Source organism: Pongo abelii, chromosome 12 (assembly GCF_028885655.2).
Source record: "Pongo abelii isolate AG06213 chromosome 12, NHGRI_mPonAbe1-v2.0_pri, whole genome shotgun sequence".
In the NCBI taxonomy this organism is placed as follows: Eukaryota; Metazoa; Chordata; class Mammalia; order Primates; family Hominidae; genus Pongo; species Pongo abelii.
This window is the reverse complement of record NC_071997.2, coordinates 124,576,236-124,648,324: the sequence shown is the minus strand read 5'-3', so window position 1 is coordinate 124,648,324 and position 72,089 is coordinate 124,576,236. Positions and strand designations below refer to the sequence as shown.

General features: G+C 44.6%; 1 protein-coding gene across 1 annotated transcript; it reads right to left on the bottom strand.

The window, feature by feature from the left end:
* Nucleotides 1–17,509: 17,509 nt before the first annotated feature.
* Nucleotides 17,510–45,549, bottom strand: LOC100939414 (putative uncharacterized protein encoded by LINC00299). Its single transcript, XM_024242128.3, has 4 exons — nt 44,833–45,549; nt 32,925–33,048; nt 20,041–20,158; nt 17,510–17,596 (listed from the first exon to the last, which is right to left on the bottom strand). The coding sequence occupies exons 1-4, from the start codon at nt 44,921–44,923 to the stop codon at nt 17,510–17,512; spliced, it is 420 nt and encodes a 139-aa protein (XP_024097896.2). The 5' UTR covers nt 44,924–45,549.
* Nucleotides 45,550–72,089: the final 26,540 nt, after the last annotated feature.

Genomic DNA, 72,089 nt, shown 5'->3' with positions numbered 1-72,089 from the left:
CATAAGATCCACCTGGAACTCCCATGTGGGGCCTTGCTCAGCCTGCCACCCACCTGGGCCGCTTTTCTTCTTACTCTTCCTCTCCTACTCTGTGGACCATCTCCCCAAAGCAAGGCATGGGCCATTTGCTGCATTCTAATTGCATGTCTGATAGTCTGTGAAGTGCTTTACAGATGCTACATCACCTAACCCCACAGCGTCGCCGAAGAGACCACTGGCTCAGCCTTGCATGCCTGAGAATCACCTGGAGGCGCTGTAAAATATAACGTCCGCAGGTTCCACCCAAGATCCTCATGTATTTGGACTCTGGTGCTTAGGCATTAGAAGCAGTAAATTGTCCCCTTGGGATTTCAATATGCAGCCAAGACTGAAGACAACTAAGTAAGGTAATAGTCTCTCCATTTTGCAAATAAAGAAGAGAGGTGCAAAAAAATTACCAAACATGCCAACATAAATTCATTGATTCCCATTTCTGTTAAAAAAGATAAGAAAGGTTAGGCACGGTAGCTCACAGCTGTAATCCCAGCACTTTGGGAGGCCGAGGAGGTGGATCACCTGAGGTCAGGAGTTCAGGACCAGCCTGGCCAACATGGTGAAACCCCATCTCTACTAAAAAATACAAAAATTAGCCAGGTGTGGTGGCAGGCGCCTGTAATCCCAGCTATTCGGGAGAATTGCTTGAACCTGGGAGGTGGAGGTTGCAGTGAGCTGAGATCGCACCATTGCACTCCAGCCTGAGTGACAAGAATGAAACTCTGTCTCAAAAAAAAAAAAAAAAAAAGATAAAAAAAGCAGTTTATGTGAAAATGTGATTTCTCTCTCAGGTGTGTGCTGTAAGGACCTCCAGTGTAGGGTGGCCAGATTTAGCAAATAAAAATGCAAGACACCCACTTACATTTGAATTTCAGATCAATAACAAGTACTTTGTTTGGTATAAGTATGTCTCAAATATTGGACATACTCATGCTAAAAAATATTTGTTGTTAATCTGAAATTCAAATTTAACTAAGCATCCTGTATTCTATCTGGCAACTCCACTCCAGTAAATCAACATAAACAGAAGACTGAAATAGTCGTATATTATTAGGAGACAAATCCCCAGAACGTGCTTTCAAGTTGTTACGTAAAATTTGACTCTTGCCCTGACTTTACCTGCACAGTCATATATTTACTAAAGACTCACAAACAGAATGTCCATAATGCAAAAAATAAAATAAAGACAGGTGAGCTTTCTTTCTTTTTCTTTTTTGAGACAGGGTCTTGCTCTGTTGTCCAGGCTGGAGTGCAGTGGCGTGATCTCAGCTCACTGCAACCTCTCCCTCTCGGGTTCAGGTGATTCTCATGCTTCAGCTGCCTAAGCAGCTGGGATTATAGGTGCCCACCATGACACTCGTGTAATTTTTGTATTTTTAGTAGAGATGGGGTTTCATCATGTTAGTCAAGTTGGTCTTGAACTCCTGACCTTAAGTGATCCGCCCACCTCAGCCTCCCAAAGTGCTGGGATTACAGGCATGAGCCACCGCACCCAGCCCAAGTGAGCTTTCTAGACCTCTGTATGCCTACTCTTTTATGTGCCTAATAATAAATCTCTCAGTTCAGGCTGGCATTGCACTGGAGATTTTTCAGCGCATTTTGTATATGTACATTATCTTTTGGTTCTCACAACCAACATGCAAGAGAAACAGGTTTGGTACTATTATTCCCCGTTTACAGATGGACAAGCACTAATAGTGGTAATTATTCAAAGCTACATGGACCTGGGCAGAACTAGAAGCCACATATTTTAGCATCAATGTTGATTTTTAGAAGATACAGTGCTGCTAAAGGTGAAAGGTTCACTCTTAGGTTTTATTATCTCAGCTCCAAAGTTCACAAATTTAAAAGCAGTAAATGAATGGATAGCTGAATAATTGAAATAATTTTATTTCATAAAATCACACCCTCAAGAAAGGCAGGCCTTTAGGAAGCCCATGGTCGTGGCCCTGTGGTTCAGCCAGCCCCACTCAGAAAGGTGAGGAGGGGGCCTGGCTTTCAGCCCCCACCCGAGACTCCGCAACTGTCCACCCGCCTCACCCTTTGCTTGCTGTACTTGCAGCCTGTTTCTTCCTGCCCTGCCTTCAAAAACACAGCAGCTGCCCACCTCCTCTGAGCATAATACTGCCATACAATTATCGTAACAATTCAGACAATTTCAACAATTTCAAACAAGTATTGAAAACCCCTCAACCCACCATCTTCTGAAACGTCCATATCAGGTATTGGCAAATTGTTACACTGCCTGCACCAAAAATAAACAAGGACAACAGAGATGGAGGAAAATTCCCTTCCTGCTCTTTAAACTCCCACAAGCACCAACATCCTTCAGTGTTAAAATATATCTTCAGTTTTGTTTATTAAGTCTCAAGACTTCAAGTGAGGACACACCCTCCGCCAGCTAGCTGGCCCATCCCTTGTCTCGTTCCGCGGGGCAAAGGTCAGGAGAGACCAACCCTCTGGTCGCTTCTTCAGCTTTGAGGAGCAGCCACCGAGGCAGCCTCTCAGATGCCACCTCACACCCCACAGTGTCACTGTGTCACCTTCTGGCCACTGGGCGGGCCACACAGGAGCTGCGATGGTCATCCAGTGTATCAGCCAGGGTGCTCCAGAGGAAGAGAACGAATAGGATAGATTATAAATAGAGAAGAGGAGGTTTATTCTGGGAAGTGCCTCACACGGTGGAGGCTGAGAAGTCCCACGATCTGCCGTCTGCAATCTGGAGACCAGGAAAGCTGGGGGTGTGGTTCAGTCTCAGTCCAAAGGCCCAAGAACCAGGAGCACCAGTGTAGGATGGCAGGAAAAGACAGGCGTTCCCGCTCCATCCGAGAAAAGAGAACCCCCGTTTCTTCCCCCTTTATGTTGGGTTCAGGCTGTCAGCAGGCTGGCTGATGCCTGCCCACACTGGGGAGGGCAGGTCTTCTTTACTCAGTCTCAGCTCCTCCCAGACACACCCAGAAGTCATGCTTACCAGCTGCCCGGGCATCCCTTAGCCCAATCACATTGACTCTTAAAATTAACCGTCATATCCAATTATACCTTTTGACCCAGCTGGTTAGCAGAACGAAGCTCAGAGAGCCTCCTGCCTGCCCACCCAAATACGGCCCTAAGGCCAAACAGATGCATGTTTAACTGGAGCCTCAAACTTAGAAAGACAGAAAACAGAAAGGCAAGTAAAAAGTAACTGTTTTGGTCAATAACCCGTGTATTCATCACTTCACTGACAGAGGTTATCGTATGTAAGTTCCTCATGGCAGACGGGCGCGTGGCCTGTGCACACATGCAGGCCTGCTCACTCACATGCACACACACACACCGGACAGGTTAATCCCTGTATCACTGGCTGCCACAGGTTTCCTAAGAAGCTTAACAGGGCATGTTCTGACTTCAACAATAACCTGCTAATGGTTTTACATTTTTCCCAAGTATTATAACCCATCTTTGTCCCCCTTATCTCCTAATGAAATCAGTAAATTGAGGTGACTGCAAGAGGGAGCGCAAAGGAAACACCAGAGCCAAGGGCACTGCGAGACTCTACTAAGCCACAAACCATCATCTTGAGGCGATTATCAGACCTTGACTTTTGCTTCAAGAAATGAAGTTGCAGATATCCTGGCGAAACAAAACTTCTTTCCGTTTTACTTAAAAAAGAAGAATGCAGCCCATATAGTTGTGATTTTGCTAACACTGAGAAAGCTGTCTCTCACTGCACTCTCCATCTGTGTGTCTTTTCCGCAGCCTATAGTTACAGCATGTGGCATTTCAACCTTCTGACCCTTTTTTTTTTTTTTTTGACTCTCGCTCTGTCATCCAGTCTGGAGTGCAGTGGCGCAATCTCAGCTCACTGCAACCTCCACCTCCCTGGTTCAAGCAATTCCCCTGCCTCAGCCTCCCGAGTAGCTGGGATTATAGGCGCATGCCACCATGCCCGGCTAACTTTTTTGTCTTTTTAGTAGAGAAGAATAGCTGGAATTACATGCGGATGCCACCATGCCCTGCTAACTTTTTTGTCTTTTTAGTAGAGAAGAAGTTTCACCATGTTGGCCAGACTGATCTCGAACTCCTGACCTCAGGCAATCCACCCGCCTTGGCCTCCCAAAGTGCTGAGATTACAGGCGTGAGCCACCGTGCCCGGCCCCTTCTATCCCCTTTCTAAAGTGTGTTCATAGCCATCAATACGCAGGGGCGCGGTTCAGGTTTATTCCCACAATTTGCCTTGATCCTTTTTAAAGGTGGGTGATTTGGCCCTGCATTCATCTTTCTCTCCAAGTTGCAAAAATCATTTTATATATTTAGTTACTTATTTCTTACCAATCCTCCCTAGCTCTGGGACACATCCTATCAGTCACCACCAGCCACTACCTTTGGCTTAAATTACTTTCAAGGCTTCTCATTACTAGTAGGAATCAACCACAGCAGCTAAGGTCCTTAAAATGGTCCCCACCTACTTCACCCAGAGTCCCTCCCCTTCACTGCCCTGGCTTCAGCCAGGCTGGTCCGCTCTCATCTCTTCTAACACACGGCTTTGCATACACTCATCCCTCCCAGAGCACTTTCACCCCAGCCTGCACATCTCAGGGGTCCCCAGTCTGCCTCTGGACTTCCCTCCAACTGTCCCTTTCCCAGGGATCCTTCCTGGTCTCACTCCCTAAGTTAAGTCTCCTTCTTACACTGCTTCCCAGCACTGCACACCCTTTCTCTCACATCAGCTATCGCAGCTATGGTTTTACATTTATTTCAGTTGTTATTTGATTAGAGTCTATCTTCTTCCCTGGATAGTAAGTTTCATGAGAGCCAAGGCTAGATAGCCCTAGGATCTAGCACAGAAACCGGCACGTAATAAACATTCCTCATATATTCCATGGATGAAAAATACAGGCACCCAGCCTAGTTAAAGGACACGAAGAGTCTGATGCTATTTTCTCAACTACAGTCCTATTCCACATGATGCACAGACAGAAGTCAGATCATAGGATTACTGTGACTCAGCTGCAGTCATTCCCAGTCAAAGTGGCCCTTCGTTCCAAGTCTCAGGTCCCCTAAGTGTCAGATTATCCCACATAAGGCCAGGTTGAATCAGCCTTTGTCAGGTGAAAAGGGTCGTATAGTACAGACATATCCACAGTTGCCTGCCCAGTGGGCCATGAAGCCTTCCCAAAATAAGAAACAATGAACTGAGCAGGCACCCCAAAAGTCATTCAACTGCTTCCTATCATTTACCTACATGGGAAACACAACACAGCACACACACACCCATAACATTATCCCATGCATTAAGAAATATCCCTGCCTAACACAATACATTGATGGGAACACATTCCCCTTCCCAATGAAAACAGGTCAAGTTGATCCCAAGGCAAGGCCACGCCACCGCCACTGCAACATCAGAACTCATCAGAGTCCAAGGTCCCTGGTGACCCTCCTGGATTTCCCTTACGATGATGTCTTGTGAGCTAACCTGTAAAGGTAACCACACAAACACACTTGGATTTCAAGGGGGAGGAAAAGAAAGAGGAATGAGAACAAATATCTCCCCCTGCAGGCTGGACCTCTAGAGAGGAGCTAGAGGAACCAAGGAATCCAGGAGAGGATTGGATGTGCATGAGTGGCATTGGTCTGGAGGCCAGCGTCTCAGCACATGGGGAGAGGGGAGCCACTCAGCATGCCAGGAAAACATTTGAAAATCCTGATTTGACTGCCCACGATGACCCTCACTTCCCCTTCCACACCCACCTCTCCCCAGCACCGTGTGTGGTACGTTCCAGGCCAGCCCTTCTCAGGCTCACACGTGTGGCTGGAGTCTCCAGGGATGGGCTGCCGGCTTGTTTACATGAAGCCGGGCCTCCGAAGGTTTGAGATTCCACACTTCTTTTTTTTTTTTGAGACTGAGTTTCACTCTTGTTGCCCAGGCTGGATTGCAATGTTGCGATCTCGGCTCACCACAACCTCCACCTCCCGGGTTCAAGCGATTCTCCTGCGTCAGCCTCCCAAGTAGCTGGGATCACAGGCATGTACCCCCACAACCCGGCTAATTTTGTATTTTTTAGTAGAGACGGGGTTTCTCCATGTTGGTCAGGCTGGTCTCGAACTCCTGACCTCAGGTTATCTGCCGGCCTCAGCCTCCCAAAGTGCTGGGATTAGAGGCATGAACCACCGCGCCCAGCCAAGATTCCACTCTTCTAATGAGCTCCCAGGTGGCGCCTCTGCCCTGGCCCAGAGACCACACTTCGAATATAAGGTTCTAGGATTCTTTAGACATCCGCATAGCTCTAAGTCAGGCTAAAAGTCAGCGAATAACTAACTGGCCACCAGTCCTGTTGGTTGGCTGTCTAGACTATGTAAGGCATAAATCCACAGACTTCACCCTGTCCTTGATGACTTGCATGAAATGGCTTTGACCTCCCTCCTGCATGCCCAGGGAACAGCTCCAAGTCCTCCCCAGATGCCTTTTAATTCGAGTCACTGATATTGCCAGGGGTGGCTCTTGCCCACACCTCACCTCATCTGACCCCATTGGGGACTGTCGTTCCTCTGCCTCACAATAAACCCATGGCAGCTCCCAGCTGACCTGTCCCCAACCACCATCACACCAATGAATGCTAAGGTTTTGTTCGCAGCACACTTGGCCAAAGATTTGGAGTAAAGGGGTTTTGTTACATCAGGGGCCTTCACTGCCAGGGACATGTACCTTGACTTTTAGATGCCCTTGTTCTCAAGAGTCCCATCAGCTCTGTAAGAAAAGATGTTTGCTCACCTCCACAGGCCTTTCCTTCCCATCTCCACCCTCAATTACTCATTTCTTCGTGCAAAATAGGGTACTTTTATCTCCGTTTATGGTTTTCTTCCAAACTATGCCTTTCATCTCAAGCAGGAATTTTGCTTAAAAAGAAAACAGCATATACTCCGAAGAGAATTTACACTGTTCTTTTAACCACAACACATTGCAGTTGAGGTCTGCTTTAAAACTTTTTATTTTCCTCTGCACAACACCTGGATTAGACCAAGCCATGGAGAATCATTTATTCCACCGAGTCTTAGCAGCTGGCCTGGGACAGCTACAAGGGTTCACACAATCCACAGCACACCATGACCTTCCTACCTGCTTTCTCGGAAATCGACTTTCATGATCATTTCAACATGAGTCCCTTGTAGCAAAAATTTGAGCAGCAAGTCTGATGAATTGAAGGGAAAAGAATAATCCAGGCCATTCATTAATTGGAATGATCCATGCCACCCCATCTTTCAGCAGCATGGATAACTGAAAGTTGACTGTACTGTTAAATTAACATCAATGTTAAGCTTTCACTGTAATTAAACCTGTATTACATTATTCTTTAGGGCCAAGGCATAAATCCCTTCGTGGCTCATGAGTCAACACACCCAAGCCCAGGAGCTGGCTTTCGTACGCATGCAGCCAGCCCGTGGAGGAGCCACACTAGCAGTCCTTATAACAAGAAGGCATCCTATTTTTATTCCAAAAGTCCTGGACCAAAAATCAGAAAGTGAAGCAGAAAGCATCTGAAAAGAAATGCACCATTTGGTTTGCCTCCAAACACACTTGTAAAGACACACGCCCTTCTGTTTCTGTATTTTCCCCTTCAGATTTATGACTTACACAAACAGCGAGAAGACAAACGTCCCCATAAAACAAATTAATCCTGTAATGACAGACAAAAATTATAAAAAAACAATTGAGAGAAAGCTCACAGGTAGCAGATATCCCTCAGGTCCTGGATAACCCTCCATCATGGCAGGTGTCCTGGAACATTCCAGCCGTCGGAAAATAAAACTTGAGAGGGGTGGGTGCAGACAGTCCTGGTTCATGTGCGTCTCCACAAGGATGGATGCTTGCTACTCCAAGTGTATCTGGACTCTGTGCCTGATCATGATGTGCAACTCGAAAATGCTTTTCCTTTTAGTTTTTTTCCCTTTGAACAAACAAAACCGGAACATGGGCATTAATGCAGTTGAGCCCCTTTATAAGAATCCCAGCTGCCAAATGAGAATGGAACATTGTCAGAATGACAGGAATCGGGCCCAGGAAGAACTGGGGCCCTGAAGCGTGGGGGCAGCTCAAAGGTGGCACTCCTGACACAAGGACACCCTGCCACAGTTGCACCAGCAAATGCACTTTAGAGGGAGAGGAAAAGAAGAACAGGGAGAGAGCAGAGAGATCATCCCAGAGTATGGAAAACTCGCAGGATTTGACCCCAACCGAAGGAGCAAGTATAGCCTGACCAGGACTTGAGTCTCAGAACCCGTTTTGCAAAATGAGTGATATGGCATGGCTCAGTCCCTGCCTGATCAGGAGCAGAGACTGTGCAGAGGGGGAGCTGCTGTGAGAAGTCACGGTCGGAGTGTGGATGGAAGCACCCCTCGGTCTAACTCTCCTCAGCCATGAAGCTAAGCTGCTGGCTTTCCCCTCTAGTCCTCACCACCCCCAAGGCAAGGGGGACATACCCCATTTGGAGAGTGTGTCTAAGGGATATTAGTGCCCGATCTCATTCAATCTATGCACAAGCTGCAGGTGGGGCTGGGTGGTGGCGTGGTCACCCCTACTTTACAGCCAAGCACACACTACAAATAGTAGTAGTTACAGCAGAGATGCCTCCTATTCAGGTCTTCTAAACCCCAAACGCACAGCAACTGGTCCCTTCAGCTGATTATTATATCACCAAGACCTACACACCCAGAAAGCTTGTACAATTTCCATGAAAGAAAAGAAACAACAAGAGCACCCTTTATAGTTTCCACATTATGGTCAGTAGACATTGGAACTAATTCAACAAATCTTGAAACATTAGAGGAAAGCTCTTTGCCCTTTACTCAGCGTTTTGATGATAAAATGCAAAATCAACATTGATTAACTAAACATTATATTAACTTTATGCTGCAAATAATCACTGACTTCTGTTCTTATCTTTGTTTCTAAGCAATGGATAATTCTAATTATCATTATTATTATTAATGAGAATTGAGCGCTTTGTATTCACAAAGATACTTGCTCAACAGCTTTTCAAGGATTCTTTTAAAGGAAAAAACAAAAGCAAAAATCTTGGAACTATGTTTCAAACGTTAAAGCTAAAGTAAGATATTTAAGATTTACAACCAATTTACTTCTACTTTGACTTACGATTTTTCCTAGGTATACATAGATGGTTCAATATAAAAAATATATATCAGTGTAATTCACCACATTAACAGATTTAAGGGAAAAAGTTATAAGGTTAGCTCACTCGATGCAGAAAAAGCATTCAATAAATTTCAAAATTCCTTTAAGATTAAGAAAAAAAGCTTCTGAGCAATATATAAGAATTTCTTTAGCTACAGAAATAGTATTTAGCCAAACTTTCCACAATATCATCCTAAATAGTGCAAACTGACCTCCTTCCCATCTTATATTAGTCCATTCTCAGGCTGCTGATAAAGACACACCTTAAGACTGGGTACTTTATTTAAAAAAAAAAAAAAAAAAAAAAGAGGTTTAATGGTCTCACAAATCCACATGTCTGGGGAGGCCTCACAATCATAGCAGAAGGTGAAAGACATGTCTTACATGGCGGCAAGCAAGAGAGAATGAGAGCCAGGCAAAAGGGTTTTCCTGTTATAAACCATCAGATCTCATGAGACATATTCACTACCACGAGAATAGTATGGGGGAAACTGCCCACATGATTCAATTATCTCCCTCCTTCCTCCCACAACATGTAGGAGTTATGGAAGCTACAATTCAAGATGACATTTGAGTGGGGACACAGCCCAACCATGTCACAAAGCAATAGTCCCTACAGATGCCACTGCTACTCACGAGAGGGGTGGGAAACATTGACCCTAAAGCCAAACTATCAGGATTTCAAACCTAGCTGGGCTCTTACTATTGTGTCATCTCAGGCAAGATTTAAATTCTGTGCACCTCAGTTGCTTACTGGCAGACTCTCTCCTCCACCAAACTTCAGTCAAGCTCCTCTGAGCCCTCTTTTCAATTGAGCCTCATCCTTGGGCCCTATCTTTAGGCCACCTCTTCCAGTCATAGCAAGAATTCCACTAAGTCAGTTTATTGGGAATCCTTGCCTTAATATCTGATCACCCTCCATATGTGATCAGTTCCTCATCTTCCACCTGTGATGTCTGAGTCTTCCACCTACCTTCAGCAAGAATCCCCTACTCTTGATGTCTCCTCTTAGTCATTTTCTATCTACGCTCCACCTCACTCCCACTCTGCTCCTTGGCCATAAAGCCCCAATTGTCTTGCTGTATTCACGGTTGAGCCCTATCTCTCTCCCAGTTGCCACAGTCTTGACACCTATTTGTATCACCCCAAATAAAGTCTTCTTTACTGTTTTAACAAATGTCTGAATTATTTTTTCTTTACCACTACCAACAAAATAGGAATAATAATACAACATACCTCACAGAGTTGTCACAAGGATGAAAAGAGTTAATGCATGCAAAGTGTTGAGAAGAGTATCTAGCACTTAAGAAAACCTCTATAAACATTAATAATTATTATCGTACAGTTATACATAAAAATATAAATGAGTGGAAAGCAATCAAGAAAAATGTTAGAAAAAGTATGAGAAAACCACAAATAAATTATTAAATATAAAGTTGCTGGAGCACAAAACCAGTTTTAAAAATCAATAGCAGTAATAGGCCGGGTGCAGCGGCTCACACCTGTAATCCCAGCACTTTAGGAGGCCGAGGCAGGTGATCACTGAGGTCAGGAGTTCGAGACCAACCTAACCAACACAGAGAAACCCCATCTCTACTAAAAATACAAAATTAGCCAGGCATGGTGGCGCATGCCTGTAGTCCCAGCTACTCAGGAAGCTGAGGCAGGAGAATCACTGGAACTCAGGAGGTGGAGGTTGTGGTGAGCTGAGATTATGCCATTGCACTCCAGCCTAGGCAATAAGAGCAAAACTCTTTCTCAAAAACAAAACAAAACAAAAAATCAATAGCAATAAAAAACCAACACAATTTTTAAGTGAAACAAAATAAAATAATGTTTAAGTAACAACATAAAAATTCTTCAGTAGCAACAAACTGTAAGTTGCCTGGAAATAACCTAACAAAAAATGGGTAAGACATTTATGAGGAACAAATTCAAAGGCATGAAGACAAAGTAAGTTGAGAAGTGTATGTTTACATGTGGAAAGACTCAATAATCTATGCAATTCTCTCAAAATAATCTATAAATTCAATACCATTGCAATGAAAATCTTAATATTGCTTTTCTCGAGTAAACAAAAACAGCAATGTTTGCCATGTTTACTCTCAGATATCAAGATTACTATAAAGCTATAGTACTTGAATTGCTCATCATTGACATAGATATGGTATACTAAACCAATGATACAAAATAGAGAACCCCAAAGCAGACTTACATAAAATAAAAAGTATAATACTTTAAATGAGATAGTTAACATTCATGGAGTATTAGTGCCCGGTTCTGCATGAAGGAATTAAAGTGCAGTATTGCTCGTTTAATACTCATAGTTTCTCCTTTTACAAGTGCAGGGAACTGGGGCAGAGATGCAGAGAGTGTATGTAAGCAGTCAAAGATGGCACACTTACCTCCTCATCAGTCATGGAGCCAGATTTTGGAGCCAGGCTGTGTGCCTCCATGACCGCTGCTGTACTACATCTTTTAGAAACATGGTACTCTATGGAAGCAGCCTTAAAATTCAGTGGGTAAAAACTAGAATATTCATTAAATTGTGATGAACAATTGGCTAACCATATCTAACACACACACACACATTCCAGAATGATTAGACCTCAATTTAGAAAGTAAAATTTTAGAAGATTTAATTGAATGCCTTCATAGAGTTGGGAAGAGCTTTCCTAAACAAGTTACGAAAGCACTAACATTTTAGAAAAAGATTGATAAACTTAGCTACATTAAAATTTCAAATTTTTCTACTGTTTCTCACACTTGTGCACGAAGATTTAGGCACATAGATGTTCACTGCAATGGTGTGCGGTGAATTTTACCATTAAATGCCTAACAACAGGAAAATGATTAACTATGTTGTCCTATGTTTATGTAATGATAGTTATTAAAGTGAATGAAGCCAATCTATGTATATTAACATGTATACACTTCAAATATAATTCTAAAAACATCAAGTGCCAGAAACATCAAATACAAAACACTTATGTAAAGTGTAAAAACATATCACACAATGCCATCTATCCTTGGTGAGAGCTGGGGATGGGATTAAGGAGGAAAAAGTAGAAGACTTCACAAGCATGTGCTCATTTCTTTGTTTAAAAAGATAATGACATAAAATAAAATGTTAACAACATTAAATCTAGGTGATAAATACCTGGATGCTCACTTTATCGCTCTCTGTATATTTTGGAAGGTTTTAAATTATTGCTAATAAAAGTAGTTACTAAAAAATCACTCTTGGGGCCAGGCAGGGTGACTCATACCTGTAATCCCAGTACTTTGGGAGGCCGATGTGGGTGGATCACTTGAAGCCAGGAGTTTGAGACCAGCGTTGCCAACATGATGAAACCCCATCTCTACTATAAACATAAAAAGTAGCTGGGTGTGGTGGTGGGCACCTGTAATCCCAGCTACTCAGGAGGCTGAGATAGGAGAATTGCATGAACCTGGGAGGCAGAAGTTGCAGTGAGCTGAGATCACACCACTGCACTCCAGCCTGGGTGACAGAGCAAGATTCCATCTCAAAACGACAACAACAACAACAACAAAAACCTCAATCTTGGGTGAAAGGTAGACCTCAGATGGGAAAAGCAGAAACAAAGAGACCAGTTGAGTGGCTGCTTCTCAAGACCAGGCAGGAGGTGGAGGAAGCGTGGAATCAGTGATGGCAGCTGAGGTACTTTGCTCATAGATTAGATGCAGGAGGTAGATAAAGTAAATTAGAATAATCCAGAAGATTCCTGAGTTTTTTCCTCAGGTAACAAAGTGGATGGTGGAGCCATTAACAGCAATAGGAAGGGTGCAGAAAAACAGGTTTGAGGGAGAAATTCAGAGGCTTTTGTAGATATTTTGAGTTTGAGATCATTATTAAACATCCATGTGAATTGTTGGGTAGACAATGCACAGAGGTGGATATGAATACACACCTCGAACTCAGGGGCGATGTCTGGAGTGGAGATAGAATTTGAAAAACCCCAGCTCAAAGAAGGCATTTACAGCCACGGTCCTTGGTGAGCTCTTCTCCTCAGAGACTGTGGATGGAGAAGAGAAGTGAACAGAGAACCAAATTTGGGGTGCTCCAAAATTAAGAGGTGAATTTAGGGAGAGGGATTGTGGCCTGCAGAATAATGACCCCTCCAAGGCGTGTCCACGTCCTCATCCCCAGCACCTGTGAGTCATTCTATTATGTGGGAAAACGGACCTTGCAGATGAGCTCAGGATGCTGCAATGGGGAGGATTATCCTGGATCACCTGGGTGGGCGCCTGTTTGACAAGGGCCCTAAGAAGAGGAGGCAGAAGAGTTCAAAGCAGGGAAAGAAGATGTAAGACAGAAGCAGAGGCCAAAGAGGAGAGAAGACGCTAGGCTCTTAGCTTTGAAGATAGAGGAAGAGATCACAAGCCAAGGACTGTGGTGGCCTCTAGGATCTGGAAAAAGCAAGGAAGGAATTTCTCCCTTATAACCACCAGCAGGAACACAGCCCTGCCACCCCCTTGGTGTTAGCCCAGAAAGATTCTTGTTGAACTTCTAACCTACAAAAGTGTAAAATATCAAATTCACATTGTTTTAAGCCACTAAGTTTGTGGTGATTTTTCACAGCAGAATAGGAAATTAATGCAGGCAGGGAGTCACTACGAGAGAAAGAGTGGCCAGGGAAGCTGGGCAGAACAGCAGCCATAAGATTGTTTGTGTCCCACAAATCCATCGGGGAAACTATTTCTAAAACAAAGGAGCAGAGCTCTGTGCCAGACTTTGCTGAAAGATACCACTGACGTAGAGAAAGAACTTTGCACAGGATTTGTTAAGGTAGAGATAACCTTGACGGAGCAGCTTCATGAAGTATAGGCTTCCAACCTGCGTTGATTGGAGAGGATTAGAGAGTGAGTCATCTCAGCAGAGGTCTCCTGTAAGGAGCTTGAGAGGCACGGGAGGTCAAACAAGGGTCCTGGGTTTACTTGAGAGGAGTTTGAATGCTGATGGGAACGTGCAGTAGAAACTGAAGAACAGGTCTTCATACAGAGACAAAGCCAAGGAATGCTAGGGGGATGAAGTGCAGGGCACACTCCAAGACACTGGCCATGGAGAGAAGCTACAGGGGGAAAGGTGGGAGTGGAGGCAGCTCCCACCCTTCATCTCTGAAGTTGTGATGGGCCTTCAGATTTGTTCCAAGCTGAGACAAGGACTGGTCTTTTGCATTCCTGTATCAGCCAGAAATTAAACATGAGCCAACCTCCAGAAGGTGACTGACCCTTGAGTAAGGCAGTTCCCTATGGCTGAGGGCAATTCCCAGAGCAAGAGGCAAGCCACCCCCAGCTCCTGTCTGTCACAACTCAACAATGGATGTGTTGGCCCTGAAGAAAGATCTGGGGCGAGCACCACAGTCTCCTCTACAGTCCAGCCTCCTTTACATTCACTTGCTTCTTCTAATAAGTGTACCCCATCAGCGAACAGCTCTGCCAGGATCTTGGTTGGACTGGTTACCTGGGAAATTTACAAGAGAAGATTAGATGAATAAATATCAACCACCACTGCTGCAATTGATCTCAAGTATGGAATGTGCATAGGAAGATATGGGTGAAAAGATGAAGTCGTTACCTGGGTGCCTCTGTCTGCTTAGGGACGTGAGATGGAGGAGAAAGGAAGGGAAGGGAAGGGGTTTAGGAGGTTGGAGGGGATCCAAGAAGTGAAGGTGTCATTTGGCAGAGCAGAAAAGTGTCCCACCATTTATCAGGTAGAAGACCAAGGACAAGTTACTTAACTGCAGAGTTTCCATTTCCTCACCTTCCCACCAGTCCCATTCTTCAATGGTATGTTTCTTGAGTGCAGAATCCACTTCAAAACTGAAGCATCAATAGTCTAAGGTAAAAGGACACTAAAATAAATCATGGGTTTTCTCTTATATTCCCTAGTAAAAAACTTACAAATTCTCCCAATATCATACCTTGTATTTTGAGGAAAACAAATCTTAAAGGCAAAGCCTATTTCGCGAACTTGAACGTCAGTAAAATGGTCCCAAAGAATTAACGAGTTCAACAACTCAAGGTTCTCTGGAACAAGTTCAAAACATTAAAACTTAGTTTTCAGTGTAATGGTTATTAAAAGTCAACACAAAGCTTTCTCATCAGCTATATAAAACCTGTTATCATTTCTTAGCCTTTGTGGAATGCAAATCTACATTGCTAACTGTGTGTTTCCAGAGGAAAAGTCTGCTATCGCTGCCTCCCCATTTAATGAACTATTTTGTAACCATAAAAATGTGATTAGTTTATTTATATTTAATCAAAACACACTACAAAAACTTGATAAACTTACTCCTGAGAGCTTTGCATCATTGATGAAAGATTAGAAAAAAGTATTCAGCAACTTAATCTGATTTACCATCATGAATATTCAAATTTTACATATTTATTCCACAAAACAGTTGTTTAAGTGGCTTTAATTTATTTTCAATTTTATTGTCTCGACTGTATAATGCAAATCAATTGTTGAAATTGTTCGGAAACACCATCCAATAAATGCAAAACAGTCTCTCTCTCTCTCTCTCTCTCATAAAGTGAACTAAAATGAACATGATGGAGCCTCAGTATCCCATAGTGCATCATGCCAATTTCAAAGTGTATATTTGCATCATACCAATTAAACGAGTTCCCTGTATGTGCAGAGTGAGTAGATGCTAAAATTTCACCATTATTGAAATTTTCTTTGTTTAAAAAATTACCTCTAGGATTTCTGTTTCCAGTAACATGCAAGGCTGAGCATTTTGATCAAACACTAAAAATTCTGGATTAAAATGTTTTAAAATTCTTAAAAACATCTTTATTACATAATAAGGAATTATCAGGTCAAAATCTAAGGGAAAGTTGGTAACAAGAAATAAGAAGAGCAATGAAATAATTTCTGCCTTGAAAGCAAATCTGGTGAACTTTCATTTTCACAGCCTTTATGAAAAAGCCCAGGTCCCATTAAAAAGTAGAGAGTCCAATAGGAGAGGCTTCTTCCATAAGTCTGGGATCCCGAAATATTATATCCTCATTGTAAGGGTATAAGGGAAGTAAATCCCATACCCACAAACACACAGGGACCCTCCTTGATGCTGAGAAGACTGAACTGAGAGCAGGGGAAGGCTTTGAGAATTTACAATGAAAAATAGGCTTTCTACTCAAATCAATGCAAATTTGCATTAACTAAAACAAAACTCATAGCTTGAAGATTTTTGGTCTTTCTGGCAAATATCACTACCAATAAAATGAAATTAGCTCTATGAATATCAGACAAAAATAAATTTTAAAGCAAAACATCCTTAGGGATAAAGAGAGTCACAGCCACAGCATAATAATAAAAGGAAATTCACTGAGAAACTTTTGTCCTAAGTTTCATTTTTTTTGTTTGTTTTATTTTGTTTTTGTTTAGTGAGGAGTCATTATCACTCTTGCTCATGATTGTTTTTTCTAGAACCTGACATATTCCATAAAGCTTAATATCCTAAAGGCCTAAGATGTTCTGAAATCCAGCTTACAGGAAACAGCCTGAAATTGCATGAAAAAGGTTACTGAGAAGTGATATGGTTTAGCTGTGTCCCCACCCAAATCTTATCTTGAATTGTAACTGGCATAATCCCCACGTGTCATAGGAGGAATTTAATGGGAGGTAACTGAATCATGGGGGCGGCTCTTTTTCATGCTGTTCTCATGACAGTGAATACATCTCAAGAGATATGATGATTGTATGAAGGGGAATTCCCTGCACACCCCCTCTTCCCTGCCACCATGTAAGCAAGACATGACTTTGCTCCTCATTCACCTTCTGCCATGATGGTGAGGCCTCCCCAGCCATGTGGAACTGTGAGTCCATTAAACCTCTTTCCTTTATAAATTACCCAGTCTAGGGCATGTATTTATTAGCAGCATGAGAACAGATTAATACAAGAAGTGTTCTCAAAGAAACCTCTTTAAGGAAGGAAGGCAGAGTTGGGCAGAGAGAGAAGACAGTTCACCATAAGGTTGCAGCAGAGACCTCAGCCTTCTCCAAGGATCTCTGAAGCTGTGATGGGCCTTCAGATTTGTTCCAAGCTGAGACAAGGGCCAGGCCTTCATATTCCTGTGTCAACCAGTAATTGAATATGGGCCTCCTCAAGGAGATGCCGTAACCCTGAATGAGTTCCCTACTGCTGAGGGCAATTCCCAGTGAGAGAGGTGAGCCACCCCTGACTCCTGTCTATCACAGCTGAGCAATGGATGTGCTGGCCCTGAAGAAAGATCTGGGGAAAGCGTCACAGATTTGGTGGTGAACTCCCCTACAGTTCACCCCGCTTTAAATTCACTTGCTTCTTCTAGGAAGTATGCCGCATCAGGGAACAGCTGTTCCAGGATTTTGGTTGAACTGGTTACCTGGGAAATTTACAAGGGAAGATTAGTAGAATAAATTTCAACCCCCATTGCTGCAGTTGATCTCAAGGCTATCACCAATATTCATCATTCTCCTCCTCCACCCTTGGTTGGAGATTCCCCCCATCCTCAATTCGCACCTCTGCTGGTCTACATAGCTTGCCTGGTGGGGCAGTCCAGACCATCATCTCTGAAGGGTCTGCACCTCTAGTTATCATCCCCTTTGCAAGCTATGACATCTGCACTTGGCCACTTGTAGTTAAAACTGAGCCTGGGAGCACCAAGAGACACCCCGGTGCTTTCTCCGAGCAACAATCACATTCTTCCCTGGCCCCTGTGCATCCTCAGCCCCACTTCCCCTGGTCAGCTGTGCCCACCAGGATGATATCTCCCTTCCTTTATGACTGATCCTTGTCATGAGAGACTCTAAGTGACAAAGTGACTGGTGTAAATTAAAGTTCATTGGGACTATTGCTGTGTCCTCCTGCAGAGGCATTCTTGCTCTGCAAGCCAGGATCTCTACACCCACAGAACCTCATATGTCAGGGAAAGAAAGCACACATTCCCTAAGTAGGTCACTGGGGGTGATGGTAAGTAAGGCTGCTCCTACTACTATTCTTTTCTTTGGTTCCAACCTATTTGGGACACAGCAGCATTGACGTAGTATGTGCGCTGTCCTGGAGGACAGTGGCCCATCCTCATAGGATATCATCTCTAATCTGGGCCCTTAACTATTTATGGAAGGCTCATCCACCTCTCTGTCAAGCTGGTAGCTTCTGGGTGACGTTATATGTGATGGAGAAAATGGAAGCCATTGTCATGTGCCTACTGCTGAATTTCCATTGTGATAAAATGGGTTTCTTGACCTAAAGCACTGTTAAGTGGAATCCTGTGTTGGTGGATGGTGATGCTGGCGTAGGCCCTGCAGGCAGGAAAGGTAAACTTAACGCCAAGACTATCTGATGACCCAAGTCTAGAGGAGTCTCTATCCCCTGCATGGGAGAAATGGTCCACAGAGCCAATTTGCTACCAAATGGTTGATTAGTCTCTTTAAAAGACTAATATGGGGGCTTGGTGTTGCTACTCTCTGCTGCTAACAGATTAGACATTCAGCAGCAGCAGCATGTAGAAGAGCCATGGAGAGTGGGAGCCTGTGCTGATGGGCCCTTGCACGGCCTCATTTCTGCAACTAGGGCATCCATTGTTCCTGCACTGGGTGAGGCAATGACAGGCTCACTAATGTCCACCGGCCAAGTCGCCTATGTGGTTGTTTCTGCCCCCTCCACAATGAGTGCTCTTTGCTGGTGATCACCATGTGATACCCAGATCTTCACACTCTGCACTCACCCTGATAGGTCCATCCACAGGCCCCCTCCCCAGACTTCCTTGTCTCTTGTGTTCCAATCTTTCTCTTTTTCTAACATCTTACTGCCTGTGAGCCTTGCCATAAATGTCACAGGGCACATATTCTTACCTCAGGCCACGTCACTTTCCCTACAAAGTGGATGACCAGAAGACCTCCCCAGATAGAAGTGCATCAGAAGATTTCCCCTCACTGCTGTCTCCCAAGGCCATCCCTGAGTGTTGCTGCCTGCAATCCATGTTAAATGCACATGTACCAATGAATCAAGCCATCCTGGCCTGAGAGAAGGCGATCGGTGTAAGCAGATGGAGAAAGAGCAGAACAAGAGTGGTGGATGACCTGAGGCCAAGCAAACCATTTGTGCAACTTCCTTGTTCTCTCTGGCCCTGCTCCTGTTCAGTCCTAGACATCCTACTTCCCCTTCTGTTGGGCCCACCCAAGTGTATAACAATTGAGTCTCACAGAAACCAGCCCAGCCATGTGGTTACTCAACCTCCCATGATGAAATGCTTCATCTCTATCAGGGCTGAGAAGCACACCAGGAGCCACTTCTCAAATGATGTATTCTCTGGTGCTGATGGCATAGCCTTTCTCCAGAATGCCAGGAGTGCAGTGATTCTCCCAGGGCTTGCCATGAGCTCCATACGATGTCCTTTCCATACCTCTGTGATGTATCATACATGCATGCAGTGCCGTCAAGTTCTGCCACACCACACCATAAATGCCACAGAGTACCATACAGTTGTCCAGGTCGTATGGCACAAATGACAAGGTTACTTGCACCATCGTCACCTGGACCTACTGAGAATGCTTTTCTTTCTGGGTCCCAATCAAAGATGACAGCCTTCCACACCACCCAGAAAATGGGTTCAAGCTTTGTTCACAAGGGCCGACTATGCTTCCTCCAAAAGCTAAAGAGGCGCCTCAGCACTGTGCTGCTTCTTTAATGGGAGGAGGTATGAAATGCAATCTCTTTTTACTTTGGAGGGACTCTCCTATTAAGTCCCTAAAAACTCCACCAATGCGGAAGGCCTCTAAGTCTTCACAGGGCTGACCTCCCAGCTTCACTATGCATGTGGCTTACCAAGACCTCCAATCCACTTGCCACTGCTTGCTTATCTGGTCCAATGAGTATGCCACATCGAAGTCGTGGGTAAAAGTGGTAGTCGATGGAATGTCCAGACAGGGCAGGTGACTTCAGACTAAAAAACAGCAAAAGTTAGCATGCTTAAAAAATAACTGGGTGATTCTAAGTTCCTCAGAGACAACTGAAATTTGCCTCATTTAAAAACTAAAGATGCATTTAAAAATATAAAATCAACAAACTATAATATATGATTTAATCTCTACCATTATCAAAATATTATGATTTTATTTATTATAGGAGGAGTCTGTCTTAGAAACACGCAAAATAAACCATAAATAAGAATTTTTTTAAGCAACAAAGTGAGAGAGTTCACATGGATCTGGGGTGGGACCATGAAAGTATTCTTTGTTTGTTCCAGGTCAGTGTGAACTGCTTCTGATCCTCCTTTGTTCAAGGATGAAAAACAACAGTTCACCAAGTCAATAGCTTCCTTAGAGAGGCCAAAGACTCCATTTAATCTTCTCTAGCAAAAGTTCCACACTTGACACAGCCACTGCAGGTGGAGATATGACTTGACTCACTGTATGGATATTTACTGTCCCCCATCATGGCCCACCAGATCTGTGTGAGGGGCAGCCTGGTGAATTAAATGAGGCTATGGCAAGGGCCACAGTCCCTGCATCCTTTAAGTCTTTGAGGGTAACACTCATCTCTGACATTCCTGCCATCAACACAAGATGTGGTCATATCTGTGGTTTATGATCTCGTAGGGGAAGAGGCCTACCCCACTACAACATCTTTTATTCTAGGCCAAGGAGCCAACGCGCAGGTTCTGCCAATGAACCTGCCATTCACTTCTATTATACTAGAGAACCAGGGAAATGAAGAATGTGAGCTAGGCTTGAACCAAGATTCCATTTATTACCTGCCTTGCTGGTCTCCAGTCTAATAGGAGGGCTATGGTAGCATCTTGGGTCTCCAAATATCAATGTTAGTTTAATAGTCCTTGAAAAGCTAAGGCATTCCTCTTTCCCCAGTGTGCATTTTCCTGAATAAATGTCCTAGATACCTTTAGAAGAGAAGTGGGGGAATTATTGCTGAATGCACCTGCTGTAATACGGTACCATCCTTCCTGGGAGGAGCGCTGCTCCTCAGCAGATTCTGGGGCTGAGAATTAGCTCCATTCAAGAAACTAGGCAAGAGATCCTGACTATTGTACCTCCTGGTAATCCACACGTGCTTTCTTGTAGAAATTAAGCATCGCCCTTGTTGGATGCCCATCTATCCCCCTCCTAAAACAATGAGCCTATTGAGAGCTCTCTGCAGGGCAGGAACCCCCTGGGTGCCCCACTGATCTCGCCTCTCATTGTGATCATGGCCTCTGCCTTGCATCCAATGGTGAGCACACCACCTGGCTTTTGTAATCCCAGGATCCTCTCATCCCTGTTGCTACCAGGAGCCGGTTCTGTGATTTCATCATCTGTCATCAGCTCTGGCACATAGAGCACAGCCATTCCTGAGCTCAGTGACTTTGGGGCCACTCTCACCAGTGCATTCCTTTGTACATGGGAAGTCCCCCAGGCCATCTCATGAAGATAGTCAGCACCATGGATGCTAGCATGTCCACTCCAGCATGCCCACTTCTCTGAGCCATTTGGTCCCTTCCTCCACCATCTGCCTGAGTGTGAGTCACTGCTTTCTCTAGGCTTTTAAGCATCATCTGAGTTAAGTCTTAGCATTCTCTCCAGGGATCTTGACCAAGATGCTTAATCCTGTACCACCTAGAGTGCTCCCTCTCAATAAACTCAACCTTATTCGATTTTATATCTACACTCTTTGATCCAATCCCATGAATATATTCCCAGGTCCTCTGGGACATATTAGCTCGACCCCACAGCTCCTTCACCTGATATCCCCTTTTGGCCAAGCCAGCCCAGCTCATCCCCAGTGGGTCTGTGCTGAGATTTGGTTCTTGTTATTCATCTGGTTTTGCCAACAGGAAAGATGAGGGTAGATCCTGATGGGTCAAGCATTGTCTTGTATGATGCCTACCTCATTTGAGACCTCTGTATGATCTTCAAAAAGAGGAAAGTCTTCCTTTTTTTTGTCCGAGTCTCGCTCTGTTGCCCAGGCTGGAGTGCAATGGTGCAATCTCGGCTCACTGCAAGCTCCGCCTCCCAGGTTCAAGCAGTCTACAATCTTCTACGTGACATGAGAAGTAGGCCATCTCTGCAGGCCCAGGGGACTCAGGGGCATGTAAGTGTTCAGGGTTTCCAACTGTCCAGGGCTCCCACCCTAAGTGTAAGGGTCTCACCTCTTTCCCATTAGAGCCCTGTGTCTGAAGGACTGAAAACTTAACCTACTCAGGGTTCATACTGGTCCTCCAGCCGACCTGTCTTCCAGCTGCAGATCATCGGGGTTTTCTTAAATGCTGCCAAGGAAGTGCTCGGGCTTTCACAGTTTGCCTGAAACCAGTGATGAGTCATCCTGCGCCTCTGCCTCTCTCTCTTCAACACTCAGTAGCCTCAGCCTCAGCCACCCAAGCCCACAGGCCTTCTGGTTATCATTTCATCAGCCGGCCACCTGCTTCCTCTCCAATTTTTCATTAGGGTCTGCAACTCACAACCACATCCAGTGTCAGCTGCCTGAAAGGCTTCCTAGAAACAGAGTCTGAGATGGAAATTGCATGCAGAGTGCTGATCAGGGGGTGTTCTTGGGAGATTCTCCTGTAAAGAAGTGAGAAAGGCAGGATGCTGCAGAAGCTGAAGCTGGCTGTAACGAGGCTACACTTGGAGCCACCCCCAGCCAATCCTTAAGTGGCACTCTCGAGCTGGGACGGCCCATGAGAGTTGTCCCAAGTTGAGGCAAGAGGGCCGAGCCTTTGCATTCCTTCCTCGGTCAGTTTCAGAACCTGGGGGATATGACCTGAAATGAGGCCATTCCCTGCAGCAGGAGGGGGTATCCAGTGTGGGCTCTGCCATGGCCATCATCAACTGTCACTGCAGTTAGCGGGGAGACCTGGGCAGAGCACCCCAGTGGTCACTGCAGCCGAAACAGGACTGCTTGTCTTTCTGCTCTCACACCCCTTACCTAGGGAAGAGCAGAGAAAGGGTTGCTTGAATGGGAGGAATAGCAAAGGGAACAAAGAAATCCCAATGAGGGGAAACCTCTCAGCGCACCAGCCTCACTGTGTGCTGAGAGGCACCCACTCCCTTCCCTGCACTCCTTAGATCTTGTTCACGGGTTGTTGTTGTTGTTGTTGTTGTTGCTGTTTTTAATGTAAGAAAGAGAATCTTGCTGTGTTGACCAGGCTGGTCTCAAACTCCTGGCCTCAAGCGATCCTCCCCCCTCAGCCTCCCAAAGCACTGTGATTACAGGCGTGAGCCACTGCATCCAGCCTCATTCATCTTTTTGTACCACATTCTCTGTCCCACCACTCAAAAATATCTCAGGTGCTGTGCTAGTGTCTTACACATCCTGGACCCTCAATGCATAGCATGGTAGCACCAAAAGGTGTGAAATACAGAAATGAAATCATTAAGTGAGTCATTCATACCCATCATGGTTATTTATACGGTAATTTATATGGTCAAGCTTGACCATCTTGGAGGGCCACTGTCATCACAAAGCAGAACAAGGCCCACCAGGACACCCTGATCTCGTGCAGTGAGCCGGCCCTCAGGCTTGCACAACAACAACCCCCAAACACTGGCATGTTCCCAGCTGAGCCAACATGCACGAGACCCACCCAAACGTGGCCACATCGGAGCCATCTAGAAACCGATTTGAACACTGCTTCTTGTGGTGAGGGACAGGAAACCAAGAGGACACGGGGGGCCATGTCGAGGTTAACAGGGAGGGCTGCAAGCCCAGATCTCTGGTTTCTGTTCCTCTCCAGCGTTCGTCCTCTCCTACTGTTGGTAAAAATCAAATGTAAGGTGCAGAGAGCCAGTCCAAGCTGTCCAGAGGACAGGGCTGAGCCTCGCTCCCCACCCCATTCCCAGGATCTAGCACAGAGCCTGGCACAGAGGCCATATCACAAGTCAAGAAGGAAATCCTTCCTTTCTGCCAACCCTGGATCTTCCCAGAGAGGAGCCCTGTGTCCCCTTGAGGGCAGGATGGGTGGTCAAGGCTGGGACGTAGTAAAAACTAAGGTCATACACCAGCAAGCTATCGACAAGCATTTGGAAAGCTGTGTCTCAACCAAGATAGTTATTGTAGCTTTATTTGTGTTATCAACAGTCAAAAAAAAAAAAGGGGTGGGGGGGGAAGACAACTTACTCTGAGCCCTAGGGTGCCTTGTCATAGGAGGTTCTGGGGGTAGGTACACAGTTACTATTTATCTCATGAATAAAAGGGTGGATGGAAATAGGCCAGGAGTTGGGGAACTTCACACAACAAAATGCAAACTGAATGATGGTGATCCAAAACACAAAAATAATACAAAAGACCCCAAATTGTTACTGTATTTAGAAATAAGATGCAAATTATTATAAAAAAATTGTCAGATTACTACAAGGCAATTTTTTGGGTGCTATAAAAGGCCTCTGGCCCAGGGGCCTAACAGCCTCCTAAAAGAGGATATCAGGAAAAGCAAGTGGCTAAATAGAAGAAAATAAAGGAAAAGGAACTTGTCAGTCAAACTGCAACCTGCCTAGCAGGGAATCCACACACTCAGGGAATCTTAGACCCCAGGACTTCAGACTGAGATGGACTTGGCGTCTCTGGCCAATGAGAACCAAAGTCCTTCACACATCATGCTCCCTGAGACAAGAAAATGTAGGTATGCTTTAGCGGAAAAACAAAAACAGACAAGGGCAGTGGGAGTTTTGATTAGCATAATCTTTACAAATCCTTGCTTTGGAATTCCAGCTTGGCCACCTACTACATCATTTGGGCAAGTTTCTTAACCTCCCAGAACCTCAGTGTCCTCATCTGTAGAATGACAATTATAAGAATGCTACCTACTTCATCACCGTGGCATAAAGACTTACTAAGATAATTTCTGTTAAGTGCTTAGCACGTCGCCCTCCATGCAGTCTGTTATTTTTGTGATGTGTCAATGTCACCATTCACCTGCTGTGCAGTTTTGAGCAGATGATGAACGCATGTGTCCTCCAGGGGCTCCTTCTGCGACATCCCCTAGGCAGCCCGACATGACAGCAACACAGTGCTAGGGCCAGATCCCTGGCTAGGCACCGAGGTGTGGGGCCCTCGTCTCTGACCTGCCATTGAGCCACAGTGTGAAGCCTGAGCAAAGCCATTTCTCTAGGGACCTTGGCTTAGTTTTCTGGTAAAATACAAGTTTCATTCTAAGTGTTCTCTCAGCTATCTTCCAGGCTGTTTTGGAGCCTGTGCTTTCATACAAACACAGGCTCATGCTGGAGCAGGGATGGCCATGAACACCCTTAACTCTCCTAAGAGCCACCCAGGGCCTCCCAAGTCACCTCATCAGTTGTCCTCATGGGGAGCCACCCTCTGGGAGTATTTATATCCCTCTGCTTTGATTACAGCTGATTAGTAAATTTACAATGTGTTTGAATTTCACTAGGCTTACATTTCACAACAGAGAGCAAGGTTTAGTCAACACTTTCATTTGCTAAGGGCAACCATCCAGGCTTAATAAGGCTTTTCCTAAACAGACACCTTCTTTACAAACTTCTAGGAAGCCAAGTGTTAAACAAAAGTCTAACTTGAGACTTTTCTCTTGATTCCCTATTATGGGCATTTGCAGTTTGCTTTGCAATTGCATTAGCAAGCGCATACTTGCGCACGTGCCTGGAAACGTGCACACACGCACAATGGAGCAATGTCCCAGTGTGACGGTTCCTGATGGCCAAGAACAGCACTGGGTATTTGCATGGGCAAAGACTTTAACAGCGTGAACAGGATTTTCTGAACAAGTCTGGGGATAAAATACCTACCAGCTGCCAGAGTAAATTACCAAAAAAGCAAAGGAGAAAAACAGTTCTTCCAAAAGACAGTCATCTAACCTCCTTATTCCCTGTGCATAAATTACCAGGCTTCCCAGAAGCCAATCTTAGGTGAGATGAGGAACAATGGAAGGTATTTACAAGTTTAAAAAAAATCAAATTTTTGCTTCTGGACTCCCATGCTATGATGTCACTACCTTGTTGCACTGGTCTGAGAAAAAGAATTATATCTCTATGGGCCTCAGTTTCCCCATATGTGAAATGAGAGTTTCAATTAAGCACTATCTCAGATCCTTTCCGCCTTCAAAATCATGGGAAATCTCTGTAACAGATTTTTTAACCCCATGTGAGGCCTTGGGTCACTATGAGTATCTGATAAACAGGGGGGCCTTCTCTCCAGAAATACAGACAAAGGCTTATAAACATGGAGAAGTTTACACAGAGTATGAAAGAGGATTCAGAGAACCCCTGAAGCCTGTCCCGGAGGATGGGTTTAAAACTCTCAACTCTGGAGGAGATATTGAAAGACAATTTCTCCAAAAGAGAGGGAGAAGATACAGTAGCTAGGGAAGTCTGGAAATCTGAATTTTTAATTTAGAAATAGATATTGTGATTTTGTTGTGAGCTTTGAAAAATTGAGCCATGATTCTGTATAATGCTCTAAGACAAAGATAAGATGTTAAAGCAGGTTCGTGACCATGGTCAGTCATGGAAGCGGTACACAAGGCCAGTTAGCAGTGTGGAGTCAGGTTCTGAGAGATGAGGTGGTATGGGAATGTCTGGGGCTGTGGGTAATAAGTTGAGCTTTTTCCCAGATGTTCTCTCCGTGTTCCAGAGAAGGTAGAAAGCTGGCTACCGACCAAATCCGATTTTGGCATTCCTGTAAGATAGTGCCAAGCACTCAGATCTCATCAGCCCCGTGTCAGAGGCAGCAAGGCACCACACCATGGTTGGATAACCCTACATTCAATCCATTTTACTGAAAGCAGCACAAATAAACTAAGAATCAGAGCACTCAATGACTCATATCAGAGGTATGAATTGAAAGTCAACACTTGTATATAATCTAACTGAAGAAGAGTTTATAGCACAGAATTCTCTCTTTTGAAAAGAAAAACTCCAAATGCGTGTGTGTGTGTATGTGTGCACACTCACATTCTCACGCAGCGCTGCTCATTCTAAGAAAATGAGAAAGGAGAAGAAAAAGCAACTCAAAACTTTTGTTTGATTTAGAAACAAAATTAAAGAATAATTGTCAAAGGTATCGCTGGAATAATGATATTAAAAGAGTGATTCATTCTGGTATATTTCCAGAGACAATGTTTACCAGGAACTCCCTACTCCCTCTGTACCCATCACTCAGCATGATATGTTTGCCCTGGCTTCAATTCTCTTTTTCAAAGGAACATTTTGGAGTGTGCAGCTACCTGTACCTCTCTGTTTAGTGATGATGCCACTCAGCACTGTGTGTCAATTTAATACATGGGAACCTTCATCCCCTACTAGACTGTAATAATATGCTTACAGGCCAAGGCCCTACACTCCTTGTTGGTGTAGCCCCACAACACCTAGTGCGATGATTGGCATATAAGTGTAGCTCCACAACACCTAGTGCGATGATTGGCACAGAGGTGTAGCCCCACAACACCTAGTGTGATGCTTGGCACATAGGTGATCATAAGTGTTGGTAAATTACATTAAAAGTGCGCTCTGGGCCAGGCGCGGTGGCTCATGCCTGTAATTCCAGCACTTTGGGAGGCGAATCACCTGGGGTCAGGAGTTCGAGACCAGCCCGGCCAACATGGAGAAACCCTGTCTCTACTAAAAGTACAAAAATTAGCTGGGTGTGGTGGAAGGCACCTGTAATCTCAGCTACTCAGAAGGCTGAGGCAGGAGAATTGCTTGAACCCGGGAGGCAGAGGTTGTAGTGAGCCGAGAACTGAATGTAAGTTAGTGGCGAAAACACTGGCTGCGAGGCAAGGCACTGAGTCCTCATTTTGCCACTCACTAGTTGCTTTAACTTCAGAACTTCTTTTAACTTCCACCAGCCTCAGCTTCCTTAATAAAATCAAGAGTTTGGATTAAGTGTGAAATCCAAGTCCAATTTGGTTTTATCTTCTATGTGGGATTGTTACCCAAGGACTCAGCTTCAGAAGGAACTCACCTGAGCTCCTGCCCATCCAAGTAATCAGAGTATAAAGACACAGGCAACCCTTCCGGCTTATGTGCTGGCTCTGGCCCTTGGCAGTGCGTGGGTGGATGTATGGAGGCTGGCTTCCCTGTTTCCGAGTGCCTTCTGATTTACAATGGAGCCTGAAACCTATTCTGGAGGCTATCTGCATTTTAAAGGCCTTTTTAAATGGTCTTATCTGAGGATTGCATTTGAAACTTGCACTAAAGGCCCACATTGCCTTAGGAAGAACCTGCGCTTATCAAAGCTCACAGGTAGTGAAATGGCCTTTATTTGGGGAAGCCTTTAGAATCCATTACAGTCATTGGAACATGGGCTCTGAGGGGCTCTGGGTGGAGAAGCAGCTCCACTTTCCTGAGCCCACTTGAATGTTGCCGAAAAGTGAAAAGAAAGGTAGAAAGAAGGGAGAGAAAGGAAGGGACACAGGTGGTCAACCTCGGGAGATCTGTTCTTCCCCCTCGATCCAGTGATCCCAAATGATCTCCCTGAAGCCAAAGCAAGAAGCTTTGGTGGGAAATCAGGCAGCAGGTCATGGAAAGGCGGCCTGCAGACTCAGGGTGCATCTCCTGCCGACCTCAGGGCCCTGCTCTCTGGCTCTTCTGCCTCAGGGTGACTTCTCAGTTCTCTCTCCTCCCGGGCAGGGTCTTCCCTGACGCCTCCTCTACCTCCCACATACCATGCCCTTCCCTGCCACCAGGCCTGGCTCTCCTGAATGCCTGTCTTGTCTCCATTGCTGCATTCACCTCATTGCAAGATGATGATCTGTGTACATTTGCGTCTCCCCTATTGGAATGAAGTTTCTTTGAGGCTAAAAGTTGGTGTCTGTACTTTCTGTACTTAGCACACAGTTGGCACACAATACAAGTTCAACAAAAGACTAACTGAATGAGTGAACAAACGAATGAGCAAAACTGGGAAGGTGGGGATGACCCAGGAATACATTTATCCAATAAACTCTTACTGAGGGCCAACTCTGTTGCTAGACTGAGGAGACAGTGGGACTCACAGGGTGGTGGGAAGACAGGGATGTTCTCAAGCTTTGCCCCCTCTCAAGAGGCAGGCACCCTTCTAGTACTTACTGGAGTGCATTGCAATTCTGAATTCTGTGTCTATGTCTTTGGTCTCCCAGCTAAATGACCCAGCATGGAAACAAGGCAGCAAGTGCTGATGAGGGTCACTTCTGGTCCACCGGGACATGCTTTGGAAGGTCCTGTCCTGTAAATGACCAGCTTCCCCTGGGAAAGAGCTGAGAAGCTGACAAGACTGGCAACCCGGGAGAAGACAGCAGTGTTCTGAAAAGGAAAGCTGTGATCTGTGTCAGGCCAGACCCTCTAGGACAGCCAAGATCTAGCATGCTCAGCGTGCAGAGGGAACAGGACATTGATACAGCTGCAGCGATGGCCAGAGTATGAAGGAAGAAGCTGCAGCAGGAACCCAGGAGGTGGGGAGGCCCGGCAGGGGACTGAAGCCCCGGCCAGGGCCAGGGCAGCATGTCTGTGCCTGATCTGCTCTGTCTTGTTCCAGCCTCGTGGGACAACTTACCAGGTCTGAGATCAGGCCTATGACAATACAATGGAATAGAGTCTGAAGTTAGCACATCAGAGCCCTGACAATCCTTTCTTTCACCCTAACATCCTGGACACAAGTGGTCTTGAGTATTTCACACTGTAAAGCGTATGTGTCCACATATACATAGATTTTGAAGCTGGACTGCTTGTGTTCAAATTCTGGCTCTGTAAATCACTAGCTATGAGACCTTGGGCAAATTACTTAACCTCTCTGTATCTCAGTTTCCTCACATGCAAATGGGATAATCATAGTATCTACCTAACAGAATTGTCAGGATTATAAGAGGTAATATATGCAAGTCACTTTGAATAAGCCCTGGCACATAGTCAGTGCTATATATGTTGTTGTTATCATGATTGCTAATATTATTTATATATTAACATACAGTTATGGAAAGGGGGGCATGTGCACTCTGATTTTATAGTGCTGTATATTAAATGATGACAGGGAGAGAACAGTCACCTGGTTAACATGGCTATGTTAAAAGAGGAGGACTTTTACTCCATCTGAAACCAAGTGGCAGAGGGCGTGTGGTGGCAATGGGGTGGGGGTGGCTGGGTATGTCTGCATTCCCTGGATGGAAATTTATAGCGAAATGGGTGGCAATCATTTCCGGTGGTTGGATGACTTACCTGACAAGGGGCTAATAATTAAGAGTTGGTGAGAAAGGCAGATGTAGTTTAGAGCAGAAGGGCACGGGATCCCACTCCCGAGTCCTGCAGTAAAGTGGCTGTGTGTGGCCTGGTCAAGCCGCCCACCGTGGCTGGGACTGGGGTTCCTCCTTTAAAATACAAGGGGACTTCAACTAGAAGCGGCGTGGAGAATGACAAGCACCCCAGCTCAGCACCCTGGTGGCTTCCCATGATTTACTCCTCCAATTTCTTGGCAGCTCCGAGAGACAGGCAAGTGGACTGAGCAGCTTAACTTTATAGATGGCGGCAAAGGTGAGCTCTCATGGGAGGGGGTGACCTGTCCTTGAGCTCAGATCTCTTGACCTCTGGGGTCTAAAAAATTACCAAGGCAAGCCTGGGGTAGTGGGCCCCAGAGAAGGAGGGTGCCCCACAAGTAAACAGGAGAAGTGGGGTGTCTAACTAACCCTCTTATCAACGTTCCGAGTATTTGCCCTCAAATGGTTAACCAAAGTGACACCCAAGGCAGAAACAGGCCTGGAAAGGTCTCTGATGCACAGAGGCTGGTGTGGCGGGAGGGTGTGTGGGAGGAGAGGAGGAAGTGGCACTCTGGTGGCTTTGTGCAATTATTTTCCAAGACTAACAGGATGCTGTTTTCTTCAAACAAATCTGATGTCCTTGTGCCCTATTGCCCTTGATTTAGATCAGTTTCAAAGACAGCTTCCCCCAAGGTGATCCGGGCACGTGATGCTCCTTTTAAATTGTCCTTCAGAATGCCTTTGAAGTATTGGTCCTTGCTAGTGGGTACATTTTCCTTGGCCCAGCTAACTATCAAGTCGTTTTCAAAGTAGTTTCTTTCAAAAGTAGCCCCTTTGAAGTAGTTTCTCAGTAGACATTTCGGCATCAAGCTGTACAGACATTTATGTAAAACATCACATCAGCCACCAGGCTGCTTCAGAGGCTGAAAGCAGCTCAGAGTTTATCACGATCTAAGTGTCCTAGCCAATAAGTGAGAGAGGGCTCCCAAAAAGGCAGAGCAGAGACAAAGGTCGAAAAGCAAAGCCGTCTCACTCCCTCGGTCACTTGCCCACTCATTTCAAAGAGGCATAAGGAGCCCCAAATCCGCACTACCTCTATTCTAGAGATGATTAAGGCACAGTTCCTGCCATCAAGAACTCTGCAGAATGAAAGGAAAGGCTGACACCAGCCACAGTGATGAGAGAGAAGGGCAGGACAGGTTAGGAGGCTCCGGAAGGCAGAGAGGCTATTGGCTGAGGCTAGAGGAGGCTTCTGGGATGGATCCTGGAAGGATAAATGGGGTTCCTCCATGTGCTCTATGTCTAGAATGCAGTGGCTTATCCAGAGGTGTGCTCAGTTGAAAAAAATAAAACTTGATTTTCAATGTTTGCCAATTTCCTTGTTGTAAACACTCCCACCTAAGAATAGCAAATTTTAAGTTACCAATAGAGACCAATGTGACTTCACCAAACGCAGAGCTGGGAAGAGACAGGCAGTGGCTACCATGATATAGTATGTCACCCTACAGACGGGAGGGGTATAGAATACCTTCAGGAAAATAGATCATAGCAAAATCATTAGGAAGTGATGAATTTGAGTATTTATCACCTTTGTTTTTGCTACTGTTTGTTTTGTTGTAAATTTTTTAAAATTTAATGTTTAATAATGGCTGTGTTTAATAACCAGCTTCCAGATTCCTCAAAGTGTAATAATCAGCTCTCAGGAACCGACACAAGCCAGCTCGCACACTCCGGGCTATTTCTTCACTCACCTCTACAGCTGTGGTTTGAGCTACCATCGCATCTGCAGGAATGCAACTCTATCCTTCTGCTCGGTCTCCCTGCCTCAAAAGCAGTGGCTACTCCTCCCATTGTACCCTGCTTCCAACCCATTCTCCACAGGGTAGCTGCGGGAATCTTTCTAAAAGGCAAATGTGACCCCGCCATTCCCCTGATTGAACCCTGTGATGGTTCTCTGTGTTTTCTCATTCTCCCCATGGTGTGGACCCCTGCCCACGCCCTGAGTCCTCCCAGCCCCACCTCCTGCTCTCTACATTCACAGGACCCCAGGACTCCCCTGCCCTAGATGTCTGGATGCCCCTTCTCTCGTTCTTTATGACAGGCAAGCTCCTGCCTGTCCTTTCAGATCTTCACTTAGATTTGACTTCCCTTGGGAGATTTTCGTTGGCCCCTGAGATCAGAGGTGGTGCCTCCTCTGTGTGCTGGTGGGGTCCTGGGCTCTAGCCACAGAAGCACCTGTCAGCTAGATGTTGGTGAGATGGTTTTATGGCACGTGGCTCAGCGCGGGTCCTGATGCAGACGGTCCAGGTGTGACCCCTGGCTCTGCCATTCACTGGCTTTGTGTCCTCTGAAAAGCCATGTCACACCCCTAAGCCTCTTTCTTTCCCTGTAGAATGAGGATAACAGCAGCCTGTCCCTCCTCCCTCGGAGGGTTATTTTGAGCCTTGAATGATTTCATGTGGATTGAGTGCCTTGAATATGGGCGTATTGTCAGTGTTAAATACAAGTTAACTAATAATACCCGCTTTGTCTCCTGTGTTTGCCCCACACCTGATCCCCATGCCGGTGGAGGCTGTTTCCATCTTTTGTCTGTGGTCTCCATAAGTGCAGCCAGTGTTGAACACCAAGTAGAGGCTCAGGCACCGCTGAAATGGAAAATCCAGAGAATGAGTGGCCCATGGAAGGCAGAAGACGTAGGCCCGCCTGCTGAGGGAGAGCAGGTGAGGAGGCCAGAAACTTATTCCTCACAGTTTTGGAGGTTGGAAGTCCAAAGTCAAAGTCCAGCAGGTTTGGTTTCTGGTGATGGCCACCTGCTGGCTATGACTCCACAGGCCAGAAATGTGCACATAAACTGAGAGGCAGGGAGCTCTCTGCTATCTCTCCTTGTAAAGACACAAATCCGATTAAGTCAAGGCCCCACCCTTATGACTCATTTAACCTTAATTACTTCCTTAGAGGCCCCATCTCCAAATACAGCCACACAGGCGGTTAGGGCTTTAGCATAGGAATTGCAGAGACACAAACATTCAGTCCATAGCAACCCTCTTGCCCTAGACCCCCTGGCTCTGTACACAGAAAGAACAACACTGTCCTCCCCACATTCTCTGGTGTGGAGAGGTGAAAGGGAAAATCATCTCATCAGCACTCCACCTAAGCCAGCTGCTCTAGCCACGGCTGCTAATGACCAGCTAAGCGTGTCCATTGCTTCTGGAGCCTGAGAATTTGTTTTTTGTTTTTTGTTTTTTAACAAGGGACCTTATTAGCTGCTAACTGCTGAGATGAGAAATTGTGGTCAGACCATTCAGGTGCTCAGCCTTTCAGCTGAAGTCCCCTCCCAGGGGCCTGCCTCTGCCTCTGCATACTCAGAATTTTCCAGCCAGGTCAGTTTCTGTCAAGTAATTATTTACAAATTAGATTCCCAGGGAATACATGATCAGAGAATGTAAGCATGGCACCCTTAAATCACAATAAACTATTGCTCAATAAAAGACAAACCATTAACCCAATAGCCAATGTTAGAAAACTCAAGGACCTGCCACAGTACCAGCCCACAATTGAGAGCATTTATCACCACTTAGTCTTCCTGAGTACAGCTGAGAGTTTATACAGGGACAGTGACAGATAGATGCTCTCTAGTCTTAGGGTATCAGTACACAATACTTTTTTTCAAATCATTTTCTCAATTCAAAATACTTCAGCACTTTATAAAATATGGGAATTATTTATTTGTGGTTTCATTAAAGCTATCATAATTGCTTGTTTTAAAGCATGTACTATTGCTAGGAATAGGTTAGGTATTATGACATATCCTGCAAAATATCTTCAAATAGCCAGTCCTTCTGCCTCCCTAGAACATGGCATATGTTACTCAATGTTACGGATGTTCCACTAGAAAGACTACATTTACCACCCTCTCTCTGGCTGGGTGTGGCCATCTGAGCTCTGGCAAAGCCTGTGCAAGATGAAATGTATATGTGGGGGTGAAATGGCAAGGCGAGGGGGCTTTCAGAAAGGCTGCCTCATAAAAGCAGAAGGGAAGGGAGTGGCACTCTTTTCCCTCTTCCTCTTTTCTGCTCTCTGAAATATGGATGTGATATCTAGAACACCCACAAATATCTTGACCATGAGATAACCTTGAGTTATAAGCAAGCCATGAGCTAGGATAGTTGAAGATTAAGACAGGAGGGGCCTGAGTGGGGGTGACCATGCCACGGTCATCCAGCCATCCACAGCTTGCACAGAGAGAGTGAACTAGCCTTTGTGTCATCAGAGCCTCTGTTCGTGAGGTGTTCTGTGATGTGCACCCGCACCTGATCCTCAGTGCTGCCATGCCCATGTCACACTAGGGTCCATAGAGGGCACATTCATCTGAAACCCGAAGCTCATTTACAGACAGCGCATTTGTGATTCTTTCATTGATTCACTCACAAATTATTTGCTGAAGCTCTGTTTGCTAAGCTTCCAAAAGCCAATTCTGTCCCCTGAGGTTTCCAGTCTAGTTCAGACATAAAATCAGCCATTATGTTGTTAAGATATAAGGCAAGATATCTCAAGCAGGACGACTCTCCTGTGCTAGAATTGTACTAGTGTCAAAATATTGGAACTGGACATGGCTAGTCTTTCTTTCTTTTTGAAGGTCTTCAGGATAGAAATGTGGGAGAGAGGTGGCCAACAGGGCAATGTGTGTGCGTGTGTGTGTATGTGCATACATGTGCTCTTGTGCATGTGAGGATGTTGGAAGATGGAGAAGGAAAGATAGAGAAACAGAAGAAAAGCATGTGACGCTGCAGATAAGTGCAACCAAATTAACATTTCCTCCCAAAGTACCATGATTCTTAACATTTACATCTAAGCACTAACTTATCTGCACTTAAGGGTTGTGAAAACTCTAGCCACCATAGCAAAAAATTTAGTATAATAGCTCAACTCCATATAATTTTATTATTTCCAATAAAAACAAAATGTTAAATATATAACTAAATAGAACTGAGTTTTTATGTTTATTTAAGACTCTTCACATCATTAGACTCACCCATCTATAAACTGCATTTTCTACCATGGCCCCAAGTATAAAAAAGATGATATGATTACCATAATCTCAAGACATCTACACAATCCTGGGAAAAACCCAAACAACTATGAATCTCCCAGTGGGGGAAAGGTCATTTTGATATTTCTCTGATGTTACTTATTACTAAACTCACAAATTTCAAATTATAGTCATATTATTTGAAATTATAAATATGATATGCCTAGAATAAGCCCCACTAACATGTGAGCACAGCTCAGAGGTAGAATCAGCCACATCATGTACTTTACACTGAAATTCCACTCTTTTTCAAGAGTTTGTTAATGGCCTCTGCCTGCAAGTGTGGGCCCATGTGCTTTTTTCCAAAAACCAAAATGACAATAATTAAACCAGGCAGCTGCTGCCCCTAGCAATATGACAACCTCTCCCTGCTCCCTGGAATTTGCTGGAATCACCCTACTTGAGCTCATCCTGTTAGAATTAGCTGCTCCCTCCCTGTGCCCTGGCAATCTGGGTGAGTTTCCCATCCATTAGCTGAATTATTCAGATGTTTTCCCACAATGGCCCTAGCAGTCCTCATATAACTAGTTTCTAAATCAACAGTGAATTACATTATTGACAATCTGAGCAGATTAATTAAGAAATTTGTCAGGAATGATGCAATGAGAGCTGGCTCCTGTTCAAGGCAGATCTGCAGTCTTCAAGACAGAAGCACGCCTGATGTGGCTTCAAAAGTGAGGGGTGAGGAACAGCAGCAGACCCAGGCACAGGCCACACCCACTGGGCTTAGCAGGACAGCCAGCGTGGGAAGGCTGGGCTGGAGGTAGTAAGTCTCACACTCACACAGCTTCACAGGGCTGCTGGCTGGCTTGCATCAACTAAAGTGTGGGGCTGAAAAAAACATTCTGTGCACCCTCAAGCAATTTTTCAATGTGAGCTATGTATTGTTATTCCCATGCACAGATCCTGGGTGACAGAAACCATCAAAGCTATGTCAGAAGAGGCTACTTGGCTTTTAGGCTTTTAAATGCCTGTTTTGGGGGGCTCTCAGGCCCCCCAAAAGCCAAACATCCTAGAAAACCCATTTTGGTGCCCAGCAACAAGAAAGCAACTTCTATTCTATATACATCTATTCCTTCATGCATTAGTCCATTTTCACACTGCTATAAAGAAATGCCTGAGAGTGGGTAATTTATAAACAAAGAGGTTTCATTGATTGACAGTTCCACTTGGCTGGGGAGACCTCAGGAAACTTACCATCATGGCAGAAGGGGGAGTAAGGCATGTCTTACATGGCAGCAGGCGAGAGAGGGAGTGAGCAGGGGAAACTGCCACTTTAAAACCATCAGATCTCGTGAGAACTCCTTAAAACCATCAGATCACGTGAGAACTCCTTAAAACCATCAGATCTCGTGAGAACTCCTTAAAACCATCAGATCTCGTGAGAACTCCTTAAAACCATCAGATCACGTGAGAACTCCCTCACTAGGAGAACACCACAGAGGAAACTGCCCACGTGATTCAATCACCTCCCACCAGGCCCCTCCCTTGACATGTGGGGATTACAATTCCGGATGAGATTTGGGTGGGGACACAGAGCCAAACCATATCACTTCATAATAAAATGATAGTTGCTTTCTCCAGAGAATCTTTCAATCGAAACCCAACATAAATACAAGTAAATAAATAAGAATTAAAAATCAGAATATCACAGAGTTCTGTTTGATCTAATTAATTTTAAGATTTTTTTGAGACCCTACTAGATCCATCAGCAATAATTTTGCAAATTTTCAGTGGATAACACAAAAGATGTAAATTCCGAAGTCCTAGGTTCAAGTTTGAATGAAGCCCTCAGGAACTGGGTAGCCTTGGACCTGCCACTCCCAAAGCTGAATGTTTTCACCTGCAAAGAAAAGAGCCCTGCCTCCCACGCTGCTGTGAGGATCAGGTAGAAAAATGTGTTTGAAAGAGGGAATGGCTGATGTGTTATCCAACACACAACTTAAATATCTCATTTCATTTAATATTTACAACAACCTGCAATAAATGCATTATCTCTGTTTTAAGAATAAGAACATGGAGGCTTAGGGAAGGTGAGTACATTTTTCAATATCAGAGGGTTGCTAGCAGCAGAGGCTGGCCCTGAGCCCCAGGCATCAGGCTCCCACATGAGGTTAGGGGTGTCCTGGGGAACTTGGGTTGTAGCTGAGCTCCAGAGGGTGAGTCAAGGTTTTCAGGACAGAGGGAACATGGTGAGGGCAGGAATGCTGGGAAGGAGGGTGCCCTGGGCATCCTGTAGAGGAGCCACTGTAGGACCGGGGTGCTGTGTGGGTGCATGGTGTGTCTGAGAACCAGCAAGTGGTCTAATGAAGCCAAGTGGTGCCAAAGGAGCCAAGCAGAAGGTGAAAGAGAGGCTGTGACCATTATCCTAATAGCAACAACCACAGCAGCAACCTGATTGACACTAACGAGAATGAGCTGGGGGTCTGATGGCATTCAGGATGTTTCACACATGCTAATTAACCCAGTGCTCCTCTTACCACGTGATCAATGAAGACAGTGAGGCTGAGAGGGGTGACGTCACTGGACATTGGTTATGAAGTGGACTTTGAGAGCCTGAAGGACAAGAGGAAATGTGTGGCTCTGAACAACAAGAGACCATCATGAGAAGGGCAGGTGGCCGCATGAGCAGTGAGCTTCCCATCACTGAAGCTTTCAGGCAGGAGTTAGAAGAACATTTTCCTGGGATGTTGTAAAGCAATTCTGACATCATCTCTCTTCTACCTCCAGATTCTGTAAGGCTCAGAATTGGGATCAGTCTCCTGACCTGGTATTCTTAGGAGTCCTCATTGTGCACACCCAGTCACCTAACAGAACCTAGGGCAAAGAAGGGTGGAGTTTACTGATACCAAAAATGGGAATAAATTAAAAGGAATATCTTCCTAGATGAGAGATGAGACTGTTCAATCCATGATGGTACACAGTTGGGACATGGTCAGGAATGAAAAGAAGCTACAGAAATGCAAGTCAGGAAGAGAGACCTTGACCAGAAGGAATGAATGCAGATAAGACTGTCTCCAAAGACTCAGGGCAGGCCAGGCACAATAGCTCACGCCTGTAATCCCAGCACTTTGAGAGGCTGAGGTGGGTGGATCACTTGAGCCCAGGAGTTCGAGACCAGCCTGGGCAACATGGTGAAACCCTTTCTCTACCATAAATATAATAATTAGCCAGGCATGGTGGTGCATACCTGTAGTCCCAGCTAGTCAGGAGACTGAGGAGAGGATCACTTGAGCCCAGGAGGTAGAGGTTATTGTGAGCCATTATCTGCCACTGCAATCTAGCCCAGGCAACAGAGCAAGACCCTGTCTCAAACAAACAAACAAAAAAAAGACTCAGGGCTGCCTGCTGGACCTGCTTGGACCTGCAGGGTGGGTGCTGATTTAGGACAAGAATAGTATCAATTCGAGGTGGATTCTAGAAGCCACTAGTCTACAGTGGCCTCACATCTCATCACTCACTGCTGTTTGCTTGGAAATCTGCAGTCTTCAGTTCCACTACTCAACTGAAGCATCCAGAGCTCTGGGGGTTCCTCTCAGGGACAGACTTGGGGCATCAAGCATCCTTTTCAAGCATTCCCCTTCCCCCCAACCTCAGCCAGAGCAAGAGTCTTGATTAGTTTATCATATTTGGTTTATCTTTGAGACTGTGTTGAATAAAAGGGTTTGGCTGCTTTTGTAGACTAAAAACGCTCTCCAAAAACATTAAAGACTGTTTTTAACCTGTTCTGTAAAACACCTAATTCTATGCACTATGCTGAAATATTTTTGGGGGTGGCAATGAAGATTTTCACATAAGAGTGTCCTGATTTTCCCAGAATTCTTAGATTCTAAAATTCTGCATTTTCTGACATTCTGATTTCCTACTGCCAATCAAAGAGTGACAGTCCACACCTGCCTCTTTGCCCCAGGTTTTCTGTGGTAGAAACTTCCTCTCCTTAATGAGCTGGAAGAGTTTTTGAAACCATTAGAAAGGAGACAATATTAAAATGACAAAGCCTGTGAGTAGAAAAAATTCAAGACCAGAGACTAGAAGAAAGCCTCCTGCTTTCTGAGAATTACTGAGAAATTCTCCATGAGGTAGCTAGCCAGAGGGACATACAGTGGTGGAGATAGCTACGTTCATCACACGAAAAACCAAACCCCTCCATGAACCCGCCCAAGCATATACCTGTCTCCAGGCTTACGTAGTGGAGACTGAATCATGCCTTAAGTTGCTAAAATCTACCTTTAAAGGTTCCTGAAAGATGTTGCAATCATTCTGGGAAATAGATCTATGTGTCATTCAAAATGAGCTCATCGACATGATGCATAAATTGGGCACCAATACAAAGTTCAATATTTCAGAGTAAATGGTGAATCTTTAGGAATTCATCTATTTAGAAACCAACAACTGACTAGGAGGATACATTATTTCTTTTGATGGGCTTTTTACCTATATTATCTCATCTAATCCTTCAACAATTCTCAGTGTAGCTGCTATTATCCCCATTTTATAGATACAAGAACTAGAGCTCTGCAACCTCACATGAGCTACTTGCCCAAGCTATCGGTACTTGAGCCCAGGTCCTCTGATCAAGCATCTTGCATTCTTGCTCCTACACTGAAGGCTTTCAAACAGTGGCCCACAGAGACCTCAAACTAACAACAACAGTAATAATAATGATCCTAACAGCCATGATAATAGTTCACACGTATTGAGTACTTAACATGGACCAGCCAGTCTGTTGAGTGTTTTAGACACTATCTTTTTAACTTTCTCTGGAATCCCATGAATAATTCCATCACTTGACCAAGGTCACACAGATAACATGGGGCGAAGCTGAGCTGAAACCCAGAAGGCATCAGGTTGATCCACCAGCACCACTCCTTCCATGGGATACATCAGGGACCATTTCTGTGGGTGGTAAAATGAGAGGTGGGCACAGCGGCAGGTCTTGGGGCTCCCAATTATTCCTCAAACAGACCAGCTCTTCTTTCTGTCTTGGGATTCTATGAAGGCAGTGATAGAGCAGAGGGTCACAGTAGGGCTTCAAGGTGGCCTTTAGCCCTACCTTCTCTGGACTTACACAATCTCCTACCCAGTCACCACAAATGAACACATCCACAAATTAGAAACAAGTTTCTTGCTATGCAAACACAGGTGCAAGGCAAGTCCCCAACCAAAGGACTCATCTTCACACCCAGGTACCACTTGAGATTTCATTTAATGAAAGAGTTCTGTGGCAAGCATAAATAATTTACTTAGAGTTTCCAAATGGCTGCAGTGGTAGCCAAGCAATGGTATTTCTACTATTCCAAGAGGGGGTGATTCAGACTCTTGCTTCTCAAAGAAATAGCCCACAGACTAGCAGTGTCAACCCCACCGGCCAGTTAGTTAGAAACTCACAACCCAGTAGGTTCCACCCAAACCGATGAGTCAGAACCTGTATTTTAATAAGATCTCCATGAGATTTGCATGGAGATGAAAATTCGCAACATAGGGCTCTAAAAGACGACCAAGCAAGGCGATTTGAAAAAGGGGACAACATTCCAAAATTTCCAAGTGATTTCCAGCACTGACTTGGGATCTCTCTTCTCTATTATCCATTTGATGAAGGCTGTGCCTTCAGAAATCCCTCAGCATTGGTCTATTTGTCCTCATTAACATCGCATAGTTCATCACAGACTTATCCTGGTACAGCGCTTGCCCCTGGGAGTGGAGCAGAGGCCAATTATGGTAGCCTCACACAGAAGCATATGACTTTCTTTTAATCCTCGAGTGGGGAAATGAAGTCATCTTTGGAGGTCTGAAGCTTCCAAAGACGAGAAACTTCTTTTATAATAAAACCCAGAGGGAATTACACCTTGTTTACTTTAAAAGTTGTAAACAGAACACATGTGCACTTACATTTGGAGTCCATGGAGAGGCTTAATCATATTTTACATGAAGAAAGACCTACTCACAGGACCCTGGGCAAGTTACATAGACTTTCTGAGCCTCAATTCTTTTCATCCATAAAATAGAAATAATAATAGTATTGACTTCACAGCATTCATTGAATATGTGCAAAGTGCCCAGAACACACGATAATTATGTATATGGCACACACACACACACACACACACACACAGAGAAAAGAGTTAAAAGTTAGTGTGTTATTTCTGCACAGTTAAATTCCAGAAGTAGGGCGGTTATTATTTTCTTCCTTACACTATTCTATATTTTCAAATTTTCTACAATGACTACTTGTCATTTTAATAATCAGAAAAGACAATCATTTTTAATGAGGATGCTATGTCACTACAAATGGCTAACGGAAAGCCATGACTTCTGGAAGGCTGGTGGTGGAGAAGCTGCGGAGCATAATGAGACAAGCACAGGATTACCACATCATGACCTTGTCATTTCGGGGCCATTATACCTTGACCAAGTCGCTTTGCCTCTCCAGGCCTCATTTCATCATTGGCAAAATGGAATCACAACGTCTTCTCTGTGACCCCACTGCATTGCTAAAAAGGTCAAATCTGATCATGTATATAATGTGCTTTCTGTAATATAAAAGGCCTCCCTGTTATTATTTCTGTATTATTATTATTATTATCATTTATGGACAGAAAACATTAACACTCGAGAAAAAATGTATTCACATTTTTTACTTTATATGAAAATGTTGACATAGATTATATCCATTCTTTTAGGAATATTACATTGGAGATGAAAATAACATGGGCCCCTTCTTGGAGATGAAAATAACATGAGCCCCTTCTAATATGGTTGAGTTTTACTGATATTCATTTATCTATTGATACAGGTTGAACTGCTTTAAAATACAATTGATTAGACAAAAAGCTTAACCAGTGATGTGGAGAGTAAGAAAACAGCCTCCTCATATCATTCTTCCCAGTTTTAAGATGAAAAACTATAGACTGTTGAGTCCAGACTGGATGGGGGCTCCTCCACTAGGAATACAACATACTGTTGAGAATTATTTTCCCCTGGGCAGTTTTCCTTGATCCTGACACTTTCTTCTTCAATCCGTGGTCCTGACACTTTCTTCTTCAAGCTGTCCAACTAAAATATATTTACCCTTAGCAAGTTCAATCCTTTTCAGAAAAAACTACAAATGGTCATGTCAAATAATCACGAATTTATTTATTCTAAATATTATTACCACATAAACCTGCAATGTAAAATACTTTCTAACCTCGCACTCCACATTAAAACAAAACATATTGTGCAGACTCCTCTTAATTTATGACCAAGAAAATGCAGCTAGAAAGATGGAATCTTCTCATTTCAGATGATTCTGTAAATGAAAACAAGAGGTTTGTCATTAAGTGGTATTGATGATACCCACAGTGTTCATATGTTTGTCAATTTCATTAACCTCTCAAATTAGGTATTCATAATGTGTTAATGACAGTGTAACACATCATTACATTATTCAATGTAATTTTGTGGATATTATGTATAGTTTGTAATGTTAGAATCTCTTGTCTTTACAGCTGTTAGAAAACATTATACTTTCCAAGATGATTAGGGACATGTGAATACCAAACGGCAGAATCCACAGCTCAAACAATGGTCCCTGCTTGGCCTTGAATTCTGATCAGGGTGTGACTAGACAGTTTCCACCGACAAAGGACTAACGTGTTATACAAGAACTAAAGAATCACAAAGCTGACAGAGAGCTTGAGAATTTGTCAGTTAAATTTCTTCCCTTCAGGCTGGTGGTGATAAACTGAATTATTATCTATCAAACAGTCCCTCCCTCTCTCATTGGAATAGAGCACACTTTGCTGCCCCACTGACTATTGGGGGACTGGCCAGTGTCTTGTTTTGGCCAAGGAAATGTAAGCAAACCTGATAGGAGCAAAGGTTTTAAATGTGCTCTCATGGCTGGTTTGTCCTCTTGCACTCCTATAATCCAGCGTGAGAAGAATATGGCCCAAAGAGCCCCTTCCCCTTTAGTGTGGGCCCCAGAATAAGCCCCCTGGAGCAACCCTGAGCCTGAACTGAGCTTGGAACAAAGCCTGCCCAAGCCCAATAGGATTAGCAGAACCTCAGCCAAACCACAGACACATGGCTAGCTAAGAAACACAAATATTCATTACAAGACACTGAGAATTCAAACTTTTTTGTTACACAGCATTCTCAGGGCAATGGTAGACCCATACAATGGCAGAACTCTTTAACTGTTCTGTTAAACTGACAACTGTTGCAATAGGATCACGGAATCTTCTGAGCTTGGATTTCAGAAGACAGCATTTTTGTCTCTTTCATTAAAATCCTGGCACTTATACAAAATGATATTGGGTATATCACTTAACTTTTTGTGTGTACTTCAGTTTTTTAATTCATTCATTTGATAAGTCAGTCACTCACATACTTTTTTTAAGTTATCGTCATGTTCGTTCATGTTTATTATGCTAACCACTGCAAATAAAATGGGGAATAAAATAGACATGTGTTTTTTGTTTTGTTTTGTTGTTTAACTACAGGTACCCACATTCTGTAAAATGGGTATAACTCCTGGTCTGTTAACCTCATGAGGTAAGTAGAAGAGATTATAAAAGAGAGAATGCAGTAAGATCATCTTTGTGAAAGTACTACAAGAGTTGAAAGCCATGAGCAAATTTGAGGGAATTTTATTTGAATTTTTAGGATTTTTATTGTTTGAAATCTATCTCAAATTTTAAAAGATCCATGATCCTGCTTATGATAAGTCTATGTCCAACTCTGAAACAGCTATTCTTATCTTCAGCTTGCAGGAAAATGGAAATCTTCATTTGTTTCATCAAATATTGTATGTGTTTGATATTAGCCAAGTTCTGAACCCAGCATAAGAAAACTAGGAATCCCTTACTTCATCTCTAAGGCTATTAGAGAGAAAAGATGAATGAATTCTTCCCTTCCAATTTTTTCAGATTTATTTATATTTTTCGAATTTGTGTGTGAATTGATGCTAATTCCTTCACTTTGGCAATTGTTTAGTAACAAGGTTTAAAATGGATGCATTTGAATGGCAGGACTTAGGTAAGTGGGCGTCAGTGAAGTGACAGACAGCCCAAGGATCATAGACAAGTCGACTCCTAGAGCAGAAAGATACTCGAAGCATCACCCAATCAAACCCCCACCTACATATGCGAAAGCTCAAACCCAGTGGCTGCAGGACCACACTTTGGAAGAGCAAGAATGACACCGGCAGCTCTCTACCACAGTCCCACGTCCTCACTTTAGTTAAATTTTACAGAGAGTGAAACAATCAGCTAAGAAAAAAAACCAACAAGCAAGTATCTTTCATCTGCGATGCTCAGTTCTGGATTGGGTGATGGGTAGTAGAGATGTATGTACTTACCCAGAAAGCTTTTCCCGTCTCTAGGTGATCCCATCACCTCAGCCAGGCAGCCTCCTTCAAAGTCATCATGTGCTTTTTCTCTTTGAACCATCGAACCCAGCAGTCAGTTAAGGGCCCCTGTAAGGCGCTTATCTTGTTTCTGGCTGTTGGGGTAATGATGTGTCACTGACAGCTGTTGCCCACATTTGCTCCTTCGCTCTCCCTTCTATGTAAACATACAGACGCAGCTCGTGTCCGTGGAGCACCCTCTATCCTCTCACTATCAACTGGCTTTGTTTTCACTCTCTCCTGGCCCATCAGCTGTATGTTAAAGTAAAAGTAAATGACTTGAAACAGCCCTCTCTACTTCTTTGCATGTATTTTACTTCTGATCTTCACAACTCTTTGAGGTATCCATTATTATCCTCCTTTTACAGATGAGGAAATCAAAGCTCAGAAACTAGCTCGCCTAGGGTCCCACGGTTAATAAATATCTGAACCAAAATTCGCATCCAGATCTGCCTTCAGAACATTTCCCCTTCGCACAAAGGCACACTTCTTAACAACGGAAGGAGCTCCGCAGCCATGTGGCTTTTTCTGCAGATGAATCCAGCTGGTCCTACCTCTAAACCCACAAATATCAAATGAAGCAGGAAAATGAAAACTGGGAATTTCATTTACATTTCACTCAGCTCTATAGTGTTACTTACGCTGATAAAGCCCTTCTACATTTCCTCTAAAAAGGAAATCAAAAGGTTCTTTGTAACATCTGAAACTCACTCAAGATCTTGTCATCCTGCCTCGCAGCCCTTAAAGCCCCATTCGCATCTGCTGGAAAGTATCTCTTGGTTATCACAGTTTAGAAAGAGGCATTAATCTCACTAAGCTACTGGAGGGGTGAGTTAGACAAGCAACCCAGTAAGGTTTAAAAATATATATAAAGCACAAGATGTTCTTATATCTGCCAATGAGAGCATGTTCCTTGAGACTCAGAGAAGAGGCAGGGGAGACAGCATGGGGAGACCACAGCCAAGCTCAACCTAGAAGAGAATTAGGGGTGAGCACTTAGTTAATGACTGCAAAGTGCTTTGAAAATGAAAGTGTATCTTAATCCCAACACCTGCCTGGTAAACTGTGGTTTTTCCCATCTTGTCACCCCAGAGTAGTGGATGGAGCCAGCCAGTGCTCTCCCAAAAAAGCCAACAGTGCTTGTCACCACCTTGGTCCTCATGCCTCACCCAAGATGACAACATATTCAAAGTGGAGAAAGAAGTCCTTTTTTGCATCAACTTAAAAATAATAATAACAGTTCTGCTTCCACTGCTTAAGGCCATAGCAATCTTTCTCTCATGGGGAGTGAATGATGGAGCTCAACTCTGTATCCATAGAAGAGGTTAATTTGACCCACTTAAGGCTGCCTTTCTCATGGCTGCTCACATTTACCAGTGACTGTCTAAACACACTGTCCTGCTCTCAGAGGAGAGAGGCATTCTGTGTCATCGGGGGATGTCTGACAGACACAGCTGACCCAACTGTCCCCAGTGTAGGACTTCAGCTGCCCTCCTGACTTGGGAAGTGGCTGTGGCATTGCATGCAATGGTGAGAACCAGGTGCCCTAGGGTCCTGGGCTCGGTGGACTTGCCTCTCAGAGTCAGGCTGTTCTTTTCACACCTTCAAGTGAAGCCAAACTCTGTTTGTCAGCTTTACAGCACTGTTGTACCCATTGAGAGAAGCCTGCTTGCTAGCAGCCCCTGCCTGGAGCTTGCCTCTTTGCCTGCTTCGCCCCCAAACCCCACCTTTGGTGGAAGCCCTCTACTGTGGCCCAACATCCGATCTTTCTCTTTATACTTCAAAGTCAGCTCTGGAAGCTCCATGGTGAAAAGGTGGGGTTGGTGTTCCTGGGAGAAAGGAAAGAATGAAAACCTGTTTCAGTGTCATGGAGTGGAAAGAATATAGGCTTCTGCATCAGGCAAACCTGCGTACAGCTTCCAACTCAAGTCATTCACCATCCAGGGGACCTTAAGCCTCAGTTTCCTCACTGTTAAATGCCAAAGAGTCAAGTGAAAGAGCTTGGGCAAAGTTATGGGCACATGGAAGATAACAAACGGTAACAATTATTAACTATTTCAAGAGAAATTAAGTCAAGGAGGGTAGACTTCCACTGAGTAGCTCCAAGTGATAACTGACGTTTATCACACACTTACTGTGTGTTTGGCTTTGATCTTCTCTCATTTACTCTTATTTCATTTACTCTGCTCAACAATCCTATGATGCAAACATTGTCAATGTCTGCATTTTCCAGAAGACAAATGTAAAGCCCAGAAGGATTAAGTAGCTTCCCCAAGGTCACACAGTAAGTACTGTGATTCACACACAGACAATCATCCAACAGAGGCCATTCTCTTAAGCACCAGGACATATCCACCCCTTCCACGGAAGCTGGTGAGGCTCAGGGTTTCCATTTGAGGACCTATCATTCCATGGCTCCCTGTTGTTGTTTTTCACCAGGGAAGTCAGAGTAGAAGAAAAGCTGACAAATGTTTATGAATGCTGGGAAAAATTAAAAAGTGCCGGAGCAAGAGCGGAGTGGAGAATTGTCTGCAGAATGAGAAAACCCAGGTGGCAGCAGCTACCTGCAGACTTGACTTAGCCCGGATTCCCCACCAAGCAGAAACTGAGGCCGACTTAGATGCTAACATTTTATTGAAAGATCCAATCCCCGGGCAGAAACAATGAGAGGAAAGGGAAGGATTGAAAGCAAGCACAAGGTTGGTGTGTAAACACGTGGTCATTGCTTCCCAAGCCACCAAGAGATTTAAGGGTCCCTGGGCCACGTGGGGCCCCTGGAAACAGGATGCACAGAGACCCGCCCTAGAGCAGCCTGCCCAGGGGGCCAGGGGAGGAAGTGGTCTGCCAGCTCCCTCATCTCCCGCCTCCTGTTAGTCACAGTCACCCCACAGGCAGTGACACCCATACTTCCCAGGGGGTCACCTAGCTTCTCCAGGTAGCTACAGGGGACACAGATCCCCCTCTGAGGCATTTCACCCTGGCCTGTGAGGGGCAGGGGTCAAGGGCCCCCCAAGCCTAGTGCAGCCTCCACCACCAGAGTGTGAGAGTGGCCATGTGGAGTCTGTCGTCGCCTCCCAGGGATCGGGGGCGCAGGAGGGTAGCAGCCACCTGGGTACTTCACAAGTAAGAACCCAAGGCTGCTGGAAACAAGTGAGGCCCAGAGAACTCGAGGATCCAAGAGGGGCCTTAAAATTGTGCCTAAACAGGACCTGGAGTCCCTCTGAGAAGTCACGGGCCAGGAACAGGAGGCCATGCCAAGCTGCAGTCCTGGGCTAACTCACAAGTCTAGGGGCTTGGAGGGGCTCCGTCCAAGAATACCAGAGCTTCCCAGGCACCCAGAGCCATAGAGTCAGGCCAGCTAGGGCAGCACACATGGCTGTCCCCACTCTTAAGACTGATAGACCAGAGCCCAGGCCGCCCCCAGGGCCGGGCAGGAACCATTCTGACCACCGGCCTGGGGAAGGCCACTCTTCCCAAGGGCTGGTGTCAGGAAGAGGCTCCTGGACTCAGAATGAGAAGTTGCCAATTCATGACCCGTCCGGCCTCCTGCTAGCTGCACACCTTTGGATGAGGCCTTGAACCTCTTCTCTGCAAAAGCAATTCTAGCCGGGCCCTGCCAGCCTCTGGAGCCTCTGTCTCCTCACCTGTAAAATGGGGTAAGCGTCCAGGCTGGTCCAACTCCTGGGGCTACTGTGAGGATCACGGGGCTTTGCCGATGAAAACCCTACTGCCCTGCCCTGCCCTGCAGGTCTGTCCTGCGTGCCCCTGCTCGTCCACCGGGCCCATGGGCCTGAGGTCAGGGCGAGGCATGGCCACCCTAGCTCAGTGTCAGCCCAACCCTTCCTATCGGAGGGAAGCAGAGATTGCCCCGTGCAGCCTGCTTCCTGCCCCATGACGAGGGGCTTCCCCTTAAGATGATTTTGTTTGTCACAGCCCATAAGGGAAAGGGTATTCCCTGAACCAGTACAGCCCTTTGATGGGACCAGGGGGCCCCTGTCCTGGGTCCGGCACTCCTATCATGAAGAGAGGGACAGGAGAGTCGATGGGGGAGGGCACAAGCCTTCCCAGGGAGACCTGACCCCATCCACGCCTTGTACCCAAGCCCCCAGAATTCCTAGCCTTGATGTCTCCAAGCCTACTTCCAGGGCCCAAGTCCGATCCCCTGGACATCCCAGAGCCTGGGGGGGCCCAAGGCCCACCCCTGTGGGTGGAGCACCCTGGCAGGGAAGAGTGAAGTCCAGGGAGGGAAGGAGAGGAGATGTGAGAAGGGGAGGGGATGCCGAGGGCAGCAGGGGCTGGAAGCAGCTTCCTCCAAGGCCTTCTGCTGGCCCGAAGTCCCAAGGAGACTGAATTCCAAATTTGAACATAGCCATCAAGGCCAATGTAGTAGGAGAAAAACCATTTTACTCAACAACGTATAAGCAGAATGAGTGATTTTTTAAATATGAACATCTTTACCACGTGGGCCCCATTTGAACTCTCGCTCTGGGGACCTGAACATGTTCGGGAGCTATGTCCTTTTACTCAGCCGCCTTCCAGCACCTTCCACCCTCTGCTGCCCCAAACCTCATAGCCCCAGGGTGCGGTATTCTCCTAAAACCTGGCTGCTCCCTTCTGGTCTGCAGGGCATCTGTTCCAAGGCATTCACCTTGCCTTGATCATAAAAGGAACGTCCTTTGAAAAGGCTCCCGTCCAAAATATTCCCTGCTGTCCGTTCGTTCACTCATTCATTCCTTTATTCAACAAATGCTTGAGTATCTCCTTCTGTGCCAGGCCACACTCTGGAGACAGTGCAATGAACAACACTGGCAGAAGCCCCTGCCCTCATGAGCTTCTATCCTGGTGGACAAAGACACACAGCAAGCCAGTGAGCACGTGAGATGAACAGAGCATCAGGAAGGGCCACCAGCACCCCGTGCCTGCACACCCACTGTGACTGCCCATGGCTGGGGGCCTGGCCTACAGCACTTCACGTGGTGAACAATGAAGCCCTGAGTCTCCCTGTGGCCCCTAACTCCTAAGTGACGGGGCTGGGATTCCCACTCAGATGGTGCTGAGGTCAAAGCTCTCAAAGGCTTTCCACCGCCAGGTCCCTCCTGAGTCAGGACTGGCATTAATTATAATAACAGTATCAATTAGCTCCTCTTGGCTCCAAAATATAATGGCTGCTTCCTCTGGTACAATATGAGGAGCAGGCACCAGATGAAAAAGCAAACGGATCGAACACCACCCACAGAGATAAACTGGCCTCGTGATCAACGATGGTGGATTTTTTTTTTTTCAACACAGATAAACAGGAAAGGAGTTTTGGTTTTGAAAATCAACCAATTTCCTTGCTGTAGCCGTATCTAGGTTGGGTATCGAAGAAAACAAAAATAATTCTGGGCACAGAAGGAAGATGGAATATTTCTGCACTCAACACTGGGCCAGTTTGGCTCATTCCCAGACATAAAGAATTCTGGTGTCCCTTTTTAAATAAAAATAAATAAAGCAGTTCAACCCAGATGGGGGTGCCAGCAGATGTGACAGAATCATGGAGAGTGGGTGGGTGGTGTGCAGCACTTGGCCATTGCTGACAGCAGCCCTGTTGTGAAGCACACAGCTGGGAGGACAGCACAGGTGCGCTCACACAGCCGGCATTCCCACAGGCCCGCCCACTGCCTTGATTGCGGGCCACGGCTGACCACGGGAGCCTCCCAAAAGAGGAGGCAGGTGTGGGAGGGCGGCTGCTGCCAGGCCAATGCCCCTGCAAGGGTCAGTCCCTGCTCTCTCTGCAAGGTCCCCTGCCCCCAGCAGCCCTGGCTCCCCTTCAATCCAAGGCTCAGCTCCTGGACCTGAGGCCACAGGCTCTGCTTCCTGGCTGCCTCCTGCTGCCTGAAAGCCTCACGAGCAACTTAATTAGATTAAAAAATACCAAAGGCTACTTAACAATAATTGAGCATATATTTCCAAACAACTAGAAGAGAAGATTTTGAATGTTCCTAACACACGGAACATTGTGTGTTAGGAATGTGACAGATGTTTGAGGTTGATGGATATGTTAATGACCCTGAATTGATCATTACCCCTTGGATCTATGTATCAAAATATCACTCTGTACCCCATAAATAGGTACAATTATTACATGTCGATTAAAAAAAAAATACCAAAGGCAGGACTAGAACAGGACAGGCTTCATGGGGGATTTCAGGAAGTTCCACGTTCAAATTTTGGCTTGGGTGAGTCAACCCCTGAGCATCAAGTTACTCATGGGAGCTGAGAAGAATCTCAATCATGCATGTAAATATCTCGACATAGCAGTAAGTAGTAGTAGTTCTTTATGATAATTTTAGGAGCGATACTGGGGAGGTTTCTGGAACAAGTTAAAGAAATTTAATAAAGGTGAAAACCTCTTTCATGATGTTAAAAGAAGTTTGTCTCGCTCCGCAGTAATCCCACCTACACACAAAAGAGACATTTTCCTGGCTTTTCATGTTCTTTATGTTTGAGGGGTATAGAATTATTTTTCCAAGCACTTTTTGTTCTGTCAAATGGATAAAGAATTGATAGATACATAGAAAGTATTGGCATTCTTGGGGTTATTTCTAATGGTAAATGTCATAATTTCATTAAACGAGACAAATATTTAAAAGACAACAAGTTGACAGTGTTGGATGCCTTTGGTGTGGTTCATTTTGCATGACAGGTGACAACCCCTTTTCTTCTTTCAAATGCAACGTTTCTAAAGCCAGATGGAGCTGGGGGCCTTTAGTGCTCCTGAAATTGTGTATGTGTACTCCTTTTTCTACAAGAGTGTCCATAGCTCTTATTGGCATCTCAAAAAGCCTCCAAGCTACCTATGAGGATCACCGTCTCTGGCACCAAAGGGGAATTAAACACCTGTTTGCTGAAGACCAACTAGACATCATCAGTTTTCCCCTTTCAGGACCCACCAGTGAGCACCAGGCATGTTCCTGTTCCCTGTTTCCAATTCTCCCTGTTGGGACCCACCAGTGAGCACCAGGCATGTTCCTGTTCCCTGTTTCCAGTTCTCCCTGTTGGGACCCACCAGTGAGCACCAGGTATGTTCCTGTACCCCTGTTTTCAGTTCTCCCTTCTCTTTCTCTGTCTGCCTACTTCACGTACTCAGGTGCATCTTACAGGGATCCTTTTTCTGCAAATAAACACTTGGACATAGCATAGTGCAAGGAGGCAAGGGAGTGTGGTGCCAGGAAAATGCAAGCAGCAGAGTGAGCCTGTGGGTCAGGGGGCAGTGGGGACAGTGGGGCAGCATCCTTCCCACTGCCCCCACCTCCAGGCCCTGCTCGCTAAGGGGCCCTCCCCCAGCCACCTCGGTGCTATAAGGGCACTTTCACTGGGGCCAGAAGAGAGGCCAGTTTCGCTTTTTATGAACTTGATCATTGAGTTATCCTGGTCACCTACTGCAGGCCGTGGGGGCCGGACGTGGGAGATTCAACAACAGGGAGGCTCTGCGGCCTCCGCTCCACCGAGCAAGGCCAGGCCCAGGATCCTTCTAGTTCTCCCAGGAGACCCTGGAGCACCTGGTTCCCAGTGGCTTGAATGAAACAAGGTGATGCTTACACAGCTGAAAAAAAAAGAGCTGCTAGTTGGATAAATGAACTTATGCACATGCTAGAGTTTGACTTCAGTTCTGTAATGCACCTTGCTTTCTCCCCAACCATGGGGTGGCCTTGGGAGTACCCACCAAAGGACCCAGGCAGGGACCATCTCCAGGCAGTGACCAGTGCCACCACCAGCAGCCATGAGACTGTGAACATGTTTATTTGTTCATTTGTTTATCCGATTCGTTTAGAGCCAGCTACCCTGGGTTTCTGAGAAGCCTCCCTCTGCTGCTGTACTACCAGCTGTGTAGCCAGACCTAAGTTACAGCCTCTGCTGACCTTGATTTCCTCATCTATAAAAGTGAGGAGAGTTCTGCATTCCTCAGAGGTTTGTTGTGAGGATGGAATGAAATAATTATGTAAAGCACATAACACCACACCTGGCAGGTAACAGGTATTCAATAAATACTATGAGTTGGATGGCATCCTGGCCCCAGCGTCGGGGTAGAGAACATTCAGACATGGTTAGCTGCCACTTGACCAAGGTTGACAGATTCAAAAGAAATAAGTGAGTGAGTGCTGAAATAAACAAAAGGAGTGGGGTGGGTGCTAGAGGAGCCGTCACAAGCACTGTGAGCGACAGTGCAAAGCTGGCTTGCCTGTGGCAATACAGTTGTCATAAATGCCCCCAGACAGCTGGGGCTCTGGCTGGGAGACAGGCGGGCCACTATGTGGCCCTGGAATCCGGGTAGCCCATAAATGATGCATCAAGAGCAGAGCTGGCCACAAACCATGGTGATGCAGGCCACGGGAACATCTGTGCAAACAGAGAGGCCTCTGAGCAAAGGCAGCCCCAGATGTGCAGGCCTGCCTCTGCAACCCCACACTCCCCACCCCTGCACACCCTCGCCCCCACACCCCCACACACCCCACCCCACCCCTGCAGGTGACCACTCACCCTAACTGTCCAATGGTGCAACCTCGAGCAAGTCCACCCCCTGGTCCCCAGCTTTGGTTTACACAGCAAATGACATTTATTGCAACCTTTAGATATATAAAATGTTTTAAAGAAAATAGGCACAAGGGTTCCCTATGGCAGTTCATGCTCTTTTCTCTACTATTAGGTGGGAGGATGGAAAGGAAAATCTCACCTCTGACTCTGAACACGGAGCCCTGTAGGAACGGCCCCCATTTAGTGACCCTAGCAAGTCCCCGGTGCCCAACTCAGGCCTGGCACACAGGGCCCTAGGCGAGGCTCTGAAGCAAGTGTTCTTACAGAGCCAGTGACTGTGGAGCCTGGGACCGTGCAGAGGGAGAGAAACACCGGTGGGAGAAGTTGGGAATCGCCCTGTCCCACATTCTCGTTCCCTGGGAACCTTCCATCTTCTTGTCTCCACCCAATCTGTCTTGATAGAACTCTAATTTTTTCAGCAATTTTCATCTCAGAAATGAGCAGGGAAGGACTCCAGTATATGTGAGAGAGAAGGATCCTGAAAACAAGTAAATATCCTGGCCATGGACACCCAGTGAATGTTTAACCCTGCAGGATGGCTGCACTGGTACTTGGTGACCCAGCAGGCGATCGGGATCTGCTGGTGATCTTGGTTCACTGGGTGATCCGTGGTCCTCTGGGTACTCTGATCTGCCAGGGGATCCTCCAGGGCACTTGAGAGCTATAATCATGAGCTTCAGAGGAACACAGCAGAATGGAATCTTGCTCCACCACTGCAACAGCCGCCCGACCCTACCCAAGCCCTTTAACCCCTGGGGCCTGGGTCTTCTCATTTGTAAAATGGGGGAGACTGATCTCTATCTCACAGGGTTGCAATGAGCATTAAATGAATTATTGTTGTAAAGTGCCCATCAACGATAGACTGGATAAATAAAATGTGGTACATCTATACCATGGAATGCTATGCAGCCATAAAAAGGAATGAGAAAGAAAAGGGACATGGATGGAGCTGGAAGCCATTATCCCCAGCAAACTAACACAGGAACAGAAAACCAAACACCGCATGTTCTCACTTATAAGTGGAAGTTGAACAATGAGAACACATGGACACAGGGAGGAGAACAACACACACTGGGGCCTGTTGGCGGGTTGGGTGGGGGGAAGGGAGAGCATTAGGAAAAATAACTAATGCATGCTGAGCTTAATACCTAGGTGATGGGTTGATAGGTGCAGCAAACCACCATGGCACACATTTTCCTATGTAACAAACCTGCACATCCTGCACATGTATCCCAGAACTTAAAATTAAAATTTAAATGTATTTTTTTAAAAAGTATCTCAGCAGGACTGCCACAGCAGAGTGCTCTGTGGTTTGCTATCTTTTCAATACTAGTTTTAAATTAAAATAAAATTAAATGTTTCTAAGACCATAAGTGCAAACTGCAGAAACCCTTAATGCATCTATTAGTACTATTATTATTACTTTCATGGGGAATGGAGAGGGAGGGGTAAATTATAATAATATAAATGATACGTTTATCAGACAAGACTCCTACCTGAGAAAGGATATTAAGAAAAGTAAAAACTAGCCCAAAGAACATATCTGTCTCTGAGCTCATTTCTTTTACATAACGACTTCGGAGAAAATGTTTTCATTCATCAAATGGTCAAACAAACGTTAAAGCCCTGAAAATTATTTGGAAAATCCAGTGTAAACTAACACAAGATGAGATTTCCCATAGGTTAATCCAATGGGAAGTTTCACTTGGTCCTGAATTTCCTCATAAAATTATTTAAAATGCTCTTTTTTTCCTATTCTCCTTTGCTACCAATTTAAAGGAAAGAAAAGTGGGTCATGCATTCAACAGAAGAATGAACCAGGCCGCAAAACAAGCCGAGGGTGAAAAGGAAAGTTTTCTGACAGCGTCTGTGGCCTCCAACTCTAAGTGGTGAGAAGTGCAGAAAACAGTCTAAGGGGCAATTATATTTTAGAGTCAAGAATGGGAACACTGTTTCAAAGAGGAGCAGAATTTAGAAAAGCGGTTAACTCTCTAAGACTGCTGAACCCAAACTCTGTCCAGAGACCTGGCCACAAGCAGAGTTGCCGGCAGCCAGGCATGAAGCAGTTATCTGCTGGGAGTGTGGTCAGCGGTCAGCATCCAGGGCTGCATGCTCACAGCTCTGCACACGGGGCTGCTAACCCTAAGGCCACCGCCAGGAAGGAGCCCCAGGGACACTTCGCCTGCCCATGACAAGAAAAGCAGAAACAGCAGCTGCTGTCCTGTGTGTCACCAGCATCACCACCTCAACTGCTGTGCAGAAACACCTGCCCAGAAACACGAAGAGCTTGTCCACCAGCACTGTGCATAGCAAGCTGTCCTGTAGAGTGGGCCAGCAACCATTCTCCTAACACACAGAACAGAACATACACGTCCAACCATCCAGATCAACTCATAGTCAGTTTCTCAAAGGCAGGAAGAATGGGTTACCCATTGCTCTATGTTATCCTTCCTGAAACATAGTCAAATAATTTGCATAAAGTAGATGCTCAGTTAGAGTTGATGAAATAACTTAATAAATGATGAGAGGAAAGAATCCTCATTCCACAGATCCAGTTCAGCTTAAACCTGATCCAATAGATGAGCAGTTCTCAAACTTTTTGGTCTCAGGATTCCTTTGCACTCCTAACAATTGAGAATTCCAAAGAGTTTTTGTTTATGAGGGTTATCAATGTTTATTGCATAAATAATTAAAACAGCCCACACATTAAGTCACTAGGAACTGAGAGCAAAATATTCAATGTTCAACCAAGCTTCCCGTAGGTAAAATGTGTACAGAATGAAGCTGTATGGCAGTCACCAGGAGGTGCAGAGGAAACCTGGAACAAGCCGTACAGACCAGCCACAGGCGCCAGGTGAAGGGTCTAGACGCACGCCTGCAAACAAATCAGTACCCTGTCAAAACTAATTGTGATCACTTTTGAGAGCTGAGCAGTTCCAGCATAGGGAGTGGCACTGTGCTTGGCATTTTTACATACATCACCTTGAATGATTCTCCTAACACTGCAAGGATCCATACTACCTCTGTTTATCAGAAGCTGTAAAGAAGAGTCGATGAGATTCACTCAACTAGCATCAAACAGCTCCTAGAGGCTGCAGAGGGATTCCAGTGGGGCCATTCGTATTTCCAAAATCCTTGCTGTCTCCACGGATCAAGCTGTTTTCCTAAAATCGATCATTTCTTTATTTCGGGTCCCTGGATCCCTGCCACCGTTGTTCAGAAATGAACAATATGAGAATGTTCACAGCAGACTACTCTTATAAATTCTTTCTTTGTTGGTTTGTCTTCTTGAAAAAAAAATTGATTAAGGGCGAACAGAGAGTGGTCGCTCACTATTTTGAATCAGAAATTACATTTTTAAGATTTCAGAAGTGGTAGAGCTAATTCGTATTAATGTATATTCTTGGACAGGGCTGACCTTCCCAGGGGCTGGAATTGTTACTCATTCATGTGTCCCCAGGGTCTGGTATGGTCCTGGCTCACAGAGATGTTCAATATACATTTGTTGAATTGCCTATTAAGTATATGTATTATATGTAGAATATATACATATATAGATAAATAGATTCTCTTTGATTAAAATTTATTTTTTCAAATTGTATTAGAATAACACTAAAGGAAAACTACAATAATTACTGTTAATCTGGTAAGGCCAATGGAAAAATTATAGAGCCATAATGAAATTTTCTTTTTCCTTTAGACATTTTATTTGCATTTATTATTATTAACAGGTACCATATATTGAGCCCTTTTTTAACATGTCAGTCCCATTTTAACTTATTTATGATGACATGTACAACGTGCTTACTGGTTTAGACCTATCTTATAAATCAGTTAAAAAGCACAATTTAAGGATATATATGGATGAGTAATTTAGACAGAGGATGAAAAAGGGCAATCATTATCCTACAATATAAAAAATTATAATTTCACCAAAATTGCCAAGACATGTTTTTCATAGAATGTTCCTCCAGAACTCCAGCAAGCTTCCACAGAAGCATGAGGTTCATCAACACATTGGGTACCAGATGCTGCCGATCAGAAAGCTGGATTGAGTAGAGGTGATGGGGTGAGGCTAGAGTGGCTCTTTCATAAAAGAGAGGGGGACAGGGCAAAATAGAGCAATCTTGTCAACTTATAAATAAGTCCTTTATTCACAACCATGAGCTAATGTGAACCAACATTAACCATGAGCAATTTAAAAGAAAAAAAAAAAAACAGAAAATTAGGACTCCCAAATAACGATTTTACAAGCATTTTTTGAACACTTTCAAACCTAGAAATAAAATAAATTGGGCCTTTAAAAAAAGAAGGAGTGGAAAGAGACAAGTTAACCAAGCAGTTCCTATCGCCACTCAAGCCTGGCGTTGCTCTGAGCTGTGCATTTCAATGTCATCCTTTTTGCTTGTTCTTTCTCTGATTCAGAGATTAGCCCAGCATGTTATATGTATGTCTCCCACTTCCTGACCACATACTTTTATCTAAATTTCTTCAAGGTCTCACAATGAGACACCAGCGACTTCTTTAAGAACTGATGTCTTTTTCTTAGCCAGCTCTTGTGTAATCATTTCATGTTACAATTTCCAGATGGCATAAGTGCCTTTGTTCATTCAACAAATGTTTATCGAGCTTCTTTGTAGGTACCTAGGACCCAGATTTGAGCAGGTAGAAAAAGGCCTTGCCTGCATGGGACTTGCATTCTAGTTTTAAGGGGCAGAAAATAACAGAGGTAATGAGTTAGACTGGAATTATACTACATAGTACAGCCTAGAACCAAAATGGGGAGAAGGTAACAGGCTGTGTGACAAGTTTTGGAAGAATATTCCAGGAGGAATTGAAAATACAAGAATGCTTTGGGACAGGAATAAGCTAGGCATGTGGAAAAACAAAACAAAACTATAAGTCTAAAATGTCTGAAATACCATAACAAAAACATCCAAAATAAGATGAAGGAGAAAAAACAGGTAGAGGCCAGATCCTATAGAGATTTCTAGGTCATAGTGAGGATATTGAAATTGACACCAGGGGCAATGGAAGTTCATGGAAATATTTCAAGCAAAGTAGTCAGAAAGTGTGATTTATCCTTCAGAAAGTTTTGACTAATACTCTTAAATACACCACTCCAAATTCTAGCCCCAAGTTCTTCTTTGATGGCATGAATGCCACACAGATTACACGGAGATAGAGCAGAGGCTATTAGGACATCTATTAGAAATTCCATTTTTAATAGATTTCTGATTCTAGCAAAAAAAAAATTAGCTCTAGGCTGATACACGTCTTGGCATATATTAAAAATCTCTTTGGAAGCAAACTGTTTTTAAAGTACCTTTGGTTTTAATTAGTTTAGCATTTTAATTCTAAGAAAGGATGAGAAACCTTAATAAGAAGCATTTTCCATTTGGGTGTTTAAATCTGCACCATAATGTTACATTAAAATCGTTTCTGGTGTGTTAATTAATAATTATCTTAGGAATATTGCAAATGTGAAAGGCCACTGTGACTCACCAAGCTTCATTTGAGCTCATTCCATTTTAAAATTCTATTAATCCTTTTAAAATGACAGGATCATTTAATTTCTTAAATGAGACATTTTTATTACACATCGGGCCTTTCATCTAAGTGAATTTTATTGGCTATGACAGGTCCTAAAACTCATTTTTATTTTTCAAAATGCATTTTGTCAAATATTTTGCCTCTAATGAATGAATGTTTAGACTCCAAATAAATCCGGCTATGCTTCCCCAATTCTCCTCCCAAGGATCTGAAGAGCACTCACTGTATACAGAGCTCAACGGGGTAAGAACAGAACAGGCAGGTGTCAGTCAGTTCAGGGTACATCCATGAGCTTTGCAATCACAACCAAAGCAACCACGTGGAAATGCACTTTTGTGCACATAAATGGCCTTTTACCATTTTTAATTTGCAGCCTATAAACAGCAGTGTGATGGACAAGATAAAATCATTCAAAATGTTAAAAAGATAAATAATTTAATATTTATAGCAAGTTAGGATACATTGAAAGGCTTGTGTTGGGGTTACAGAAAATCAATGTCCTCTAAGAGGTGACTGCCCCATCTAATCCTTCCTTTCCACAGTCATCGACATGAGTTTAAAAATATTAAGACATTTAAAATATTGTTCCTGAAGAGACTCCTTGGTCAAAGGCTGGAAGAGTTGCATTCACTTTTATGCTAAACCCACTGAACAATTTGGCATTTTCAACATTGCAAGGGAGCCAGAAGTCTGTGGGGTTCAAGTAGTTTGCTCAACTCCTAAATTTTATTATCACTAGTATTCTAATGATACTATTTATTAGTATCCACCTCTTCCAATTTCATATCTCTTCTACTTGCTAAAAAGTAATAGGAATAGGAGCCCCTTTGATGGAAAAAAATGTTTTGTTATTGGGTGCTTTGTTTTTTATTCCCTTTTTTACCTCTTTTTAAAAGTAAAGATCCTTCTTAAAGGTACAGATCCTTGCTGTGACCTGTGTGGTCATTTTGATAACCATGAAACAAATGGGGAAAACTGAGGCTCCAAGAGATTAAGGTACTTGCCTCAGGTAATGCAGGATTCACATGCAGATCTATCTGGAACTTTCCACGGGTGCAATGCTGCCTGCTGTGTTAAGGTTATTGTGACTTGAGGCAAATGGTGGCCTGGAGTCACTAAGCACTCAAGACCACATACGAAGGCACAGAAAGCATCAGCACTTACAGTTTCTAGGTCCCAAACAGTGAGTAAATCTCAGGAGAACTTCAGTGGGGATGGCAAATTAAAGAAAGCCACACATGCTTTGACACTTGTCTCACGGAGAGATGAGTTCTATTTTCCCTCCCCTTGGATCTGGACTGACCAGGGGCTGCTTTGACAAATAGAGGATCATGAAAGTGACTCGAGGCTATGGCTGTCAGAAAAAATACAGAACACCCAGCCCCATTTGAATTTCAGATAAATTACAATTTCTGCATGAGTATGTTCCATGCAATATTTGAGACACTCTTATACTAATAATTAGTGTTATTCATCTGGAATTCAAACTGAACTGGGCATTCTCTCACATTTGCTAAAGCTGGCAACCCTACTCTAGGCCAGTTCCAAGACTTGCCTTTAGGAGAACTGGAAGCTTTCACCTTGGCCCCTTGGAGTCCTGAGCTCTCATGTAAGGAGTCTCTATTGCCCTAATGGAGAGACTGTGTGAAGAAGACTTGAGGGGACAGGGAGGTAGGGAGGGTCCCATTGAGCCCATCCCTGCAGCCCACTCTGCCAAGGCTCTAAGTATAGGAATGAAGCTGTCTGGGATGGTCCAGACCAGCCCCCAGTGAACTCCACTGTGCAGTCCTGGTCCACACTAAGTGAAACAGAAGGCTCATCAGTTAGGCCCTTCCTGAAACCCTTATCCACAACATCATGAAGCATGATAAAATGGTTATTGGTCACGCGCAGTGGCTCAGGCCTAATCCCAGCACTTTGGGAGGCCGAAACAGGTAGATCACGAGGTCAAGAGATCGAAACCATCCTGGCCAACATAGTGAAACCCTGTCTCTACTAAAAATACAAAATGTAGCTGGGTGTGGTGGGGTGCACCTGTAGTCCCAGCTACTTGGGAGGCTGAGGCAGGAGAATGGTTTGAACCCAGGAGGCAGAGGTTTGTTGAGCTGAGATCACACCACTGCACTCCAGCCTCACAACAGAGCAAGATTCCATCTCAAAAATTTAAAAACTGACTATTGTATTTAGTCACTACATTGTGGTGATATGGTTTGGGTGTGTCCCCATCCAAATCTCATCTTGAATTGCAGTTCCCATAATCCCTACGTGTCATGGGAAGAACCCATGGGAGTTAATTGAATCATGGGGGCAGGATTTTCCCGTGCTGTTCTTGTGATAGTGAATAAGTCTCTGAGATCTGATGGTTTTATAAAGGGCAGTTCCCCACACATGCTCTCTCTTGCCTGCCACCATGTAAGATGTGCCTTTTCTCCTTCTTCGCCTTCTGCCATGATTGTGAGGCCTCCCCAGCCATGTGGAAATGTGAGCCCATTAAACCTCTTTCCCTTATAAATTACCCAGTCTAGAGTATGTCTTCATAGCAGAATGAGAACAGACTAATACATGCGGGGTAGTTTGCTATGCAGCAATAGATAACTGGAACAGAACTGAAAAAAGAAGAGGAGGAAAAGTGAAATCAGAGCTAAAGCCCACAATCATTGGAGGGTAACAAAAATCACAAAATGGCCTTGAGACATTGGAAAACAGACAACTGTTTATTCCACATCGATTTTTAAATTAAAGTGTTGAATTTGTTGTAACTCAACCTTTAGTTTGGCTTTTTGAGTGAAAGTTGATAATTCACAGTTTTAAAAATACGCCCTGAAACATAAAAATAATTCTAAGGAATATTTCTCAATCTTCACCTCGATAGGTCTTTCCTTTTACTGCATGGTACTTTTTAAAGAATAATTTAGAATAGCTTGTTTATGAGATATCAGCAGCTGTTGATTCATTTGCTAATTAATGATTCAGGCAAAATCAGTGTATAATATCCAGTGATAACCAGTTTATAATTATGAGTTCCTTCCTTGTCATAAACCTTATAAATTACAGACAATTTCAGAATTTTTACTCATCATTAGCTGCCGAATAGACTCTTCGAATGATTCCATTCATTATCTCATGAATTACATGCAAGCAAGAGGCCCGAGCTTTTTCTTTGTCTTTCCTTCTTTATTATCTCCCAGGACCAGTCAAGGACCAGTACCTGTGGATCCTGCCTCCTAAATCGCTTTCAAGGCCATGCCCTTCTCTTTACCCCCTCGTGGTTTAGGACAATGATGACGATATTTTAACCAGTCATCTTGCCACCATCATTGTTCCTGGGCCAGCTGAATGGTATCACCTTCAGATCCCGGGAACCTCTTTGAATTTGTTACCTTACCTGGCAAAAGGGACTTCACAGCTGTGATTAAATAAAGGCTGCTGAGGTAGGGGGATTTTTCTGAATAATCTGGGCGTGCCTCGTGTAATCACAGGATTCATATAAGAGGGAGGCAGTTGGTTACAGTCAGAGGGAGTGAGGGTGATGGGAAGACAGAATGAGAGGCTGGAGTGATGTGCTCTGAAGACCGAGGAAGGGACCGTGAGACAACGAACACAGGAGGCCTTGAGGAAACAGAAAAATCGAGGAGACAGACTCTCTCCTGAAGCCTCTAGGAGAAACACAGCTCTGCCAATACTTCGATTTCTACTTCTGACCTCCAGACAGTAACGGAAGAAATATGTGCTGTTTTAAGCCACCAAACTGGTGGTAATTTATTACAGCAGCAATGGGAAATTAATCCACTCCCTGATTAGTTCTTCACACCAGCAGGTCTCTTTAAGACATACATATGTTCATATCACCCCCTGGCATAAAACTTTTTATAAAGACTTCCAATTTATATTGGAATAAAGTCAAAATCCCTTAACGTGGCCTGCAGGAGCTGTTCCAGCCTAACCTTTGTCCTCGTTTGTTTTCATTCACCCCCTTGCTTGCTAAACTCTAAGCAAAGTGGCCTTCCTTTTGTTCATCAAACATTCCAAGTTCTTCCTGCCTCAAGACCTGGGACAGAGATCAGAACCTGTCACAAAGCTCATCTGTTTTCTTCCTAGTGCCATAGAGAGGCTACTTCGAGTCTCCCTTGAAGTTAACTAGGACCATGTGACCCTTTGGTCCATAGACCAAATAGAAGACCGATCCCTACCCCTGCTGACTCAGGCCCCTGCAATTCACCCTGCCGCCCTCTGCTTCCCTCTGACAGCTGAACGCACAGGACATTAGGTTTGGAGGTTGGTAGAGTCCAATTACCATGTGGCTGAACGAATTTCACTTTGGCAGTGATGTGAACAGTGGTGGACTGGAATAGAAAGACTGGAGGTAGAGGGACCAGTTAAGAAACCACTGGTAAAAAGAATAACAATAATAAATGTATATTGTTATATTGTTAACATTTATTATATCGTAAGTATAATATATACCAAGCAGTGCACTAAGAACAGAATTCCATTAAAACTCATTTACTCTTCATAACAACCATAGGGGTAAGACAATATAATTACGCCTGTTTCATGGATATGAAAACTGAAACAGAGAAGTTAAGTAACTTCCCAAGATCACACAGCCAGTGAGCAATGGAGTGACAATTTGAACCCAGGCAGTCTGATGCCAAGTCCAATGCTTTTAACTACTACTTTATACTGGGGTTGCTGTTACTTTCAAGGACAGTGGCAGCAGAGAAAGAGAAATCCTAATGTAAGGAAAAAGATGTCAGACATGACACAAAGTGTTCAACCACAGTGAAAACAGAGGAGGTGTGTTATTCTGGCTCTTTCCAGTGTTTAATTTAGTCTCATACAAAATCCCCTGGATACTAGATTCCCTTTTTTAATAGAAACCAAGCCTTGGAGTATCTTTAGATCAAGTAACATTCCCACCATTAAGGTGTCCTCAAACCTGTACCTGGTTACTTCTGCCCTTTCACTCCACATCTCTCACAACCTCTAGACAACGAGAGGCCAAGAAACATTGCAGGGAACTAAACAGAGATCACAACCAAGGGTAAAAATGAGGACGGTGCTTCTTGGGAAGTTGGAGTGAGTACTTGGGATTACTCCAAACAATCGTAATTCTCCTGGGTGCTTGTCACCTTTGCCTTTCCAGTCCTAATCTCAGTGGTAGGTATTTATAAACAGTACCTGTATTAGTTCATTTTCATGCTGCTATAAAGAACTGCCTGAGACCGGGTAATTTATAAAGGAAACAGATTTAATTGACTCACAGTTCTGCATGGCTGGGGAGGCCTCAGGAAAATTACAGTCATGGTGGAAAGGAAAGCAAGGCACCTTCACAAGGCAGCAGGCAGGAGAAGTGCCTGGTGAAGCAGGGAAGAGCCCCTTATAAAACCATCAGATCTCGTGAGAACTCACTCACTATCGTGAGAACAGCATGGGAGAAAATGCACCCCCAGGATTCAATTCCCTCCACCTGGTGTCTCTGTTGACACTTGGAGATTATGGGAATTAAAATTCAAGATGAGGTCTGGGTGGGGACACAAAGCCTAACCATATCAGTGCCCAATCCAGCTGCTCCTGATTAGGGAGTGACATTAATAGAAGGCCCCTCCATAGTCCTGGATTCATAAACAGTTCTCTGCACTTAGGTCCCCTATTGATTTGATCACATGACTTTTTTTTCTTTATTTCTTCAAATAACAAGTCTAGGCCTGCATGCAGGCTTGCTTCAATTAGAGGCCAGCACTACGATAATTGTAATTTTTTCCTTTGGTATGCATGAGTGTTCCTATGGGAACATAATTTAGCTGGACATATTAAATCATGTCATCGGCAGTCACAAACCAAATGAATTATTGATCAATGGCTGTGAAATCAAAGTGCATCTGCAGAATTACATTCGGAAGCAGGGATTCATTTACAGTAAACTTGACTCTGGAAGTGCTCCATCTGACTGAGTGCAGGGTGGAGTGATCTTTCCATGGCTTTACTTCTTATCCTCTAAGTATCTGTATTGTGTCTTTGAAAGGGCCTCGCTGACTCTAAAGTAAATACAAATACTGCCGTGATTATCATTTCAGGTGATTGTCTTCTATTTATGAGTAGAAATAGAAAATTGGATTTTCCAGCCTGTATATTACCTCCTACCCAAAATGTCACCACCGCCACCAATATTCCTCAGCAGCCATTGAGTGACACTGTGGCAGGCGCTGCCCTCCACTCACGGGGCTCCTTTGCTGGCCTTCCTTGCTGGGATTGTTCTTCCCTCATACAGCCACATGGCTAGTTCCCTCGCCCCTTATGTGTCATGCTGTTTAATCGTCTCCACCCCGTAAGCCAGCACAATTATTATCCCCACTGGACAAACAAGGAAACAGGCAGGGTTAAAGAACTCTACCAGAACTGCACAGCTAGCAAGCAGGACAGGGAAGATTCAAACCCAGGCAGCATAAGTCCAGATCAGATGTGCAGCACCTCTGCCCATGGGAGACAGGAAAGAAGAACGTGGGTAGAAGGTGTCTGGGGAAACTGCCTGGCTAGTATCTGAACAGGCCATGGAATGTAGGATGGAGGGTGATTTCACCTTCATACCCCTCCTCCCCATCTCCCATAGGCACTTTTCAAATTTGCACATAGGTCACGTGGGTCTTCTGAAAATACAGATTCTGACTCCCTCAGAACAGGGTAGGCCAGAGATTTTGCATTGCCAACAAACTCAGGTAGTGCTGATGCTGCTGGCCTGTGGCCAGATCTGGAAGCCTGGGTCAGGTGGAGGAAGGCTGAGTGAGGAGGCTGGTACATCTGTCAGGGTCCTGGCGGGCCAACATGGCACATCCAAGGGCTATTGAAGAGCTTATTGAAGAGACTGTTTCCGGAGGGGCGAACAGGTTAAGGGAACCAACAGAGTGACTTAAAGACCCAGGAACTAGCAGCAGGAAACTGCTACCTAGGTCTGAAGGGGGATGAGGAGAGAGGTCTGGCCCTGGGAGAGGGGCCATTGGGGGAATCATCTCCAAAGGAATCATCTGGTGCCTGTGACTCTGCTAAAGAGGTGCCCTCCCAGTGGTTGGTTTGTGTGGTCTCCTGCATATGGTGTTCAGCTATACCTTGGCCTCCTGAGCAAGGAAAGCCATGCCTCCTCTGGGCACCCTGTAACCATAGTCTCAAGGATCCCACACCTCCAGTAACCTCCTTCCTCTCCCACATGGAGCCACAAGAACCTGAGACCTCTTCTACAACTTCTAATGGACTCAGAAAGCTGGAATGGGGTGAGGGTGACCTGCATCTTTCTTCCAGGTATATAACACTGTGGCCTCAGCTTGCCTCCTGCCTTCAGAAATCTCTGGACCCAAAATAGACAACAGCTTCTATGGCCGAGCACATCCTCCAACTGCAGGGAACCTGTGTGAAGCTCTCCTAAAGACTCCCCCAGCTTACACTTTGACAGCAGCACCAAGACGGGCCCTGGGACTTCTGGAGCTCAGCAGGTGTCCAGAGGGAGAAAGCTGCCAGGCTCCTCATGCTGCAGACACTTCCATGGGCCCTAATAATTCCCCTGGAGACCTGCCCTTGATTTCAAGGAAAGACACCATCCTCTACTGTGGGATTCCCCCACCGCCACAGACTCCATGCACCCAAGAACGCCAGCTACTCGACTTCCTGGGGATGGCAGTGGCAGGAAGGTGGCTGGTGTTTATAGGGCCTATGGAAGGTGTCCAACATTAATTTCTAACACTCTCTTTAGAATATGAGAACACTTAACACATTTTGTTTTCAACTATGGGTCTTAGTTGCACAAGAAAAGCTTCATGCATCATCTTACTACAAATGAAACCAGAACATACCCATAGATGGACTTGTTAACAATGCTGGTAGAAGTGTGGTTAGGAGAGGTGGCTGCACCTTCTCAGAGAAGTGAGCTTTGGCTTTGGGTTTTATTGCAACTCTCACCTTTACTGCAACTGTAACTGAGTCTCATTACAAATCCTGCGCATTTACTCTTCCCAAGGGCCTTGTGTGTGATGGATACTCAAATATTTTTTGATGTTTGTAATGCAACCCCATGTTCTTTGACAGATGGATTTTAAGCATGTGATTAGAGGTCATAGCTGCAAAACCAGCTGGCGCCAGAGGTCTTTCCCCCTCCGTCTGAAGCAGCGTTTCCTCAGAGAGTCCATGGAGTTTGGGAGAAATGGACAAGAAAGAGTTGAAGGTAAGGGGATCCCCACAACGTCAGCTACACCAGGCAAATAAACAGAGGCCATGGGAGAGGTGACAGATGTTGCTGTCAAAACACATCATCATGAGCATTGTGACACTAAGCTGACAGTGTGTCTAGTAATAAGATTGACATATGAGGTTCAAGTCATACAATCTGGGAGGTTTTGTTATAAAATGATCAAAATACATGCAATTTCTGCCAGGACCTCATCTCTCTGTATATTGTTGGAAGGCATCTGATTCCAACTATCCTGGCCACTCCTAATGGGTTTTTCTTCAAGCAAATTTTATGGCCTTCAGGCTCCAAGAAGCATGATATCCACTTTGTAAGTCCTTCCTAACTGGTTATCCACATTCCTACGCACTGCACCCTATGTCCCAGGGGCATGTGGTGGCTATGGAAGGCCTGCTTTTTCATGACATCTGTTCAGCTGAGCATTCTCGTTGAGGAGTAGGATCCAATTTCAGTATGGACTGTTAATGGCATTATAACAACCATAATACCTAAAAATCATGATGTGCTTACTGCATGCCACGCTCTGTTTTAAGAACATTACATGTGTTACTTCACTTAACCCTCCAATAATCATATGACATGTGCAGATTAGGAAACTGAGACACAAAGCTGGATAGACTACAGTGACCAGTGACAGGGTGAATCATTGAGACAGTGAAAAAAACAGAGATGAGGACTCGATGCATCTGCTTTCTACTCCAAATTTCTATGGGTGATCCTTTATGTTTTCCCTCTCTGCTGACTAGTAGATGAAAAATAACTGTATTTGCAAGAAGAATCTCTCAGGTGTCCATGCACAGTTCACTTTCACTCTATGAGTCTAACTGCAAGACTTCTTTAGGGAACATCACCCAACAGCATAGACCTCATAGTGATGCAAAACAAATAAGTCACATTTGTGATAACCAAAAATTGCTTTGTGTAGCAAAGCGTGACTTTAATAAGCTTTAAATGGTACAATCGCATAATTTACAATGGATACACTCTAATAGCACCATTTCTATAGCTCACACCCTCGCAAAAAATTTAAAGCCTAATTTCCTTGGAAAAATAATTTTCCCTTTTGCAAGTGGTCTCTAAATGAGAAAAGGCATTTGTATCAATTACTTGACACAGGAGACATAGTGTTGATCTACAAAATGAATTTTAGAAGGGAAAGGGATGAGAAGAGGGAGAGAAAATAATTTTAAGTAAATTGCATGCCGGACCTGCCGAAAGAGTATCTGGGTCCCAGCAAGAAGAGAACCTAGTTACTCCAAGGCAACTCACACCTCACGCTCTCTTTCCACTGCCACTTGTTCAATTTCACCTAACACCTAGTCCCACTGTACTCATGTACATTATTTACCTATTGAGGCAAAGCCTACAATAGTGGAAATGGACACAGAAGTGTTGCTTAGAAAAAGGAACATCATTTGAACAGCTGAAGACTGCGTGTTATTTATCAGGATATTCAACCACGCCAAAGGAAAAAGCAGCCACCGTCCACAGGGAGTTACATCCCTGCTTGGCCCAGCTGTGACACAAATGGAGTGACAAAGTGAGCTGGGAGAAGAGAGCAAAAACATCCTCCCAGGTTCTCCTGGACAGAAAGCAGGACCTCTCCATCCCCTCTAAAAGCATAATTCGTGTGCTTTTCAAGCTCATTTCAAACAGCCTGGAAAAAGAAGATACTGACAGTTATGAGAACCAGAAATGGTTATTTCTAGGTAGGTTCTGATTTTTTTAGTTACTTGTTTTCATCTGTTCCGCACTATACCATGCATATTACACATCTTACTGGAAAAAAAATGCATTGATTCTGAGGCCACACATCAATAAATCAATTCCTGCTAGACAAGACATAGACAAATGAGTGTTGCAGAATGGGAGGAGCAGATACCAAAAAGGGCTCGTAACCTAGCCCCACTCCCTCCTCCACAAATTCTGTTACTTTCACCCTCTCACGAAAGCCCTTTGAGCCTTGTTTTCATATTTCAAAACAGCATCATTTCATTATTTTATCTGTCTGTGTCAGGCCTGATTTTTCTGCCTGAAATTGTATCAACTGAGTTCATGGTGCAAAAGGATTCTGCATTTTGTAAACCTGTCTTTAAAAGCCTCCCTTGCAGACAAGGTACCTGTCAGAGTCTCCTGTGGTTATCTGGGGCCTTTTGACTGTTTGAGCAAATAGAATGGGTAGAAATGGGCCAGGCGCAGTGGCTCACACCTGTAATCCCAGCACTCTGGGAGGCCGAGGCGGGTGGATCACCTGAGGTCAGGCATTTAAGACCAGCCTGACCAACATGGTTAAACCCCGTCTCTACTAAATATACAAAAATTAGCCAGGTGTGGTGGCATACACCTGTAATCCCAGTTACTTGGGAGGCTGAAGAAGGAGAATGAATCACTTGAACCTGGGAGGCAGAGGTTGCAGTGAGCCAAGATCATGCCATTGCACTCCAGCCTGGGCAATAGAGTAAGACTCCGTCTCAAAAAAGAAAAACAACAAAAAAAGAATGGGTAGAAATGCATTCTGCATGTGAGAAAGACATGAATTTTTAGGGGCCAGAGGGTGGATTTAATTATGGTCCCACCTCCATAAATCTTTGCCGTTCGTGGAAATGGGGGCTGAAGGACTCTCTTTGTTTGGGCTGCTGGAACAGAATCCCAGAGACTGAGCAATTAATGAAAAACAGAAATGCATTCCTCACTTCTGGGGCCTGGGAAGTCGAAGATCAAGGTGCCAGCGTATGGTAAGGGCCTTCTTACTGTGTCTTCACGTGGCAGAAGGCAGAGGGCGAGAGAAAACAAACTCCCCGCATCAAGCCCCCTTGTAAAGGGACCTGATCCCACCATCTACAAGAGAGCAACCTCATGGCCTAGTCACCTCTCAAAGGTCCCACCTCTTACTATCATCACATCAGCAGCACCTGAATTTTGGAGGAGGCACATCTAAACCATAACAAGGATCAACACAGTGAAGGCACCAGAGATGAAGACAGGATAGGGAAGAAAGCACCAAAAGAAAGTGGAGCTCACAGACTGAAGCCGGCACTTATGAAGAAGTCTGAGTTTTGAGGCAACCCAGGGAAAAGCAGAGTAGATGATTATCCACAGTGGGAATAAGGAAGAGGTGGTGAAAATGGGCACTAGGCTAGAAATGCCTTCCTGCCATCACAACAGCCTAAATTGGGGCTGGGACACCATCTGGAAGTCCTGCTGTTCACAGACAAACCCTCCCAGGTAGTAATAGCCCATTGACAAAGCATCTTCCTTTCCCTATCAGAAAGCAGCCCCCACAGGAAATGGGGATAAGAGAAATGATGGGAGAGCCAGAAGTCTTCATCACACCCTAAAATGCCAGGGCACGAAACCTTTCACCAAATTCTCAAAAAGATCCATCATTCTATACTACTCAGCAAAATATGGAACAAAATAATGACCTTGGCAGCAACTCGGGTGGAGCTGGAAGCCATTATTCTAAGTGAAGTAACTCAGGAATGGAAAACCAAATATCGTATGTTCTCACTTATAAGTGGGAGCCAAGCTATGAGGATGCAAAGGCATAAGAATGATATAATGGATTTTGGGGACTCAGGGGAAGGGTGGGAGAGGGATGAGGGATAAAAGACTACTTATCGGGTGTAGTGTACACTGCTCAGAAATTACCACTAAAAAACTTATCCCTGTAACCAAAAACCACCTGAACCCAAAAAACTACTGAATTTTAAAAATAATAACTACATGTGAAAAAAAATCTATCCTAATAATTCTCAAATAAGATTCCCTGTACCCAGCATATCAATGATTCTCACAGAATTCCCCTAACCAGGTGGATTTATCCAAATGTATTGATGGTTATGCAAACACCTACCTAGCAACAGTCCTGGGTTGAATTGTCTGGAGCCTAGAAGGAGGTGGAATCTCCAAGATTCATACCTGAGAATGGACACTATTCCTGGACAGGCTGGGGAAGGCCTAAGCTGTAAGGAGATGCATAGCATGGGTAGGCACAGTGGCGATGTGGCCAGGAACTCATTGTAGGGACAGAGAGACAGTCCAGTCTTCTGGTCACAGCACATGGTAGATGGTCAGTGAGGGCACCATCTCTATGTGTGATAGACCCCAGGAAGGGAGCTCTGCAGAGCATCCGTCAGCAGGTTGCAGGATTTCTGTGACCACACCTTGAGTGGGAGGCGCACATCAACACCAGGGAAGATCAACAGAGGAGATGGTGCTGGGAGACCTGGGATGCTGGTAGATTACAAAGGCAAGGACTTAAGGACAGAAATCGGCAATAAAAAAAAAAAAATCAAGGACTAGGATTGGGACTTAGCAACAAGGCAGAATTCCAGAAAGGCAAACTGAGCAGCCCTACTGTAAACTCAGCTCCAGAACATGGAGCCCCAGAAAACCTAGCTCATGGGCCTCTGCCCACAGTCAGGCAGGCCCTGGGGACAGGGAACAGACAGTTGGGCCAGCAGGAAGAAAAAGGTGGTTCCTGGTTCTGAGAAGTAAGAGATTTCAGGGTCTTGGAAATAAGCCCAGGCCTGAGAGACAAAACCAACAGCTTTAGGGTTATTTTTTTCTATATACTAAAATAACAGTAATGTTGTTTAGAAAATCAGGTAATAAACAAAAACACAAAAAAGAAAGCTAACCCATATTGATTCTCCTAAGTGATATCCATCATTAACACCCTGATATATAAACTTTCAGATTTTTCCTATACATACACACACACACACACACACACACATATATATATACACACACACATACATTTGTGGGTTTTACATATATCAATATGCAAATTTTATCCAAAAAATGTATTTATATGAACTGACTGTTTCATGACCAGCTTTTT

Bases quoted from the DNA above. Each gene is read 5' to 3' on its own strand.
- LOC100939414 (XM_024242128.3), bottom strand. From the start codon at position 44,923: ATGGTTCAAAGAGAAAAAGCACATGATGACTTTGAAGGAGGCTGCCTG. The intron at 33,049-44,832 runs GTAAGTACATAC...TTTCCATTTCAG, and splicing joins AGACGGGAAAAGCTTTCTGG to CGGTGCCTGAGCCTCTACTT. The intron at 17,597-20,040 runs GTAAGCCACATG...TAAATTTCCCAG, and splicing joins CAAGTGGATTGGAGGTCTTG to GTAACCAGTTCAACCAAAAT.